Source organism: Paralichthys olivaceus, chromosome 9 (assembly GCF_024713975.1).
Source record: "Paralichthys olivaceus isolate ysfri-2021 chromosome 9, ASM2471397v2, whole genome shotgun sequence".
Taxonomy (NCBI): domain Eukaryota; kingdom Metazoa; phylum Chordata; class Actinopteri; order Pleuronectiformes; family Paralichthyidae; genus Paralichthys; species Paralichthys olivaceus.
Genome location: NC_091101.1, coordinates 22,201,555 through 22,273,643, shown reverse-complemented (window position 1 = coordinate 22,273,643; position 72,089 = coordinate 22,201,555). Strand labels below are relative to the sequence as shown.

Below are 72,089 nucleotides of genomic sequence, written 5' to 3'. Positions count from 1 at the left end.
CATAGAGACTTGGAAGTTGGTTCCATCGCCACTAATGTGGCTATGCCCGATCCATTGGTACCACCCACGAGCTTCTACGACCTTTGGAAGGGGTAGGGTTAGCGTTGTGATTAGTGTTTGTTTTTTGGGTTGTGATTAGGGTTAGGGTTAGGGATGAAAACCTATTGGAGATCAAAATATTCTTCAATAACTTTTTTTCTGAAGGTCATAGAGACTTGGAAGTTGGTTCCATCTCCACTAATGTGGCTATGCCCGATCCATTGGGACCATCCCCGAGCTTCTACGACCTTCGGAAATCGTAAAACCACCAAATCTAAAAAAAAAAGTAGAAGATATTTGTGAATAACTTTTTTTCTGAAAGTCATAGAGACTTGGGAATGTCATGACTAATCAAGGGTAGCCTGCCACACAACCACACCGAATTTCAGCACGTTTCGAGCAAGCAGCGCAGAGTTATTCACCCTATGGTGAATATGGGTTAGGGTTGCAATTAGGGTTAGGGTTAGGGTTGTGATTAGGGTTAGGGTTAGGGTTAGGGTTGTGACTAGGGTTAGGAATGAAAAGCCATTGGAGGTCAAGATATTCTTCAATAACTTTTTTTCTGAAGGTCATAGAGACTTGGAAGTTGGTTCCATCGCCACTAATGTGGCTATGCCCGATCCATTGGTACCACCCACGAGCTTCTACGACCTTTGGAAGGGGTAGGGTTAGCGTTGTGATTAGTGTTTGTTTTTTGGGTTGTGATTAGGGTTAGGGTTAGGGATGAAAACCTATTGGAGATCAAAATATTCTTCAATAACTTTTTTTCTGAAGGTCATAGAGACTTGGAAGTTGGTTCCATCTCCACTAATGTGGCTATGCCCGATCCATTGGGACCATCCCCGAGCTTCTACGACCTTCGGAAATCGTAAAACCACCAAATCTAAAAAAAAAAGTAGAAGATATTTGTGAATAACTTTTTTTCTGAAAGTCATAGAGACTTGGGAATGTCATGACTAATCAAGGGTAGCCTGCCACACAACCACACCGAATTTCAGCACGTTTCGAGCAAGCAGCGCAGAGTTATTCACCCTATGGTGAATATGGGTTAGGGTTGCAATTAGGGTTAGGGTTAGGGTTGTGATTAGGGTTAGGGTTAGGGTTAGGGTTGTGACTAGGGTTAGGAATGAAAAGCCATTGGAGGTCAAGATATTCTTCAATAACTTTTTTTCTGAAGGTCATAGAGACTTGGAAGTTGGTTCCATCGCCACTAATGTGGCTATGCCCGATCCATTGGTACCACCCACGAGCTTCTACGACCTTTGGAAGGGGTAGGGTTAGCGTTGTGATTAGTGTTTGTTTTTTGGGTTGTGATTAGGGTTAGGGTTAGGGATGAAAACCTATTGGAGATCAAAATATTCTTCAATAACTTTTTTTCTGAAGGTCATAGAGACTTGGAAGTTGGTTCCATCTCCACTAATGTGGCTATGCCCGATCCATTGGGACCATCCCCGAGCTTCTACGACCTTCGGAAATCGTAAAACCACCAAATCTAAAAAAAAAGTAGAAGATATTTGTGAATAACTTTTTTTCTGAAAGTCATAGAGACTTGGGAATGTCATGACTAATCAAGGGTAGCCTGCCACACAACCACACCGAATTTCAGCACGTTTCGAGCAAGCAGCGCAGAGTTATTCACCCTATGGTGAATATGGGTTAGGGTTGCAATTAGGGTTAGGGTTAGGGTTGTGATTAGGGTTAGGGTTAGGGTTAGGGTTGTGACTAGGGTTAGGAATGAAAAGCCATTGGAGGTCAAGATATTCTTCAATAACTTTTTTTCTGAAGGTCATAGAGACTTGGAAGTTGGTTCCATCGCCACTAATGTGGCTATGCCCGATCCATTGGTACCACCCACGAGCTTCTACGACCTTTGGAAGGGGTAGGGTTAGCGTTGTGATTAGTGTTTGTTTTTTGGGTTGTGATTAGGGTTAGGGTTAGGGATGAAAACCTATTGGAGATCAAAATATTCTTCAATAACTTTTTTTCTGAAGGTCATAGAGACTTGGAAGTTGGTTCCATCTCCACTAATGTGGCTATGCCCGATCCATTGGGACCATCCCCGAGCTTCTACGACCTTCGGAAATCGTAAAACCACCAAATCTAAAAAAAAAAGTAGAAGATATTTGTGAATAACTTTTTTTCTGAAAGTCATAGAGACTTGGGAATGTCATGACTAATCAAGGGTAGCCTGCCACACAACCACACCGAATTTCAGCACGTTTCGAGCAAGCAGCGCAGAGTTATTCACCCTATGGTGAATATGGGTTAGGGTTGCAATTAGGGTTAGGGTTAGGGTTGTGATTAGGGTTAGGGTTAGGGTTAGGGTTGTGACTAGGGTTAGGAATGAAAAGCCATTGGAGGTCAAGATATTCTTCAATAACTTTTTTTCTGAAGGTCATAGAGACTTGGAAGTTGGTTCCATCGCCACTAATGTGGCTATGCCCGATCCATTGGTACCACCCACGAGCTTCTACGACCTTTGGAAGGGGTAGGGTTAGCGTTGTGATTAGTGTTTGTTTTTTGGGTTGTGATTAGGGTTAGGGTTAGGGATGAAAACCTATTGGAGATCAAAATATTCTTCAATAACTTTTTTTCTGAAGGTCATAGAGACTTGGAAGTTGGTTCCATCTCCACTAATGTGGCTATGCCCGATCCATTGGGACCATCCCCGAGCTTCTACGACCTTCGGAAATCGTAAAACCACCAAATCTAAAAAAAAAAGTAGAAGATATTTGTGAATAACTTTTTTTCTGAAAGTCATAGAGACTTGGGAATGTCATGACTAATCAAGGGTAGCCTGCCACACAACCACACCGAATTTCAGCACGTTTCGAGCAAGCAGCGCAGAGTTATTCACCCTATGGTGAATATGGGTTAGGGTTGCAATTAGGGTTAGGGTTAGGGTTAGGGTTGTGACTAGGGTTAGGAATGAACACCCATTGGAGGTCAAGATATTCTTCAATAACTTTTTTTCTGAAGGTCATAGAGACTTGGAAGTTGGTTCCATCGCCACTAATGTGGCTATGCCCGATCCATTGGTACCACCCACGAGCTTCTACGACCTTTGGAAGGGGTAGGGTTAGCGTTGTGATTAGTGTTTGTTTTTAGGGTTGTGATTAGGGTTAGGGTTAGGGATGAAAACCTATTGGAGATCAAAATATTCTTCAATAACTTTTTTTCTGAAGGTCATAGAGACTTGGAAGTTGGTTCCATCTCCACTAATGTGGCTATGCCCGATCCATTGGGACCATCCCCGAGCTTCTACGACCTTCGGAAATCGTAAAACCACCAAATCTAAAAAAAAAAGTAGAAGATATTTGTGAATAACTTTTTTTCTGAAAGTCATAGAGACTTGGGAATGTCATGACTAATCAAGGGTAGCCTGCCACACAACCACACCGAATTTCAGCACGTTTCGAGCAAGCAGCGCAGAGTTATTCACCCTATGGTGAATATGGGTTAGGGTTGCAATTAGGGTTAGGGTTAGGGTTGTGATTAGGGTTAGGGTTAGGGTTAGGGTTGTGACTAGGGTTAGGAATGAAAAGCCATTGGAGGTCAAGATATTCTTCAATAACTTTTTTTCTGAAGGTCATAGAGACTTGGAAGTTGGTTCCATCGCCACTAATGTGGCTATGCCCGATCCATTGGTACCACCCACGAGCTTCTACGACCTTTGGAAGGGGTAGGGTTAGCGTTGTGATTAGTGTTTGTTTTTAGGGTTGTGATTAGGGTTAGGGTTAGGGATGAAAACCTATTGGAGATCAAAATATTCTTCAATAACTTTTTTTCTGAAGGTCATAGAGACTTGGAAGTTGGTTCCATCTCCACTAATGTGGCTATGCCCGATCCATTGGGACCATCCGCGAGCTTCTACGACCTTCAGAAATCGTAAAACCACCAAATCTAAAAAAAAAAGTAGAAGATATTTGTGAATAACTTTTTTTCTGAAAGTCATAGAGACTTGGGAATGTCATGACTAATCAAGGGTAGCCTGCCACACAACCACACCGAATTTCAGCACGTTTCGAGCAAGCAGCGCAGAGTTATTCACCCTATGGTGAATATGGGTTAGGGGTTGCAATTAGGGTTTGGGTTGTGATTAGGGTTAGGGTTAGGGTTAGGGTTGTGACTAGGGTTAGGAATGAAAAGCCATTGGAGGTCAAGATATTCTTCAATAACTTTTTTTCTGAAGGTCATAGAGACTTGGAAGTTGGTTCCATCGCCACTAATGTGGCTATGCCCGATCCATTGGTACCACCCACGAGCTTCTACGACCTTTGGAAGGGGTAGGGTTAGCGTTGTGATTAGTGTTTGTTTTTTGGGTTGTGATTAGGGTTAGGGTTAGGGATGAAAACCTATTGGAGATCAAAATATTCTTCAATAACTTTTTTTCTGAAGGTCATAGAGACTTGGAAGTTGGTTCCATCTCCACTAATGTGGCTATGCCCGATCCATTGGGACCATCCCCGAGCTTCTACGACCTTCGGAAATCGTAAAACCACCAAATCTAAAAAAAAAAGTAGAAGATATTTGTGAATAACTTTTTTTCTGAAAGTCATAGAGACTTGGGAATGTCATGACTAATCAAGGGTAGCCTGCCACACAACCACACCGAATTTCAGCACGTTTCGAGCAAGCAGCGCAGAGTTATTCACCCTATGGTGAATATGGGTTAGGGTTGCAATTAGGGTTAGGGTTAGGGTTGTGATTAGGGTTAGGGTTAGGGTTGTGACTAGGGTTAGGAATGAAAAGCCATTGGAGGTCAAGATATTCTTCAATAACTTTTTTTCTGAAGGTCATAGAGACTTGGAAGTTGGTTCCATCGCCACTAATGTGGCTATGCCCGATCCATTGGTACCACCCACGAGCTTCTACGACCTTTGGAAGGGGTAGGGTTAGCGTTGTGATTAGTGTTTGTTTTTAGGGTTGTGATTAGGGTTAGGGTTAGGGATGAAAACCTATTGGAGATCAAAATATTCTTCAATAACTTTTTTTCTGAAGGTCATAGAGACTTGGAAGTTGGTTCCATCTCCACTAATGTGGCTATGCCCGATCCATTGGGACCATCCGCGAGCTTCTACGACCTTCAGAAATCGTAAAACCACCAAATCTAAAAAAAAAAGTAGAAGATATTTGTGAATAACTTTTTTTCTGAAAGTCATAGAGACTTGGGAATGTCATGACTAATCAAGGGTAGCCTGCCACACAACCACACCGAATTTCAGCACGTTTCGAGCAAGCAGCGCAGAGTTATTCACCCTATGGTGAATATGGGTTAGGGGTTGCAATTAGGGTTTGGGTTGTGATTAGGGTTAGGGTTAGGGTTAGGGTTAGGGTTGTGACTAGGGTTAGGAATGAAAAGCCATTGGAGGTCAAGATATTCTTCAATAACTTTTTTTCTGAAGGTCATAGAGACTTGGAAGTTGGTTCCATCGCCACTAATGTGGCTATGCCCGATCCATTGGTACCACCCACGAGCTTCTACGACCTTTGGAAGGGGTAGGGTTAGCGTTGTGATTAGTGTTTGTTTTTTGGGTTGTGATTAGGGTTAGGGTTAGGGATGAAAACCTATTGGAGATCAAAATATTCTTCAATAACTTTTTTTCTGAAGGTCATAGAGACTTGGAAGTTGGTTCCATCTCCACTAATGTGGCTATGCCCGATCCATTGGGACCATCCCCGAGCTTCTACGACCTTCGGAAATCGTAAAACCACCAAATCTAAAAAAAAAAGTAGAAGATATTTGTGAATAACTTTTTTTCTGAAAGTCATAGAGACTTGGGAATGTCATGACTAATCAAGGGTAGCCTGCCACACAACCACACCGAATTTCAGCACGTTTCGAGCAAGCAGCGCAGAGTTATTCACCCTATGGTGAATATGGGTTAGGGTTGCAATTAGGGTTAGGGTTAGGGTTGTGATTAGGGTTAGGGTTGTGACTAGGGTTAGAAATGAAAACCCATTGGAGGTCAAGATATTCTTCAATAACTTTTTTTATGAAGGTCATAGAGACTTGGAAGTTGGTTCCATCGCCACTAATGTGGCTATGCCCGATCCATTGGTACCACCCACGAGCTTCTACGACCTTTGGAAGGGGTAGGGTTAGCGTTGTGATTAGTGTTTGTTTTTTGGGTTGTGATTAGGGTTAGGGTTAGGGATGAAAACCTATTGGAGATCAAAATATTCTTCAATAACTTTTTTTCTGAAGGTCATAGAGACTTGGAAGTTGGTTCCATCTCCACTAATGTGGCTATGCCCGATCCATTGGGACCATCCCCGAGCTTCTACGACCTTCGGAAATCGTAAAACCACCAAATCTAAAAAAAAAAGTAGAAGATATTTGTGAATAACTTTTTTTCTGAACGTCATAGAGACTTGGGAATGTCATGACTAATCAAGAGTAGCCTGCCACACAACCACACCAAATTTCAGCACGTTTCGAGCAAGCAGCGCAGAGTTATTCACCCTATGGTGAATATGGGTTAGGGTTGCAATTAGGGTTAGGGTTAGGGTTGTGATTAGGGTTAGGGTTAGGGTTGTGACTAGGGTTAGGAATGAAAAGCCATTGGAGGTCAAGATATTCTTCAATAACTTTTTTTCTGAAGGTCATAGAGACTTGGAAGTTGGTTCCATCGCCACTAATGTGGCTATGCCCGATCCATTGGTACCATCCACGAGCTTCTACGACCTTTGGAAGGGGTAGGGTTAGCGTTGTGATTAGTGTTTGTTTTTTGGGTTGTGATTAGGGTTAGGGTTAGGGATGAAAACCTATTGGAGATCAAAATATTCTTCAATAACTTTTTTTCTGAAGGTCATAGAGACTTGGAAGTTGGTTCCATCTCCACTAATGTGGCTATGCCCGATCCATTGGGACCATCCCCGAGCTTCTACGACCTTTGGAAATCGTAAAACCACCAAATCTAAAAAAAAAAGTAGAAGATATTTGTGAATAACTTTTTTTCTGAAGGTCATAGAGACTTGGGAATGTCATGACTAATCAAGGGTAGCCTGTCACACAACCACACCGAATTTCAGCACGTTTCGAGCAAGCAGCGCAGAGTTATTCACCCTATGGTGAATATGGGTTAGGGTTGCAATTAGGGTTAGGGTTAGGGTTGTGATTAGGGTTAGGGTTAGGGTTAGGGTTGTGACTAGGGTTAGGAATGAAAACCCATTGGAGGTCAAGATATTCTTCAATAACTTTTTTTTTGAAGGTCATAGAGACTTGGAAGTTGGTTCCATCGCCACTAATGTGGCTATGCCCGATCCATTGGTACCACCCACGAGCTTCTACGACCTTTGGAAGGGGTAGGGTTAGCGTTGTGATTAGTGTTTGTTTTTTGGGTTGTGATTAGGGTTAGGGTTAGGGATGAAAACCTATTGGAGATCAAAATATTCTTCAATAACTTTTTTTATGAAGGTCATAGAGACTTGGAAGTTGGTTCCATCTCCACTAATGTGGCTATGCCCGATCCATTGGGACCATCCCCGAGCTTCTACGACCTTCGGAAATCGTAAAACCACCAAATCTAAAAAAAAAAGTAGAAGATATTTGTGAATAACTTTTTTTCTGAACGTCATAGAGACTTGGGAATGTCATGACTAATCAAGGGTAGCCTGCCACACAACCACACCAAATTTCAGCACGTTTCGAGCAAGCAGCGCAGAGTTATTCACCCTATGGTGAATATGGGTTAGGGTTGCAATTAGGGTTAGGGTTAGGGTTGTGATTAGGGTTAGGGTTGTGACTAGGGTTAGAAATGAAAACCCATTGGAGGTCAAGATATTCTTCAATAACTTTTTTTCTGAAGGTCATAGAGACTTGGAAGTTGATTCCATCGCCACTAATGTGGCTATGCCCGATCCATTGGTACCACCCACGAGCTTCTACGACCTTTGGAAGGGGTAGGGTTAGCGTTGTGATTAGTGTTTGTTTTTTGGGTTGTGATTAGGGTTAGGGTTAGGGATGAAAACCTATTGGAGATCAAAATATTCTTCAATAACTTTTTTTCTGAAGGTCATAGAGACTTGTAAGTTGGTTCCATCTCCACTAATGTGGCTATGCCCGATCCATTGGGACCATCCCCGAGCTTCTACGACCTTCGGAAATCGTAAAACCACCAAATCTAAAAAAAAAAGTAGAAGATATTTGTGAATAACTTTTTTTCTGAACGTCATAGAGACTTGGGAATGTCATGACTAATCAAGGGTAGCCTGCCACACAACCAGACCGAATTTCAGCACATTTTGAGCAAGCAGCGCAGAGTTATTCACCCTATGGTGAATATGGGTTAGGGTTGCAATTAGGGTTAGGGTTAGGGTTGTGATTAGGGTTAGGGTTAGGGTTGTGACTAGGGTTAGGAATGAAAACCCATTGGAGGTCAAGATATTCTTCAATAACTTTTTTTCTGAAGGTCATAGAGACTTGGAAGTTGGTTCCATCGCCACTAATGTGGCTATGCCCGATCCATTGGTACCACCCACGAGCTTCTACGACCTTTGGACGGGGTAGGGTTAGCGTTGTGATTAGTGTTTGTTTTTTGGGTTGTGATTAGGGTTAGGGTTAGGGATGAAAACCTATTGGAGATCAAAATATTCTTCAATAACTTTTTTTCTGAAGGTCATAGAGACTTGGAAGTTGGTTCCATCTCCACTAATGTGGCTATGCCTGATCCATTGGGACCATCCCCGAGCTTCTACGACCTTCGGAAATCGTAAAACCACCAAATCTAAAAAAAAAAGTAGAAGATATTTGTGAATAACTTTTTTTCTGAACGTCATAGAGACTTGGGAATGTCATGACTAATCAAGAGTAGCCTGCCACACAACCACACCAAATTTCAGCACGTTTCGAGCAAGCAGCGCAGAGTTATTCACCCTATGGTGAATATGGGTTAGGGTTGCAATTAGGGTTAGGGTTAGGGTTGTGATTAGGGTTAGGGTTAGGGTTGTGACTAGGGTTAGGAATGAAAAGCCATTGGAGGTCAAGATATTCTTCAATAACTTTTTTTCTGAAGGTCATAGAGACTTGGAAGTTGGTTCCATCGCCACTAATGTGGCTATGCCCGATCCATTGGTACCATCCACGAGCTTCTACGACCTTTGGAAGGGGTAGGGTTAGCGTTGTGATTAGTGTTTGTTTTTTGGGTTGTGATTAGGGTTAGGGTTAGGGATGAAAACCTATTGGAGATCAAAATATTCTTCAATAACTTTTTTTCTGAAGGTCATAGAGACTTGGAAGTTGGTTCCATCTCCACTAATGTGGCTATGCCCGATCCATTGGGACCATCCCCGAGCTTCTACGACCTTTGGAAATCGTAAAACCACCAAATCTAAAAAAAAAAGTAGAAGATATTTGTGAATAACTTTTTTTCTGAACGTCATAGAGACTTGGGAATGTCATGACTAATCAAGGGTAGCCTGTCACACAACCACACCGAATTTCAGCACGTTTCGAGCAAGCAGCGCAGAGTTATTCACCCTATGGTGAATATGGGTTAGGGTTGCAATTAGGGTTAGGGTTAGGGTTGTGATTAGGGTTAGGGTTAGGGTTAGGGTTGTGACTAGGGTTAGGAATGAAAACCCATTGGAGGTCAAGATATTCTTCAATAACTTTTTTTCTGAAGGTCATAGAGACTTGGAAGTTGGTTCCATCGCCACTAATGTGGCTATGCCCGATCCATTGGTACCACCCACGAGCTTCTACGACCTTTGGAAGGGGTAGGGTTAGCGTTGTGATTAGTGTTTGTTTTTTGGGTTGTGATTAGGGTTAGGGTTAGGGATGAAAACCTATTGGAGATCAAAATATTCTTCAATAACTTTTTTTATGAAGGTCATAGAGACTTGGAAGTTGGTTCCATCTCCACTAATGTGGCTATGCCCGATCCATTGGGACCATCCCCGAGCTTCTACGACCTTCGGAAATCGTAAAACCACCAAATCTAAAAAAAAAAGTAGAAGATATTTGTGAATAACTTTTTTTCTGAACGTCATAGAGACTTGGGAATGTCATGACTAATCAAGGGTAGCCTGCCACACAACCACACCAAATTTCAGCACGTTTCGAGCAAGCAGCGCAGAGTTATTCACCCTATGGTGAATATGGGTTAGGGTTGCAATTAGGGTTAGGGTTAGGGTTGTGATTAGGGTTAGGGTTGTGACTAGGGTTAGAAATGAAAACCCATTGGAGGTCAAGATATTCTTCAATAACTTTTTTTCTGAAGGTCATAGAGACTTGGAAGTTGATTCCATCGCCACTAATGTGGCTATGCCCGATCCATTGGTACCACCCACGAGCTTCTACGACCTTTGGAAGGGGTAGGGTTAGCGTTGTGATTAGTGTTTGTTTTTTGGGTTGTGATTAGGGTTAGGGTTAGGGATGAAAACCTATTGGAGATCAAAATATTCTTCAATAACTTTTTTTCTGAAGGTCATAGAGACTTGTAAGTTGGTTCCATCTCCACTAATGTGGCTATGCCCGATCCATTGGGACCATCCCCGAGCTTCTACGACCTTCGGAAATCGTAAAACCACCAAATCTAAAAAAAAAAGTAGAAGATATTTGTGAATAACTTTTTTTCTGAACGTCATAGAGACTTGGGAATGTCATGACTAATCAAGGGTAGCCTGCCACACAACCAGACCGAATTTCAGCACATTTTGAGCAAGCAGCGCAGAGTTATTCACCCTATGGTGAATATGGGTTAGGGTTGCAATTAGGGTTAGGGTTAGGGTTGTGATTAGGGTTAGGGTTAGGGTTGTGACTAGGGTTAGGAATGAAAACCCAAGGGAGGTCAAGATATTCTTCAATAACTTTTTTTCTGAAGGTCATAGAGACTTGGAAGTTGGTTCCATCGCCACTAATGTGGCTATGCCCGATCCATTGGTACCACCCACGAGCTTCTACGACCTTTGGACGGGGTAGGGTTAGCGTTGTGATTAGTGTTTGTTTTTTGGGTTGTGATTAGGGTTAGGGTTAGGGATGAAAACCTATTGGAGATCAAAATATTCTTCAATAACTTTTTTTCTGAAGGTCATAGAGACTTGGAAGTTGGTTCCATCTCCACTAATGTGGCTATGCCTGATCCATTGGGACCATCCCCGAGCTTCTACGACCTTCGGAAATCGTAAAACCACCAAATCTAAAAAAAAAAGTAGAAGATATTTGTGAATAACTTTTTTTCTGAAAGTCATAGAGACTTGGGAATGTCATGACTAATTAAGGGTAGCCTGCCACACAACCACACCAAATTTCAGCACGTTTCGAGCAAGCAGCGCAGAGTTATTCACCCTATGGTGAATATGGGTTAGGGTTGCAATTAGGGTTAGGGTTTGGGTTGTGATTAGGGTTAGGGTTAGGGTTAGGGTTGTGACTAGGGTTAGGAATGAAAAGCCATTGGAGGTCAAGATATTCTTCAATAACTTTTTTTCTGAAGGTCATAGAGACTTGGAAGTTGGTTCCATCGCCACTAATGTGGCTATGCCCGATCCATTGGTACCACCCACGAGCTTCTACGACCTTTGGAAGGGGTAGGGTTAGCGTTGTGATTAGTGTTTGTTTTTTGGGTTGTGATTAGGGTTAGGGTTAGGGATGAAAACCTATTGGAGATCAAAATATTCTTCAATAACTTTTTTTCTGAAGGTCATAGAGACTTGGAAGTTGGTTCCATCTCCACTAATGTGGCTATGCCCGATCCATTGGGACCATCCCCGAGCTTCTACGACCTTCGGAAATCGTAAAACCACCAAATCTAAAAAAAAAAGTAGAAGATATTTGTGAATAACTTTTTTTCTGAAAGTCATAGAGACTTGGGAATGTCATGACTAATCAAGGGTAGCCTGCCACACAACCACACCGAATTTCAGCACGTTTCGAGCAAGCAGCGCAGAGTTATTCACCCTATGGTGAATATGGGTTAGGGTTGCAATTAGGGTTAGGGTTAGGGTTGTGATTAGGGTTAGGGTTGTGACTAGGGTTAGAAATGAAAACCCATTGGAGGTCAAGATATTCTTCAATAACTTTTTTTATGAAGGTCATAGAGACTTGGAAGTTGGTTCCATCGCCACTAATGTGGCTATGCCCGATCCATTGGTACCACCCACGAGCTTCTACGACCTTTGGAAGGGGTAGGGTTAGCGTTGTGATTAGTGTTTGTTTTTTGGGTTGTGATTAGGGTTAGGGTTAGGGATGAAAACCTATTGGAGATCAAAATATTCTTCAATAACTTTTTTTCTGAAGGTCATAGAGACTTGGAAGTTGGTTCCATCTCCACTAATGTGGCTATGCCCGATCCATTGGGACCATCCCCGAGCTTCTACGACCTTCGGAAATCGTAAAACCACCAAATCTAAAAAAAAAAGTAGAAGATATTTGTGAATAACTTTTTTTCTGAACGTCATAGAGACTTGGGAATGTCATGACTAATCAAGAGTAGCCTGCCACACAACCACACCAAATTTCAGCACGTTTCGAGCAAGCAGCGCAGAGTTATTCACCCTATGGTGAATATGGGTTAGGGTTGCAATTAGGGTTAGGGTTAGGGTTGTGATTAGGGTTAGGGTTAGGGTTGTGACTAGGGTTAGGAATGAAAAGCCATTGGAGGTCAAGATATTCTTCAATAACTTTTTTTCTGAAGGTCATAGAGACTTGGAAGTTGGTTCCATCGCCACTAATGTGGCTATGCCCGATCCATTGGTACCATCCACGAGCTTCTACGACCTTTGGAAGGGGTAGGGTTAGCGTTGTGATTAGTGTTTGTTTTTTGGGTTGTGATTAGGGTTAGGGTTAGGGATGAAAACCTATTGGAGATCAAAATATTCTTCAATAACTTTTTTTCTGAAGGTCATAGAGACTTGGAAGTTGGTTCCATCTCCACTAATGTGGCTATGCCCGATCCATTGGGACCATCCCCGAGCTTCTACGACCTTTGGAAATCGTAAAACCACCAAATCTAAAAAAAAAAGTAGAAGATATTTGTGAATAACTTTTTTTCTGAACGTCATAGAGACTTGGGAATGTCATGACTAATCAAGGGTAGCCTGTCACACAACCACACCGAATTTCAGCACGTTTCGAGCAAGCAGCGCAGAGTTATTCACCCTATGGTGAATATGGGTTAGGGTTGCAATTAGGGTTAGGGTTAGGGTTGTGATTAGGGTTAGGGTTAGGGTTAGGGTTGTGACTAGGGTTAGGAATGAAAACCCATTGGAGGTCAAGATATTCTTCAATAACTTTTTTTCTGAAGGTCATAGAGACTTGGAAGTTGGTTCCATCGCCACTAATGTGGCTATGCCCGATCCATTGGTACCACCCACGAGCTTCTACGACCTTTGGAAGGGGTAGGGTTAGCGTTGTGATTAGTGTTTGTTTTTTGGGTTGTGATTAGGGTTAGGGTTAGGGATGAAAACCTATTGGAGATCAAAATATTCTTCAATAACTTTTTTTATGAAGGTCATAGAGACTTGGAAGTTGGTTCCATCTCCACTAATGTGGCTATGCCCGATCCATTGGGACCATCCCCGAGCTTCTACGACCTTCGGAAATCGTAAAACCACCAAATCTAAAAAAAAAAGTAGAAGATATTTGTGAATAACTTTTTTTCTGAACGTCATAGAGACTTGGGAATGTCATGACTAATCAAGGGTAGCCTGCCACACAACCACACCAAATTTCAGCACGTTTCGAGCAAGCAGCGCAGAGTTATTCACCCTATGGTGAATATGGGTTAGGGTTGCAATTAGGGTTAGGGTTAGGGTTGTGATTAGGGTTAGGGTTGTGACTAGGGTTAGAAATGAAAACCCATTGGAGGTCAAGATATTCTTCAATAACTTTTTTTCTGAAGGTCATAGAGACTTGGAAGTTGATTCCATCGCCACTAATGTGGCTATGCCCGATCCATTGGTACCACCCACGAGCTTCTACGACCTTTGGAAGGGGTAGGGTTAGCGTTGTGATTAGTGTTTGTTTTTTGGGTTGTGATTAGGGTTAGGGTTAGGGATGAAAACCTATTGGAGATCAAAATATTCTTCAATAACTTTTTTTCTGAAGGTCATAGAGACTTGTAAGTTGGTTCCATCTCCACTAATGTGGCTATGCCCGATCCATTGGGACCATCCCCGAGCTTCTACGACCTTCGGAAATCGTAAAACCACCAAATCTAAAAAAAAAAGTAGAAGATATTTGTGAATAACTTTTTTTCTGAACGTCATAGAGACTTGGGAATGTCATGACTAATCAAGAGTAGCCTGCCACACAACCACACCAAATTTCAGCACGTTTCGAGCAAGCAGCGCAGAGTTATTCACCCTATGGTGAATATGGGTTAGGGTTGCAATTAGGGTTAGGGTTAGGGTTGTGATTAGGGTTAGGGTTAGGGTTGTGACTAGGGTTAGGAATGAAAAGCCATTGGAGGTCAAGATATTCTTCAATAACTTTTTTTCTGAAGGTCATAGAGACTTGGAAGTTGGTTCCATCGCCACTAATGTGGCTATGCCCGATCCATTGGTACCATCCACGAGCTTCTACGACCTTTGGAAGGGGTAGGGTTAGCGTTGTGATTAGTGTTTGTTTTTTGGGTTGTGATTAGGGTTAGGGTTAGGGATGAAAACCTATTGGAGATCAAAATATTCTTCAATAACTTTTTTTCTGAAGGTCATAGAGACTTGGAAGTTGGTTCCATCTCCACTAATGTGGCTATGCCCGATCCATTGGGACCATCCCCGAGCTTCTACGACCTTTGGAAATCGTAAAACCACCAAATCTAAAAAAAAAAGTAGAAGATATTTGTGAATAACTTTTTTTCTGAACGTCATAGAGACTTGGGAATGTCATGACTAATCAAGGGTAGCCTGTCACACAACCACACCGAATTTCAGCACGTTTCGAGCAAGCAGCGCAGAGTTATTCACCCTATGGTGAATATGGGTTAGGGTTGCAATTAGGGTTAGGGTTAGGGTTGTGATTAGGGTTAGGGTTAGGGTTAGGGTTGTGACTAGGGTTAGGAATGAAAACCCATTGGAGGTCAAGATATTCTTCAATAACTTTTTTTCTGAAGGTCATAGAGACTTGGAAGTTGGTTCCATCGCCACTAATGTGGCTATGCCCGATCCATTGGTACCACCCACGAGCTTCTACGACCTTTGGAAGGGGTAGGGTTAGCGTTGTGATTAGTGTTTGTTTTTTGGGTTGTGATTAGGGTTAGGGTTAGGGATGAAAACCTATTGGAGATCAAAATATTCTTCAATAACTTTTTTTATGAAGGTCATAGAGACTTGGAAGTTGGTTCCATCTCCACTAATGTGGCTATGCCCGATCCATTGGGACCATCCCCGAGCTTCTACGACCTTCGGAAATCGTAAAACCACCAAATCTAAAAAAAAAAGTAGAAGATATTTGTGAATAACTTTTTTTCTGAACGTCATAGAGACTTGGGAATGTCATGACTAATCAAGGGTAGCCTGCCACACAACCACACCAAATTTCAGCACGTTTCGAGCAAGCAGCGCAGAGTTATTCACCCTATGGTGAATATGGGTTAGGGTTGCAATTAGGGTTAGGGTTAGGGTTGTGATTAGGGTTAGGGTTGTGACTAGGGTTAGAAATGAAAACCCATTGGAGGTCAAGATATTCTTCAATAACTTTTTTTCTGAAGGTCATAGAGACTTGGAAGTTGATTCCATCGCCACTAATGTGGCTATGCCCGATCCATTGGTACCACCCACGAGCTTCTACGACCTTTGGAAGGGGTAGGGTTAGCGTTGTGATTAGTGTTTGTTTTTTGGGTTGTGATTAGGGTTAGGGTTAGGGATGAAAACCTATTGGAGATCAAAATATTCTTCAATAACTTTTTTTCTGAAGGTCATAGAGACTTGTAAGTTGGTTCCATCTCCACTAATGTGGCTATGCCCGATCCATTGGGACCATCCCCGAGCTTCTACGACCTTCGGAAATCGTAAAACCACCAAATCTAAAAAAAAAAGTAGAAGATATTTGTGAATAACTTTTTTTCTGAACGTCATAGAGACTTGGGAATGTCATGACTAATCAAGGGTAGCCTGCCACACAACCAGACCGAATTTCAGCACATTTTGAGCAAGCAGCGCAGAGTTATTCACCCTATGGTGAATATGGGTTAGGGTTGCAATTAGGGTTAGGGTTAGGGTTGTGATTAGGGTTAGGGTTAGGGTTGTGACTAGGGTTAGGAATGAAAACCCATTGGAGGTCAAGATATTCTTCAATAACTTTTTTTCTGAAGGTCATAGAGACTTGGAAGTTGGTTCCATCGCCACTAATGTGGCTATGCCCGATCCATTGGTACCACCCACGAGCTTCTACGACCTTTGGACGGGGTAGGGTTAGCGTTGTGATTAGTGTTTGTTTTTTGGGTTGTGATTAGGGTTAGGGTTAGGGATGAAAACCTATTGGAGATCAAAATATTCTTCAATAACTTTTTTTCTGAAGGTCATAGAGACTTGGAAGTTGGTTCCATCTCCACTAATGTGGCTATGCCTGATCCATTGGGACCATCCCCGAGCTTCTACGACCTTCGGAAATCGTAAAACCACCAAATCTAAAAAAAAAAGTAGAAGATATTTGTGAATAACTTTTTTTCTGAACGTCATAGAGACTTGGGAATGTCATGACTAATCAAGGGTAGCCTGCCACACAACCAGACCGAATTTCAGCACATTTTGAGCAAGCAGCGCAGAGTTATTCACCCTATGGTGAATATGGGTTAGGGTTGCAATTAGGGTTAGGGTTAGGGTTGTGATTAGGGTTAGGGTTAGGGTTGTGACTAGGGTTAGGAATGAAAACCCATTGGAGGTCAAGATATTCTTCAATAACTTTTTTTCTGAAGGTCATAGAGACTTGGAAGTTGGTTCCATCGCCACTAATGTGGCTATGCCCGATCCATTGGTACCACCCACGAGCTTCTACGACCTTTGGACGGGGTAGGGTTAGCGTTGTGATTAGTGTTTGTTTTTTGGGTTGTGATTAGGGTTAGGGTTAGGGATGAAAACCTATTGGAGATCAAAATATTCTTCAATAACTTTTTTTCTGAAGGTCATAGAGACTTGGAAGTTGGTTCCATCTCCACTAATGTGGCTATGCCTGATCCATTGGGACCATCCCCGAGCTTCTACGACCTTCGGAAATCGTAAAACCACCAAATCTAAAAAAAAAAGTAGAAGATATTTGTGAATAACTTTTTTTCTGAAAGTCATAGAGACTTGGGAATGTCATGACTAATTAAGGGTAGCCTGCCACACAACCACACCAAATTTCAGCACGTTTCGAGCAAGCAGCGCAGAGTTATTCACCCTATGGTGAATATGGGTTAGGGTTGCAATTAGGGTTAGGGTTAGGGTTGTGATTAGGGTTAGGGTTGTGATTAGGGTTAGAAATGAAAACCCATTGGAGGTCAAGATATTCTTCAATAACTTTTTTTCTGAAGGTCATAGAGACTTGGAAGTTGGTTCCATCGCCACTAATGTGGCTATGCCCGATCCATTGGTACCACCCACAAGCTTCTACGACCTTTGGAAGGGGTAGGGTTAGCGTTGTGATTAGTGTTTGTTTTTTGGGTTGTGATTAGGGTTAGGGTTAGGGATGAAAACCTATTGGAGATCAAAATATTCTTCAATAACTTTTTTTCTGAAGGTCATAGAGACTTGGAAGTTGGTTCCATCTCCACTAATGTGGCTATGCCCGATCCATTGGGACCATCCCCGAGCTTCTACGACCTTCGGAAATCATAAAACCACCAAATCTAAAAAAAAAAGTAGAAGATATTTGTGAATAACTTTTTTTCTGAACGTCATAGAGACTTGGGAATGTCATGACTAATCAAGGGTAGCCTGCCACACAACCACACCGAATTTCAGCACATTTTGAGCAAGCAGCGCAGTGTTATTCACCCTATGGTGAATATGGGTTAGGGTTGCAATTAGGGTTAGGGTTAGGGTTGTGATTAGGGTTAGGGTTAGGGTTAGGGTTGTGACTAGGGTTAGGAATGAAAACCCATTGGAGGTCAAGATATTCTTCAATAACTTTTTTTCTGAAGGTCATAGAGACTTGGAAGTTGGTTCCATCGCCACTAATGTGGCTATGCCCGATCCATTGGTACCACCCACGAGCTTCTACGACCTTTGGAAGGGGTAGGGTTAGCGTTGTGATTAGTGTTTGTTTTTTGGGTTGTGATTAGGGTTAGGGTTAGGGATGAAAACCTATTGGAGATCAAAATATTCTTCAATAACTTTTTTTCTGAAGGTCATAGAGACTTGGAAGTTGGTTCCATCTCAACTAATGTGGCTATGCCCGATCCATTGGGACCATCCCCGAGCTTCTACGACCTTCGGAAATCGTAAAACCACCAAATCTAAAAAAAAAAGTAGAAGATATTTGTGAATAACTTTTTTTCTGAACGTCATAGAGACTTGGGAATGTCATGACTAATCAAGGGTAGCCTGCCACACAACCACACCGAATTTCAGCACATTTCGAGCAAGCAGCGCAGAGTTATTCACCCTATGGTGAATATGGGTTAGGGTTGCAATTAGGGTTAGGGTTAGGGTTGTGATTAGGGTTAGGGTTAGGGTTAGGGTTGTGACTAGGGTTAGGAATGAAAACCCATTGGAGGTCAAGATATTCTTCAATAACTTTTTTTCTGAAGGTCATAGAGACTTGGAAGTTGGTTCCATCGCCACTAATGTGGCTATGCCCGATCCATTGGTACCACCCACGAGCTTCTACGACCTTTGGAAGGGGTAGGGTTAGCGTTGTGATTAGTGTTTGTTTTTTGGGTTGTGATTAGGGTTAGGGTTAGGGATGAAAACCTATTGGAGATCAAAATATTCTTCAATAACCTTTTTTCTGAAGGTCATAGAGACTTGGAAGTTGGTTCCATCTCCACTAATGTGGCTATGCCCGATCCATTGGGACCATCCCCGAGCTTCTACGACCTTCGGAAATCGTAAAACCACCAAATCTAAAAAAAAAAGTAGAAGATATTTGTGAATAACTTTTTTTCTGAACGTCATAGAGACTTGGGAATGTCATGACTAATCAAGGGTAGCCTGCCACACAACCACACCGAATTTCAGCACATTTCGAGCAAGCAGCGCAGAGTTATTCACCCTATGGTGAATATGGGTTAGGGTTGCAATTAGGGTTAGGGTTAGGGTTGTGATTAGGGTTAGGGTTAGGGTTAGGGTTGTGACTAGGGTTAGGAATGAAAACCCATTGGAGGTCAAGATATTCTTCAATAACTTTTTTTCTGAAGGTCATAGAGACTTGGAAGTTGGTTCCATCGCCACTAATGTGGCTATGCCCGATCCATTGGTACCACCCACGAGCTTCTACGACCTTTGGAAGGGGTAGGGTTAGCGTTGTGATTAGTGTTTGTTTTTTGGGTTGTGATTAGGGTTAGGGTTAGGGATGAAAACCTATTGGAGATCAAAATATTCTTCAATAACCTTTTTTCTGAAGGTCATAGAGACTTGGAAGTTGGTTCCATCTCCACTAATGTGGCTATGCCCGATCCATTGGGACCATCCCCGAGCTTCTACGACCTTCGGAAATCGTAAAACCACCAAATCTAAAAAAAAAAGTAGAAGATATTTGTGAATAACTTTTTTTCTGAACGTCATAGAGACTTGGGAATGTCATGACTAATCAAGGGTAGCCTGCCACACAACCACACCGAATTTCAGCACATTTCGAGCAAGCAGCGCAGAGTTATTCACCCTATGGTGAATATGGGTTAGGGTTGCAATTAGGGTTAGGGTTAGGGTTGTGATTAGGGTTAGGGTTAGGGTTAGGGTTGTGACTAGGGTTAGGAATGAAAACCCATTGGAGGTCAAGATAATCTTCAATAACTTTTTTTCTGAAGGTCATAGAGACTTGGAAGTTGGTTCCATCGCCACTAATGTGGCTATGCCCGATCCATTGGGACCATCCCCGAGCTTCTACGACCTTCGGAAATCGTAAAACCACCAAATCTAAAAAAAAAAGTAGAAGATATTTGTGAATAACTTTTTTTCTGAACGTCATAGAGACTTGGGAATGTCATGACTAATCAAGGGTAGCCTGCCACACAACCAGACCGAATTTCAGCACATTTTAGGCAAGCAGCGCAGAGTTATTCACCCTATGGTGAATATGGGTTAGGGTTGCAATTAGGGTTAGGGTTAGGGTTGTGATTAGGGTTAGGGTTAGGGTTGTGACTAGGGTTAGGAATGAAAACCCATTGGAGGTCAAGATATTCTTCAATAACTTTTTTTCTGAAGGTCATAGAGACTTGGAAGTTGGTTCCATCGCCACTAATGTGGCTATGCCCGATCCATTGGTACCACCCACAAGCTTCTACGACCTTTGGAAGGGGTAGGGTTAGCGTTGTGATTAGTGTTTGTTTTTTGGGTTGTGATTAGGGTTAGGGTTAGGGATGAAAACCTATTGGAGATCAAAATATTCTTCAATAACTTTTTTTCTGAAGGTCATAGAGACTTGGAAGTTGGTTCCATCTCCACTAATGTGGCTATGCCCGATCCATTGGGACCATCCCCGAGCTTCTACGACCTTCGGAAATCATAAAACCACCAAATCTAAAAAAAAAAGTAGAAGATATTTGTGAATAACTTTTTTTCTGAACGTCATAGAGACTTGGGAATGTCATGACTAATCAAGGGTAGCCTGCCACACAACCACACCGAATTTCAGCACATTTTGAGCAAGCAGCGCAGTGTTATTCACCCTATGGTGAATATGGGTTAGGGTTGCAATTAGGGTTAGGGTTAGGGTTGTGATTAGGGTTAGGGTTAGGGTTAGGGTTGTGACTAGGGTTAGGAATGAAAACCCATTGGAGGTCAAGATATTCTTCAATAACTTTTTTTCTGAAGGTCATAGAGACTTGGAAGTTGGTTCCATCGCCACTAATGTGGCTATGCCCGATCCATTGGTACCACCCACGAGCTTCTACGACCTTTGGAAGGGGTAGGGTTAGCGTTGTGATTAGTGTTTGTTTTTTGGGTTGTGATTAGGGTTAGGGTTAGGGATGAAAACCTATTGGAGATCAAAATATTCTTCAATAACTTTTTTTCTGAAGGTCATAGAGACTTGGAAGTTGGTTCCATCTCAACTAATGTGGCTATGCCCGATCCATTGGGACCATCCCCGAGCTTCTACGACCTTCGGAAATCGTAAAACCACCAAATCTAAAAAAAAAAGTAGAAGATATTTGTGAATAACTTTTTTTCTGAACGTCATAGAGACTTGGGAATGTCATGACTAATCAAGGGTAGCCTGCCACACAACCACACCGAATTTCAGCACATTTCGAGCAAGCAGCGCAGAGTTATTCACCCTATGGTGAATATGGGTTAGGGTTGCAATTAGGGTTAGGGTTAGGGTTGTGATTAGGGTTAGGGTTAGGGTTAGGGTTGTGACTAGGGTTAGGAATGAAAACCCATTGGAGGTCAAGATATTCTTCAATAACTTTTTTTCTGAAGGTCATAGAGACTTGGAAGTTGGTTCCATCGCCACTAATGTGGCTATGCCCGATCCATTGGTACCACCCACGAGCTTCTACGACCTTTGGAAGGGGTAGGGTTAGCGTTGTGATTAGTGTTTGTTTTTTGGGTTGTGATTAGGGTTAGGGTTAGGGATGAAAACCTATTGGAGATCAAAATATTCTTCAATAACCTTTTTTCTGAAGGTCATAGAGACTTGGAAGTTGGTTCCATCTCCACTAATGTGGCTATGCCCGATCCATTGGGACCATCCCCGAGCTTCTACGACCTTCGGAAATCGTAAAACCACCAAATCTAAAAAAAAAAGTAGAAGATATTTGTGAATAACTTTTTTTCTGAACGTCATAGAGACTTGGGAATGTCATGACTAATCAAGGGTAGCCTGCCACACAACCACACCGAATTTCAGCACATTTCGAGCAAGCAGCGCAGAGTTATTCACCCTATGGTGAATATGGGTTAGGGTTGCAATTAGGGTTAGGGTTAGGGTTGTGATTAGGGTTAGGGTTAGGGTTAGGGTTGTGACTAGGGTTAGGAATGAAAACCCATTGGAGGTCAAGATATTCTTCAATAACTTTTTTTCTGAAGGTCATAGAGACTTGGAAGTTGGTTCCATCGCCACTAATGTGGCTATGCCCGATCCATTGGTACCACCCACGAGCTTCTATGACCTTTGGAAGGGGTAGGGTTAGCGTTGTGATTAGTGTTTGTTTTTTGGGTTGTGATTAGGGTTAGGGTTAGGGATGAAAACCTATTGGAGATCAAAATATTCTTCAATAACCTTTTTTCTGAAGGTCATAGAGACTTGGAAGTTGGTTCCATCTCCACTAATGTGGCTATGCCCGATCCATTGGGACCATCCCCGAGCTTCTACGACCTTCGGAAATCGTAAAACCACCAAATCTAAAAAAAAAAGTAGAAGATATTTGTGAATAACTTTTTTTCTGAACGTCATAGAGACTTGGGAATGTCAAGACTAATCAAGGGTAGGCTGCCACACAACCACACCGAATTTCAGCACATTTCGAGCAAGCAGCGCAGAGTTATTCACCCTATGGTGAATATGGGTTAGGGTTGCAATTAGGGTTAGGGTTAGGGTTGTGATTAGGGTTAGGGTTATGGTTGTGACTAGGGTTAGGAATGAAAACCCATTGGAGGTCAAGATATTCTTCAATAACTTTTTTTCTGAAGGTCATAGAGACTTGGAAGTTGGTTCCATCGCCACTAATGTGGCTATGCCCGATCCATTGGTACCACCCACGAGCTTCTACGACCTTTGGAAGGGGTAGGGTTAGCGTTGTGATTAGTGTTTGTTTTTTGGGTTGTGATTAGGGTTAGGGTTAGGGATGAAAACCTATTGGAGATCAAAATATTCTTCAATAACCTTTTTTCTGAAGGTCATAGAGACTTGGAAGTTGGTTCCATCTCCACTAATGTGGCTATGCCCGATCCATTGGGACCATCCCCGAGCTTCTACGACCTTCGGAAATCGTAAAACCACCAAATCTAAAAAAAAAAGTAGAAGATATTTGTGAATAACTTTTTTTCTGAACGTCATAGAGACTTGGGAATGTCATGACTAATCAAGGGTAGCCTGCCACACAACCACACCGAATTTCAGCACATTTTGAGCAAGCAGCGCAGTTATTCACCCTATGGTGAATATGGGTTAGGGTTGCAATTAGGGTTAGGGTTAGGGTTGTGATTAGGGTTAGGGTTAGGGTTAGGGTTTAGGGTTAGGGTTAGGGTTAGGAATGAAAACCCATTGGAGGTCAAGATATTCTTCAATAACTTTTTTTCTGAAGGTCATAGAGACTTGGAAGTTGGTTCCATCGCCACTAATGTGGCTATGCCCGATCCATTGGTACCACCCACGAGCTTCTACGACCTTTGGAAGGGGTAGGGTTAGCGTTGTGATTAGGGTTAGGGTTAGGGATGAAAACCTATTGGAGATCAAAATATTCTTCAATAACTTTTTTTCTGAAGGTCATAGAGACTTGGAAGTTGGTTCCATCTCCACTAATGTGGCTATGCCCGATCCATTGGGACCATCCCCGAGCTTCTACGACCTTCGGAAATCGTAAAACCACCAAATCTAAAAAAAAAAGTAGAAGATATTTGTGAATAACTTTTTTTCTGAACGTCATAGAGACTTGGGAATGTCATGACTAATCAGGGGTAGCCTGCCACACAACCACACCGAATTTCAGCACATTTTGAGCAAGCAGCGCAGAGTTATTCACCCTATGGTGAATATGGGTTAGGGTTGCAATTAGGGTTAGGGTTAGGGTTGTGATTAGGGTTAGGGTTAGGGTTAGGGTTTAGGGTTAGGGTTAGGGTTAGGAATGAAAACCCATTGGAGGTCAAGATATTCTTCAATAACTTTTTTTCTGAAGGTCATAGAGACTTGGAAGTTGGTTCCATCGCCACTAATGTGGCTATGCCCGATCCATTGGTACCACCCACGAGCTTCTACGACCTTTGGAAGGGGTAGGGTTAGCGTTGTGATTAGTGTTTGTTTTTTGGGTTGTGATTAGGGTTAGGGTTAGGGATGAAAACCTATTGGAGATCAAAATATTCTTCAATAACCTTTTTTCTGAAGGTCATAGAGACTTGGAAGTTGGTTCCATCTCCACTAATGTGGCTATGCCCGATCCATTGGGACCATCCCCGAGCTTCTACGACCTTCGGAAATCGTAAAACCACCAAATCTAAAAAAAAAAGTAGAAGATATTTGTGAATAACTTTTTTTCTGAACGTCATAGAGACTTGGGAATGTCATGACTAATCAAGGGTAGCCTGCCACACAACCACACCGAATTTCAGCACATTTCGAGCAAGCAGCGCAGAGTTATTCACCCTATGGTGAATATGGGTTAGGGTTGCAATTAGGGTTAGGGTTAGGGTTGTGATTAGGGTTAGGGTTAGGGTTGTGACTAGGGTTAGGAATGAAAAGCCATTGGAGGTCAAGATATTCTTCAATAACTTTTTTTCTGAAGGTCATAGAGACTTGGAAGTTGGTTCCATCGCCACTAATGTGGCTATGCCCGATCCATTGGTACCACCCACGAGCTTCTACGACCTTTGGAAGGGGTAGGGTTAGCGTTGTGATTAGTGTTTGTTTTTTGGGTTGTGATTAGGGTTAGGGTTAGGGATGAAAACCTATTGGAGATCAAAATATTCTTCAATAACTTTTTTTCTGAAGGTCATAGAGACTTGGAAGTTGGTTCCATCTCCACTAATGTGGCTATGCCCGATCCATTGGGACCATCCCCGAGCTTCTACGACCTTCGGAAATCGTAAAACCACCAAATCTAAAAAAAAAAGTAGAAGATATTTGTGAATAACTTTTTTTCTGAACGTCATAGAGACTTGGGAATGTCATGACTAATCAAGGGTAGCCTGCCACACAACCACACCGAATTTCAGCACATTTTGAGCAAGCAGCGCAGAGTTATTCACCCTATGGTGAATATGGGTTAGGGTTGCAATTAGGGTTAGGGTTAGGGTTGTGATTAGGGTTAGGGTTAGGGTTAGGGTTGTGACTAGGGTTAGGAATGAAAACCCATTGGAGGTCAAGATATTCTTCAATAACTTTTTTTCTGAAGGTCATAGAGACTTGGAAGTTGGTTCCATCGCCACTAATGTGGCTATGCCCGATCCATTGGTACCACCCACGAGCTTCTACGACCTTTGGAAGGGGTAGGGTTAGCGTTGTGATTAGTGTTTGTTTTTTGGGTTGTGATTAGGGTTAGGGTTAGGGATGAAAACCTATTGGAGATCAAAATATTCTTCAATAACCTTTTTTCTGAAGGTCATAGAGACTTGGAAGTTGGTTCCATCTCCACTAATGTGGCTATGCCCGATCCATTGGGACCATCCCCGAGCTTCTACGACCTTCGGAAATCGTAAAACCACCAAATCTAAAAAAAAAAGTAGAAGATATTTGTGAATAACTTTTTTTCTGAACGTCATAGAGACTTGGGAATGTCATGACTAATCAAGGGTAGCCTGCCACACAACCACACCGAATTTCAGCACATTTTGAGCAAGCAGCGCAGTTATTCACCCTATGGTGAATATGGGTTAGGGTTGCAATTAGGGTTAGGGTTAGGGTTGTGATTAGGGTTAGGGTTAGGGTTAGGGTTTAGGGTTAGGGTTAGGGTTAGGAATGAAAACCCATTGGAGGTCAAGATATTCTTCAATAACTTTTTTTCTGAAGGTCATAGAGACTTGGAAGTTGGTTCCATCGCCACTAATGTGGCTATGCCCGATCCATTGGTACCACCCACGAGCTTCTACGACCTTTGGAAGGGGTAGGGTTAGTGTTGTGATTAGTGTTTGTTTTTTGGGTTGTGATTAGGGTTAGGTTTAGGGATGAAAACCTATTGGAGATCAAAATATTCTTCAATAACTTTTTTTCTGAAGGTCATAGAGACTTAGAAGTTGGTTCCATCTCCACTAATGTGGCTATGCCCGATCCATTGGGACCATCCCCGAGCTTCTACGACCTTCGGAAATCATAAAACCACCAAATCTAAAAAAAAAAGTAGAAGATATTTGTGAATAACTTTTTTTCTGAACGTCATAGAGACTTGGGAATGTCATGACTAATCAAGGGTAGCCTGCCACACAACCACACCGAATTTCAGCACATTTTGAGCAAGCAGCGCAGAGTTATTCACCCTATGGTGAATATGGGTTAGGGTTGCAATTAGGGTTAGGGTTAGGGTTGTGATTAGGGTTAGAAATGAAAACCCATTGGAGGTCAAGATATTCTTCAATAACTTTTTTTCTGAAGGTCATAGAGACTTGGAAGTTGGTTCCATCGCCACTAATGTGGCTATGCCCGATCCATAGGTACCACCCACGAGCTTCTACGACCTTTGGAAGGGGTAGGGTTAGCGTTGTGATTAGTGTTTGTTTTTTGGGTTGTGATTAGGGTTAGGGTTAGGGATGAAAACCTATTGGAGATCAAAATATTCTTCAATAACTTTTTTTATGAAGGTCATAGAGACTTGTAAGTTGGTTCCATCTCCACTAATGTGGCTATGCCCGATCCATTGGGACCATCCCCGAGCTTCTACGACCTTCGGAAATCATAAAACCACCAAATCTAAAAAAAAAAGTAGAAGATATTTGTGAATAACTTTTTTTCTGAACGTCATAGAGACTTGGGAATGTCATGACTAATCAAGGGTAGCCTGCCACACAACCACACCGAATTTCAGCACGTTTCGAGCAAGCAGCGCAGAGTTATTCACCCTATGGTGAATATGGGTTAGGGTTGCAATTAGGGTTAGGGTTAGGGTTGTGATTAGGGTTAGGGTTGTGATTAGGGTTAGAAATGAAAACCCATTGGAGGTCAAGATATTCTTCAATAACTTTTTTTCTGAAGGTCATAGAGACTTGGAAGTTGGTTCCATCGCCACTAATGTGGCTATGCCCGATCCATTGGTACCACCCACGAGCTTCTACGACCTTTGGAAGGGGTAGGGTTAGCGTTGTGATTAGTGTTTGTTTTTTGGGTTGTGATTAGGGTTAGGGTTAGGGATGAAAACCTATTGGAGATCAAAATATTCTTCAATAACTTTTTTTCTGAAGGTCATAGAGACTTGGAAGTTGGTTCCATCTCCACTAATGTGGCTATGCCCGATCCATTGGGACCATCCCCGAGCTTCTACGACCTTCGGAAATCGTAAAACCACCAAATCTAAAAAAAAAGTAGAAGATATTTGTGAATAACTTTTTTTCTGAACGTCATAGAGACTTGGGAATGTCATGACTAATCAGGGGTAGCCTGCCACACAACCACACCGATTTTCAGCACATTTTGAGCAGGCAGCGCAGAGTTATTCACCCTATGGTGAATATGGGTTAGGGTTGCAATTAGGGTTAGGGTTAGGGTTGTGATTAGGGTTAGGGTTAGGGTTAGGGTTGTGACTAGGGTTAGGAATGAAAACCCATTGGAGGTCAAGATATTCTTCAATAACTTTTTTTCTGAAGGTCATAGAGACTTGGAAGTTGGTTCCATCGCCACTAATGTGGCTATGCCCGATCCATTGGTACCACCCACGAGCTTCTACGACCTTTGGAAGGGGTAGGGTTAGCGTTGTGATTAGTGTTTGTTTTTTGGGTTGTGATTAGGGTTAGGGTTAGGGATGAAAACCTATTGGAGATCAAAATATTCTTCAATAACTTTTTTTCTGAAGGTCATAGAGACTTGGAAGTTGGTTCCATCTCCACTAATGTGGCTATGCCCGATCCATTGGGACCATCCCCGAGCTTCTACGACCTTCGGAAATCGTAAAACCACCAAATCTAAAAAAAAAAGTAGAAGATATTTGTGAATAACTTTTTTTCTGAACGTCATAGAGACTTGGGAATGTCATGACTAATCAAGGGTAGCCTGCCACACAACCACACCGAATTTCAGCACATGTTGAGCAAGCAGTGCAGAGTTATTCACCCTATGGTGAATATGGGTTAGGGTTGCAATTAGGGTTAGGGTTAGGGTTGTGATTAGGGTTAGGGTTGTGATTAGGGTTAGAAATGAAAACCCATTGGAGGTCAAGATATTCTTCAATAACTTTTTTTCTGAAGGTCATAGAGACTTGGAAGTTGGTTCCATCGCCACTAATGTGGCTATGCCCGATCCATTGGTACCACCCACGAGCTTCTACGACCTTTGGAAGGGGTAGGGTTAGCGTTGTGATTAGTGTTTGTTTTTTGGGTTGTGATTAGGGTTAGGGTTAGGGATGAAAACCCATTGGAGGTCAAGATATTCTTCAATAACTTTTTTTCTGAAGGTCATAGAGACTTGGAAGTTGGTTCCATCGCCACTAATGTGGCTATGCCCGATCCATTGGTACCACCCACGAGCTTCTACGACCTTTGGAAGGGGTAGGGTTAGCGTTGTGATTAGTGTTTGTTTTTTGGGTTGTGATTAGGGTTAGGGTTAGGGATGAAAACCTATTGGAGATCAAAATATTCTTCAATAACTTTTTTTCTGAAGGTCATAGAGACTTGGAAGTTGGTTCCATCTCCACTAATGTGGCTATGCCCGATCCATTGGGACCATCCCCGAGCTTCTACGACCTTCGGAAATCGTAAAACCACCAAATCTAAAAAAAAAAGTAGAAGATATTTGTGAATAACTTTTTTTCTGAACGTCATAGAGACTTGGGAATGTCATGACTAATCAAGGGTAGCCTGCCACACAACCACACCGAATTTCAGCACATTTTGAGCAAGCAGCGCAGAGTTATTCACCCTATGGTGAATATGGGTTAGGGTTGCAATTAGGGTTAGGGTTAGGGTTGTGATTAGGGTTAGGGTTAGGGTTAGGGTTGTGACTAGGGTTAGGAATGAAAACCCATTGGAGGTCAAGATATTCTTCAATAACTTTTTTTCTGAAGGTCATAGAGACTTGGAAGTTGGTTCCATCGCCACTAATGTGGCTATGCCCGATCCATTGGTACCACCCACGAGCTTCTACGACCTTTGGAAGGGGTAGGGTTAGCGTTGTGATTAGTGTTTGTTTTTTGGGTTGTGATTAGGGTTAGGGTTAGGGATGAAAACCTATTGGAGATCAAAATATTCTTCAATAACCTTTTTTCTGAAGGTCATAGAGACTTGGAAGTTGGTTCCATCTCCACTAATGTGGCTATGCCCGATCCATTGGGACCATCCCCGAGCTTCTACGACCTTCGGAAATCGTAAAACCACCAAATCTAAAAAAAAAAGTAGAAGATATTTGTGAATAACTTTTTTTCTGAACGTCATAGAGACTTGGGAATGTCATGACTAATCAAGGGTAGCCTGCCACACAACCACACCGAATTTCAGCACATTTTGAGCAAGCAGCGCAGTTATTCACCCTATGGTGAATATGGGTTAGGGTTGCAATTAGGGTTAGGGTTAGGGTTGTGATTAGGGTTAGGGTTAGGGTTAGGGTTTAGGGTTAGGGTTAGGGTTAGGAATGAAAACCCATTGGAGGTCAAGATATTCTTCAATAACTTTTTTTCTGAAGGTCATAGAGACTTGGAAGTTGGTTCCATCGCCACTAATGTGGCTATGCCCGATCCATTGGTACCACCCACGAGCTTCTACGACCTTTGGAAGGGGTAGGGTTAGCGTTGTGATTAGGGTTAGGGTTAGGGATGAAAACCTATTGGAGATCAAAATATTCTTCAATAACTTTTTTTCTGAAGGTCATAGAGACTTGGAAGTTGGTTCCATCTCCACTAATGTGGCTATGCCCGATCCATTGGGACCATCCCCGAGCTTCTACGACCTTCGGAAATCGTAAAACCACCAAATCTAAAAAAAAAAGTAGAAGATATTTGTGAATAACTTTTTTTCTGAACGTCATAGAGACTTGGGAATGTCATGACTAATCAGGGGTAGCCTGCCACACAACCACACCGAATTTCAGCACATTTTGAGCAAGCAGCGCAGAGTTATTCACCCTATGGTGAATATGGGTTAGGGTTGCAATTAGGGTTAGGGTTAGGGTTGTGATTAGGGTTAGGGTTAGGGTTAGGGTTTAGGGTTAGGGTTAGGGTTAGGAATGAAAACCCATTGGAGGTCAAGATATTCTTCAATAACTTTTTTTCTGAAGGTCATAGAGACTTGGAAGTTGGTTCCATCGCCACTAATGTGGCTATGCCCGATCCATTGGTACCACCCACGAGCTTCTACGACCTTTGGAAGGGGTAGGGTTAGCGTTGTGATTAGTGTTTGTTTTTTGGGTTGTGATTAGGGTTAGGGTTAGGGATGAAAACCTATTGGAGATCAAAATATTCTTCAATAACCTTTTTTCTGAAGGTCATAGAGACTTGGAAGTTGGTTCCATCTCCACTAATGTGGCTATGCCCGATCCATTGGGACCATCCCCGAGCTTCTACGACCTTCGGAAATCGTAAAACCACCAAATCTAAAAAAAAAAGTAGAAGATATTTGTGAATAACTTTTTTTCTGAACGTCATAGAGACTTGGGAATGTCATGACTAATCAAGGGTAGCCTGCCACACAACCACACCGAATTTCAGCACATTTCGAGCAAGCAGCGCAGAGTTATTCACCCTATGGTGAATATGGGTTAGGGTTGCAATTAGGGTTAGGGTTAGGGTTGTGATTAGGGTTAGGGTTAGGGTTGTGACTAGGGTTAGGAATGAAAAGCCATTGGAGGTCAAGATATTCTTCAATAACTTTTTTTCTGAAGGTCATAGAGACTTGGAAGTTGGTTCCATCGCCACTAATGTGGCTATGCCCGATCCATTGGTACCACCCACGAGCTTCTACGACCTTTGGAAGGGGTAGGGTTAGCGTTGTGATTAGTGTTTGTTTTTTGGGTTGTGATTAGGGTTAGGGTTAGGGATGAAAACCTATTGGAGATCAAAATATTCTTCAATAACTTTTTTTCTGAAGGTCATAGAGACTTGGAAGTTGGTTCCATCTCCACTAATGTGGCTATGCCCGATCCATTGGGACCATCCCCGAGCTTCTACGACCTTCGGAAATCGTAAAACCACCAAATCTAAAAAAAAAAGTAGAAGATATTTGTGAATAACTTTTTTTCTGAACGTCATAGAGACTTGGGAATGTCATGACTAATCAAGGGTAGCCTGCCACACAACCACACCGAATTTCAGCACATTTTGAGCAAGCAGCGCAGAGTTATTCACCCTATGGTGAATATGGGTTAGGGTTGCAATTAGGGTTAGGGTTAGGGTTGTGATTAGGGTTAGGGTTAGGGTTAGGGTTGTGACTAGGGTTAGGAATGAAAACCCATTGGAGGTCAAGATATTCTTCAATAACTTTTTTTCTGAAGGTCATAGAGACTTGGAAGTTGGTTCCATCGCCACTAATGTGGCTATGCCCGATCCATTGGTACCACCCACGAGCTTCTACGACCTTTGGAAGGGGTAGGGTTAGCGTTGTGATTAGTGTTTGTTTTTTGGGTTGTGATTAGGGTTAGGGTTAGGGATGAAAACCTATTGGAGATCAAAATATTCTTCAATAACCTTTTTTCTGAAGGTCATAGAGACTTGGAAGTTGGTTCCATCTCCACTAATGTGGCTATGCCCGATCCATTGGGACCATCCCCGAGCTTCTACGACCTTCGGAAATCGTAAAACCACCAAATCTAAAAAAAAAAGTAGAAGATATTTGTGAATAACTTTTTTTCTGAACGTCATAGAGACTTGGGAATGTCATGACTAATCAAGGGTAGCCTGCCACACAACCACACCGAATTTCAGCACATTTCGAGCAAGCAGCGCAGAGTTATTCACCCTATGGTGAATATGGGATAGGGTTGCAATTAGGGTTAGGGTTAGGGTTGTGATTAGGGTTAGGGTTAGGGTTAGGGTTGTGACTAGGGTTAGGAATGAAAACCCATTGGAGGTCAAGATATTCTTCAATAACTTTTTTTCTGAAGGTCATAGAGACTTGGAAGTTGGTTCCATCGCCACTAATGTGGCTATGCCCGATCCATTGGTACCACCCACGAGCTTCTACGACCTTTGGAAGGGGTAGGGTTAGCGTTGTGATTAGTGTTTGTTTTTTGGGTTGTGATTAGGGTTAGGGTTAGGGATGAAAACCTATTGGAGATCAAAATATTCTTCAATAACTTTTTTTATGAAGGTCATAGAGACTTGTAAGTTGGTTCCATCTCCACTAATGTGGCTATGCCCGATCCATTGGGACCATCCCCGAGCTTCTACGACCTTCGGAAATCGTAAAACCACCAAATCTAAAAAAAAAAGTAGAAGATATTTGTGAATAACTTTTTTTCTGAACGTCATAGAGACTTGGGAATGTCATGACTAATCAAGGGTAGCCTGCCACACAACCACACCGAATTTCAGCACATTTCGAGCAAGCAGCGCAGAGTTATTCACCCTATGGTGAATATGGGTTAGGGTTGCAATTAGGGTTAGGGTTAGGGTTGTGATTAGGGTTAGGGTTAGGGTTGTGACTAGGGTTAGGAATGAAAACCCATTGGAGGTCAAGATATTCTTCAATAACTTTTTTTCTGAAGGTCATAGAGACTTGGAAGTTGGTTCCATCGCCACTAATGTGGCTATGCCCGATCCATTGGTACCACCCACGAGCTTCTACGACCTTTGGAAGGGGTAGGGTTAGCGTTGTGATTAGTGTTTGTTTTTTGGGTTGTGATTAGGGTTAGGGTTAGGCATGAAAACCTATTGGAGATCAAAATATTCTTCAATAACTTTTTTTCTGAAGGTCATAGAGACTTGGAAGTTGGTTCCATCTCCACTAATGTGGCTATGCCCGATCCATTGGGACCATCCCCGAGCTTCTACGACCTTCAGAAATCGTAAAACCACCAAATCTAAAAAAAAAAGTAGAAGATATTTGTGAATAACTTTTTTTCTGAACGTCATAGAGACTTGGGAATGTCATGACTAATCAAGGGTAGCCTGCCACACAACCACACCGAATTTCAGCACATTTCGAGCAAGCAGCGCAGAGTTATTCACCCTATGGTGAATATGGGATAGGGTTGCAATTAGGGTTAGGGTTAGGGTTGTGATTAGGGTTAGGGTTAGGGTTAGGGTTGTGACTAGGGTTAGGAATGAAAACCCATTGGAGGTCAAGATATTCTTCAATAACTTTTTTTCTGAAGGTCATAGAGACTTGGAAGTTGGTTCCATCGCCACTAATGTGGCTATGCCCGATCCATTGGTACCACCCACGAGCTTCTACGACCTTTGGAAGGGGTAGGGTTAGCGTTGTGATTAGTGTTTGTTTTTTGGGTTGTGATTAGGGTTAGGGTTAGGGATGAAAACCTATTGGAGATCAAAATATTCTTCAATAACTTTTTTTCTGAAGGTCATAGAGACTTGGAAGTTGGTTCCATCTCCACTAATGTGGCTATGCCCGATCCATTGGGACCATCCCAGAGCTTCTACGACCTTCGGAAATCGTAAAACCACCAAATCTAAAAAAAAAAGTAGAAGATATTTGTGAATAACTTTTTTTCTGAACGTCATAGAGACTTGGGAATGTCATGACGTTTCGAGCAAGCAGCGCAGAGTTATTCACCCTATGGTGAATATGGGTTAGGGTTGCAATTAGGGTTAGGGTTAGGGTTGTGATTAGGGTTAGGGTTAGGGTTAGGGTTGTGACTAGGGTTATGAATGAAAAGCCATTGGAGGTCAAGATATTCTTCAATAACTTTTTTTCTGAAGGTCATAGAGACTTGGAAGTTGGTTCCATCGCCACTAATGTGGCTATGCCCGATCCATTGGTACCACCCACGAGCTTCTACGACCTTTGGAAGGGGTAGGGTTAGCGTTGTGATTAGTGTTTGTTTTTTGGGTTGTGATTAGGGTTAGGGTTAGGGTTGTGACTAGGGTTAGGAATGAAAAGCCATTGGAGGTCAAGATATTCTTCAATAACTTTTTTTCTGAAGGTCATAGAGACTTGGAAGTTGGTTCCATCTCCACTAATGTGGCTATGCCCGATCCATTGGGACCATCCCCGAGCTTCTACGACCTTCGGAAATCGTAAAACCACCAAATCTAAAAAAAAAAGTAGAAGATATTTGTGAATAACTTTTTTTCTGAAAGTCATAGATACTTGGGAATGTCATGACTAATCAAGGGTAGCCTGCCACACAACCACACCAAATTTCAGCACGTTTCGAGCAAGCAGCGCAGAGTTATTCACCCTATGGTGAATATGGGTTAGGGTTGCAATTAGGGTTAGGGTTAGGGTTGTGACTAGGGTTATGAATCAAAACCCATTGGAGGTCAAGATATTCTTCAATAACTTTTTTTCTGAAGGTCATAGAGACTTGGAAGTTGGTTCCATCGCCACTAATGTGGCTATGCCCGATCCATTGGTACCACCCACGAGCTTCTACGACCTTTGGAAGGGGTAGGGTTAGCGTTGTGATTAGTGTTTGTTTTTTGGGTTGTGATTAGGGTTAGGGTTAGGGATGAAAACCTATTGGAGATCAAAATATTCTTCAATAACTTTTTTTATGAAGGTCATAGAGACTTGTAAGTTAGTTCCATCTCCACTAATGTGGCTATGCCCGATCCATTGGGACCATCCCCGAGCTTCTACGACCTTCGGAAATTGTAAAACCACCAAATCTAAAAAAAAAAGTAGAAGATATTTGTGAATAACTTTTTTTCTGAACGTCATAGAGACTTGGGAATGTCATGACTAATCAAGGGTAGCCTGCCACACAACCACACCGAATTTCAGCACATTTCGAGCAAGCAGCGCAGAGTTATTCACCCTATGGTGAATATGGGTTAGGGTTGCAATTAGGGTTAGGGTTAGGGTTGTGATTAGGGTTAGGGTTAGGGTTGTGACTAGGGTTAGGGTTGTGACTAGGGTTAGGAATGAAAACCCATTGGAGGTCAAGATATTCTTCAATAACTTTTTTTCTGAAGGTCATAGAGACTTGGAAGTTGGTTCCATCGCCACTAATGTGGCTATGTCCGATCCATTGGTACCACCCACGAGCTTCTACGACCTTTGGAAGGGGTAGGGTTAGCGTTGTGATTAGTGTTTGTTTTTTGGGTTGTGATTAGGGTTAGGGTTAGGGATGAAAACCTATTGGAGATCAAAATATTCTTCAATAACTTTTTTTCTGAAGGTCATAGAGACTTGGAAGTTGGTTCCATCTCCACTAATGTGGCTATGCCCGATCCATTGGGACCATCCCCGAGCTTCTACGACCTTCGGAAATCGTAAAACCACCAAATCTAAAAAAAAAAGTAGAAGATATTTGTGAATAACTTTTTTTCTGAAAGTCATAGATACTTGGGAATGTCATGACTAATCAAGGGTAGCCTGCCACACAACCACACCAAATTTCAGCACGTTTCGAGCAAGCAGCGCAGAGTTATTCACCCTATGGTGAATATGGGTTAGGGTTGCAATTAGGGTTAGGGTTAGGGTTGTGATTAGGGTTAGGGTTGTGACTAGGGTTAGAAATGAAAACCCATTGGAGGTCAAGATATTCTTCAATAACTTTTTTTCTGAAGGTCATAGAGACTTGGAAGTTGGTTCCATCGCCACTAATGTGGCTATGCCCGATCCATTGGTACCACCCACGAGCTTCTACGACCTTTGGAAGGGGTAGGGTTAGCGTTGTGATTAGTGTTTGTTTTTTGGGTTGTGATTAGGGTTAGGGTTAGGGATGAAAACCTATTGGAGATCAAAATATTCTTCAATAACTTTTTTTCTGAAGGTCATAGAGACTTGGAAGTTGGTTCCATCTCCACTAATGTGGCTATGCCCGATCCATTGGGACCATCCCCGAGCTTCTACGACCTTCAGAAATCGTAAAACCACCAAATCTAAAAAAAAAAAGTAGAAGATATTTGTGAATAACTTTTTTTCTGAACGTCATAGAGACTTGGGAATGTCATGACTAATCAAGGGTAGCCTGCCACACAACCACACCGAATTTCAGCACATTTCGAGCAAGCAGCGCAGAGTTATTCACCCTATGGTGAATATGGGTTAGGGTTGCAATTAGGGTTAGGGTTAGGGTTGTGATTAGGGTTAGGGTTAGGGTTGTGACTAGGGTTAGGGTTGTGACTAGGGTTAGGAATGAAAACCCATTGGAGGTCAAGATATTCTTCAATAACTTTTTTTCTGAAGGTCATAGAGACTTGGAAGTTGGTTCCATCGCCACTAATGTGGCTATGTCCGATCCATTGGTACCACCCACGAGCTTCTACGACCTTTGGAAGGGGTAGGGTTAGCGTTGTGATTAGTGTTTGTTTTTTGGGTTGTGATTAGGGTTAGGGTTAGGGATGAAAACCTATTGGAGATCAAAATATTCTTCAATAACTTTTTTTCTGAAGGTCATAGAGACTTGGAAGTTGGTTCCATCTCCACTAATGTGGCTATGCCCGATCCATTGGGACCATCCCAGAGCTTCTACGACCTTCGGAAATCGTAAAACCACCAAATCTAAAAAAAAAAGTAGAAGATATTTGTGAATAACTTTTTTTCTGAACGTCATAGAGACTTGGGAATGTCATGACTAATCAAGGGTAGCCTGCCACACAACCACACCGAATTTCAGCACATTTCGAGCAAGCAGCGCAGAGTTATTCACCCTATGGTGAATATGGGTTAGGGTTGCAATTAGGGTTAGGGTTAGGGTTGTGATTAGGGTTAGGGTTAGGGTTGTGACTAGGGTTAGGAATGAAAACCCATTGGAGGTCAAGATATTCTTCAATAACTTTTTTTCTGAAGGTCATAGAGACTTGGAAGTTGGTTCCATCGCCACTAATGTGGCTATGCCCGATCCATTGGTACCACCCACGAGCTTCTACGACCTTTGGAAGGGGTAGGGTTAGCGTTGTGATTAGTGTTTGTTTTTTGGGTTGTGATTAGGGTTAGGGTTAGGGATGAAAACCTATTGGAGATCAAAATATTCTTCAATAACTTTTTTTCTGAAGGTCATAGAGACTTGGAAGTTGGTTCCATCTCCACTAATGTGGCTATGCCCGATCCATTGGGACCATCCCCGAGCTTCTACGACCTTCAGAAATCGTAAAACCACCAAATCTAAAAAAAAAAAGTAGAAGATATTTGTGAATAACTTTTTTTCTGAACGTCATAGAGACTTGGCAATGTCATGACTAATCAAGGGTAGCCTGCCACACAACCACACCGAATTTCAGCACGTTTCGAGCAAGCAGCGCAGAGTTATTCACCCTATGGTGAATATGGGTTAGGGTTGCAATTAGGGTTAGGGTTAGGGTTGTGATTAGGGTTAGGGTTAGGGTTAGGGTTGTGACTAGGGTTAGGAATGAAAACCCATTGGAGGTCAAGATATTCTTCAATAACTTTTTTTCTGAAGGTCATAGAGACTTGGAAGTTGGTTCCATCGCCACTAATGTGGCTATGCCCGATCCATTGGTACCACCCACGAGCTTCTACGACCTTTGGAAGGGGTAGGGTTAGCGTTGTGATTAGTGTTTGTTTTTTGGTTTGTGATTAGGGTTAGGGTTAGGGATGAAAACCTATTGGAGATCAAAATATTCTTCAATAACTTTTTTTCTGAAGGTCATAGAGACTTGGAAGTTGGTTCCATCTCCATTAATGTGGCTATGCCCGATCCATTGGGACCATCCCCGAGCTTCTACGACCTTCGGAAATCGTAAAACCACCAAATCTAAAAAAAAAGTAGAAGATATTTGTGAATAACTTTTTTTCTGAAAGTCATAGAGACTTGGGAATGTACTTACTTAACAAGGTGGGAAACAGATAATATCAATATTCAACACTTTATTTCTATTAATCTCAGCAATTGTTTAAATTTTCAGATTATCTCTTCTACAACATTTCCGAAGAAAAATGTCCTATTTTCACTAGCCACTGACCAACCCTTTTAACAAATCATAGTCAATAGTCAACTTTAATATGATATAATTTGACAGTATAAAAAGTAAATAATTACACTTATGAAATGTGTCACTGGCCGGAGGAAATTGTATCTAGGAGGTTCTCTATAGTCTAAAACAACCAGTCCAGCTCTACTGCACACACACACACACACACACACACACACACACATTCACAAAACCAAGTGTAAAGATTTACATTATATGGGTCAGCCGCGTATTGTATATCAGACGTAATCATTTGCAGAACACTTTCAGATGTCACTGTGAAGTTGACCTTTGACTTTTTGGTTGTAGAATATTACTTCATCTATTTATCCACGAAGGCGATGGTATAAAACAAGGTGGGCGTTCCAGTGACCAACATTTTGTATGAAAGACAAATAAAAATGTATGTATGTATGTATTGGTTTAAGAAAGTGAAAAAATCGATGCAGAGATGCCCTTTTAAAATCCAATTCATCAGTATTGATGAATTAATTCAGTATTAATATTGTGAGATAACATATCATGAAATAAATATGAAAGATATAAATGTTAACTTGTTTATTATATCATTATATATGCAAAATTCACTTTTTTTTTATCTATCTAGAATTAAACACCATCATAGGTTAAAAAATACATATTTAATGTCACGTTTGTGGTTGAAATAGGCATCATGTGAGACTGAAATGTAACTTGTGACCACAGACCCCCCACAGCCCCTCACATTGTACAATAACATTGCAGTAGTTACTCTCAGGCACAGTAGCAGCTGCAAAGCATTTTTTCCAGTCTGTACTTTGTCAGGACCAGCCGAGCAGTCAGTGCCCTGGGAGAAAAAGAAGGCTACTCTTGTGCTTTCTGGAGTGTAGCATCTGATCCCGCTCTCATCACAGCAGCTCTCCTGTAAACCTGCCAGAAGAAATGTCAGACCAAACAGAGGAGCTAACCAACAAGCCCTTCGCGGCCCAGTTGTCCAATGTTTACCTCAGCATCTTGGCACTGTTCTGCTTCAAGCTCTTTGTTAAGATTTCTCTCAACTTGCTGACATACTTCTACATTATCCGTGGGAACCGTAAAGAGGCAGCGAGGATATCAGCAGAGTTCTATGAATATGGTCAACACCACAGTGAGTACTCGGAGAAACCCCTGGAGAGTTTTATCTTGTCTTTAGGTGGTTTCTTTGTTTGTATTTGTGCCTTTGAGGAAAGTTTGGTGGAAAGTAGAACCACAATAATACACATTTAACCTTAGGCACAAAAGGTCATCGAAAATATCAATGTTGTTTCCTACAAAATGATGAAGTGCTCCCTGCTCACACACACACTCACAGTTTCCATGTTTACAATTGAGCAATAGATACTGCATTGCTAATCCAGTGAGTGTAAAAGCCGGTAATTGTATTCACATTAATATACATGTAGATATGAATGATAGCCCAGTTTCCTTTTTATTAGCTTAATCGCCACTTATAAACCATGAACTGCACATTCAATATTAAATGAAGACACTGTGGGCTGGCAGCTCTTTTTCCTCTTATGTATTAATAGAACACAGTCATGATACCCCCACCAACACCTCCCCTCGCGCTCCCTCACTTCCCCCATCCTGCCCTACTTTCCATTCCCAGCTATGCAGTGCACCCTTTTACACTTGTACACAGCAAACCAAAACAACACTCCCCGTTCTCAGGGGCAGGCGGTACGACAGGAAGGCACATTCTGTGTGACGAGAGACGGCGACGACAACATAATCTGTAGCTATCATTCAAAGGGAAATGTTTAATTTAAAGGAGACACAGTCTGAGGAATACTAATTAGATGAGATTAGGGTATTAGTCATGGTCCTGGAGATATGGCCTTGCGTGTTCGAAGAAATCTGTTTAATGCCTCTATAGCTGGTGTATTATACCCATATTTGAAATCAATGTCAGTCAAGGAAAATAGTCTGCATGAATGAAATGGCATTAATTTAATAGAAAACATTAGATTGATTGTGATCTCTAAATTATGATTGAAGCGGTGGAATGTGATAATGATGATGACAATGTGTGGAATGCATCAGCGGTTATTCTGGACATTGACCCAGGTTTGCTAAATGGATTTTTTATCTTTTACCCCCCGAATGACATCAAACTGTCTGCAGACAGTTTGTCAAGTTTATATCAATTTTCAAAGTGAATGTGTTGAGTTTATTAATGCATCAGAACCTTTCAAGCACATATTATGCACAATGCATAAAAGGCTTTAAGATGAAGGTTAAAACGTGACTAGAAGGGGTAGAATATAAATCTGATAAATATATTAAGAGGATGGAGATTTTGTGAGTTCACATCTGTGGTTGGGATTCATCAAGTTGTTGTAATGGTTAAGAAATAAAGAAATTTGTTGTAATACATGATAAGTAGACTCAACTATCAGAGTAAAGTAGAAGTTAAATAATTCTAAAAAGACATAACATAACAGCTGTTTTCCAAATAACGCTTCGTTTATATTCAGTAAACATTGTATCTCACAATTCAAGCTGCCAGTTTTATGCAAATAAAATATGCAAATAATCGTCCTCTTCTTGTACCATGGGTACAATGATTCTGGATGAAAGCATAAGGTAAATGATGACAAATATAAGTAGAGGTAAACTCTGAATTCTCATTCCTGTCCCAGATTCCTGGGCAGACCGCTCACCCCTCCACGATGCTGCAAGTCAGGGCCGCCTCCTGGCCCTGAAGACCCTCATCATACAGGTGAGGAGAATAAAATCCTAGGAGAGTACTAATGTGTACAACCTGGGCTCTGTCGTTGCTATCCCTTGTGAGATTCATTCTGTTTAACGTGTATTTTGTCAGTCAGACACGGATAGAGGGTTCGATGAAGGTCAGGGGTTTCTATAAAGTTATCTGGGGTTAATACCTCTTACAGTTGATTTATCATCTTTTTCACTAAATTTGGATAACATCCCTTCCTTTGAATAATTGTATGAAGGCAGTAAATTACAAAATATTCCAGCCACAACCTCGACAATGATTAGTTTTTAACTCCAACAAGCTCATGACAAAGCACTATTTGACATGGTAATTAATTTTCTCATTTTAAACGTGACTGCAGCTTGTCAATGACTGAGAAAGAACTAAAGAGGATGTGTCTGTTTTATAAAAGGACTTTCAATCTTTCTGCACTTCCATGGATTCACCAACAGAGTGTAACAAAGGTTAATGCCCCTTAAAACACTTAACGTCTGCGGCTGCTTGACTGTCTTTTCTTCCAGGGTCACAGTGTGAATGTCCTGACGATAGACCACGTGTCGCCCCTTCATGAAGCCTGTCTTGGGAACCACGTCTCTTGTGCCAGAGCTCTCATCGATGCAGGAGCAAATGTAAGTCACACATTGACCTTATGACTCTTTAATGTTGCTATACTGCACGGGTCAAATGTAATTTCCACGGCTGGGAAAATCTGGGCAGGGGGTGAAAAACGAGCGGAGCGCCGTGCTCCATCTACAGTCGCTGCAGAGCTATTAAGATTTTTGTTCCCCCTCAACTGTTCCCCCAGGCTGTTGCTATTTGTCAACCTGCATGGTTAAACAAGGCCTAAAAATAACAATAAACAGAAAATGTGTTCGCAGGTCAACGCCTTGACAATTGATGGAGTCACCCCTCTGTTCAACGCCTGTACAGTGGGCAGCGTGGCATGCGCAGAAATTCTTTTGGAAAATGGAGCAAAACCCCAAAGTCTGGTGTACCACCCCTCCCCCATCCATGAAGCCACAAGCAAAGGTATATTAATACAAAATATTGTGCATGTATGACACAATTCATAAACTAATATATAATTTCCCCATTTACTTTTTAAATATGTTGAAAATCTGTATATAAAGTTAAACATCACCCCCTGGTGGCTGAATGCAGTATATGTCATAAACCCCACCTCCTCAATGTGAGTGGATGGGACATGGGCCAAACTAACAAGTCAAAGCACATTTTTCTCAAAGATGGTTTCTGTCTTATCTTACTCATGTACAGTATGTCAAGTACTATTTTTTCCAGTAAGTTTGGTTGTCAATAATTGAGCTATGGCTTCCACTTGAATTTGTGTCCTTTGCTGTTCTTTTAACAAACCCTCACTGAGTAGGTGGCCATTACCTCCGTCTTTATGCTCCATTACTTTCAGGTCATTATGGTTGTGTGGAGGCTCTGGTGACTTGGGGGGCAGATGTGGACATGGACATTCCTCACCTGGGCACGGCGCTCTATATGGCCTGCGTCTGCCAGGAGCTGGAGTGTGCCAGGAAACTCCTGAGGGAAGGTCGGCTCACAGCACAGTGTGGATCTTTATATTTCCATGCAGTCATTCACACAACCTGGATGAACACACAGAGAAACACAAGGACATATACTGTACACTGATAAGGGAAATATAGACCTTAACTCTATACTAAAATGTGGAGAACAATATTTATTTTTTTAGCGTCATGGACTGGCTCAAATTCATTCTTAACAATTTTACAAAGTGTTTTTACAAAGAAGAAACTGAACAGACACAGTGAGAATAAAACAATAGAAAACAGAACAATAAAACATTTATATAAGCAAATAAATAGGATTAGTCAGTGTAAATAAGAGTTCATGTCAATCATTTGTCAAAGCCCCCAAAGCTTAACTAAACAACTATGTTTTGTAAGTGAAAACTCTACCTAGAGATTATATAAAGAGATTTCACTTATAAAAACACAGATTGGTTAAAACACACTGCATTTTGAGTAATGTATGGAGCGACAAATCCATCACATGTAGCCCACAGCTGATTAATCCCTTTTTCAAAGTATTTGCGAACCCATATTGCTTCCAAACTTTGATTGAAAGTAACCAGTTCACTTCAATTCTCCCACGGCTGTTCAAAAGTAATTTCTGAGAAATATAGGAAATGGTTAGTGTAGCTGTGGGAAGTCAGGTGAATAAAAATGCATGGGCCATTTATTAGGAAAGGCAGTCACAAACCTATGCCTGAATTAAAATGAACAAGACATGGTAGTAATAGTTAACAGCAGGAGTTTTCTTATCGGACAGTGGCAGGGAGGGATAATCAAGTTTATCCTCCATTTAGGTGCCAATGTACAGAAAGGCAAATCCCTGGATTCACCGCTACATGCAGCTGCAGAGAAAGACTTCACAGCGGCGGTGAAGCTGCTGCTGGACTTTGGTGCCGACATTAACGCCAGGAATATAGAGTTTCAGAGACCGGTGGACATGGCTCCACCCAGCAGCATAACGGAGGGTTTCCTTCTCGTCTATGAAGGTACAAGTCGACTTGTAGCTCGGATTTGTTTGCTGTCTTGGATATTTGATTGTACAACTTTGAAAGTAGACTTCATGAATCCTACAAGCATCTTCAATGAGTTTTCATGATCTCCTCCACACAGCTACACCACGACTCCTGAGCCAACTGTGTCGTCAGTGCATCAGGAACTGCGTCGGCCGAGACAGACTCCACCTTCTCTCTCACCTGCCTCTGCCCAACAGGCTCAGGAACTACCTGCAGTACAAGTGAAAGGCAGAACAAACAAAATGTCTGCCCTTAATGGGACTTATGAAAAATGCATTTCGAAACAATCTGCACATCAACTCCACGAACTCCTCTGGCCTTTAATTTTAGCTGCTACTCAATGTGGTATGAACATTTTATCGAAATTAGTTAGGAGCTGCCACTGAGTGCCTGACAGTTGTGTTGAACTAGTCCCCATGTGTGTATGTTTGGACCTGGATGAATGTGACGCAGGATATTGTTAAAATAGGCCTTCAGTCTCAGCCTTTCCCCATTATGATTAAAATATATTTGAATAGTTTTATTTGCTTTTCAGATTTGTAGTGTTTACAAAATGTATTAAAAGACTGGAGCACTTTGAAAACTTTGCATACGATTATAATGTGACAAAATATCTATATATAATGTGTATATATGAATGAGTACTCTTGTAGTTTTGCATTGCACACCTTTAGATAATTAAAATAGTTTTGACACTTGGTGCATTTTCCAAAGTGTGGGCTGTGTTTCTGATGTTTAATATTAGATGTGCCGTAGGACTATTACTGATTCAAAAATACAAAAACAAAATAGTTTAGTTTAAGCTTGGATTATTAGATAGCGACAACTGGAGGAGGCTGACGTTACTGGAAAGTTTCAGTTGGAAAATATGAGTGGGTGGAGCAGCAAGTGTTTGTTTCCATCTCTGTGTGTAGTACAATAATATAATGTACATAGTATAATGCTTGTGAAATAAATAATCATTTAGATAAAATATTGAAATATATACATATATATGAAATAAGATTTCAAAATATTGAGCTGAGTTTTATTGAATTATCTCAGTGCGAGTATACAATGTGTCTGTAGTGACAACATTATTCCATATATTCAACTTTTTTTACTATTATTTTATTATTTTTTAAGTAGCCCTATTTACTGTACAAATTAAAATACAAAAAATGAAAATAGTTTATAACATACTACAATGTAGGTGTAAGCATCTACAAGAAAACCTGAAGTATTTGTTAGTGAATTGTATTTGTCCTTTTCTCATATATTTGATGGTATGACTACTGTTTTTATACTGTATTGTCAATCATTAAATAATTCATAAATCAGCTTCTAAGCTATCTACAGGAGGAGTGATATTTATTTATTTTATATCAGTTATTTAAAATGATTACTATATTATTTATTATTATTATTATGAATGCTAAATAGCTCTTTAGTTTGGTAAAAATAAGTTTGAATTACTAGAATCTGAAGATTTTGTGTTGCGGCTACTTCCTCTGGGGGGCAGTAAACTGTCATTGTTGTTCGTGTGCAGCAACAGGACCAGTAAGATGTGTCTTGTTGTCATGGACAACAAAGACAGTCCAGTACGTGCGTGAAATGCAATAGTGGCTCCATCATGATCTTATAATTGTTCTACAGCCACAAAAACATCATTAGTCTGTAGGTTTGTTCAGCAGCATGTCTTATGCTCAGTGTCCTAAACCTAGAGGAGTGACAAGAGAAGTGGTGAAGTGGCTGCAGAGCCTCGACCTGACATTTTAATCCGAAGAATACGCACAGGTAAAGATGAGCTCTAATTGATTCAACTCTGCACTCCACACTGAACACATATAAACATGATATTCACCTGAATATGTTCAACTGAGCTTTGTGAGGTTAGAAACTCCTGCTGACATAACCATCGACGTGTCATCATTCAGGGCTGAGCTGGTCTGCTAATTGGCTGAGATTTTTATCTATGTTATGGAGAAGCAGCATTTAAATATTATTGCAGTTAAAAACAAAAATGAGCCCACTCAGCGCTTTTCAACCTATTTTACACATCTAATAGATAACAACATTTAAAACCCCTCCAAAGTATTTTACTATTAAAACATTAAATGAGTTAAAAGTGTGATCCATGAATAACAATAACAAAAATGTATTTGTAAAGCACGTAGCTCAACAAGGATACAAAGTCCTGCAGCACCACACAGAACACCGATCATGTCAGAATCATGCATCCACAAAATATATAATATACTATAACAAGTATATTTAGAAAACAAGTGCTCTCCATAGCTGCAGAGGCAGCCAATTGCTCAACATAAAATATACCGTTTTCCCTCATTCTTTTATTTCCAGGGATTTTTCCAGTGGTTACCTTGTGGCAGAGTTATTTTCTCGTTATTACCCCCAACACTACCCAGAGCATTCATTTGACGAAGGAACATCACTTTCTGCCAAGCAGAGGAACTGAGCCAGATAGAGCGGGTAGGATGATGGTAGGATGATAATATGAGAACATCTAAATTATCTTATTTTATTCTTATTTTGAGTCAGATAACTATTAAAACTGTCCCAGTCTTTACAGAAGCAGAGTTTGCATTTGACAAAGGAGGTTGTGGATGGAACCATTCACTGTAAACCAGGAGCAGCTGAGCTCTTGGTGCAGGAGGTTTATGCTTTGTTAACTAACAGGAGGTAATTATAGATTAGATTAAGAAATCTATCAGCATATATAGAGATAAACCTTTTCTATTTATTTTGTGCTGTGTGGTTTGATGTTGGAACATAAAGTGTCAGTAAAGCACTGAAACGATGCATTTTGTTTTGAGACATAACTGAGACGTGTTACATGGAAAAATACTGTGTGTAAGTGTAACCTTCCAGTAACAGGGTTGATCATCACATTCTCAGATTGCTTTAATACTGATGTTTCCTGAAAGATCAGGGACACTGCAGTTACAACTTACACACATCACTGCTTCATATTCGATTTGATGCTGGACAGTGACTGTGGCTGAGCAAAGAATATATTTTAATAACAATACACGGCCACTAAAAGAGATAAACTGTACATTTGCACAATGTAGAAACAATACAGACACAACCATGACAAACACTAGATTTGTGTGCATGATACAATCTTTATGATTTAGTCTCAGGAATGCTGAGGGTCCAGAGTTTGAATTCACTGACCGAGGGCACCAGGAGCGGCTGCCCACGCTGGTCCGCTCCACGGCCTCTAAAGCAATCAAGAACAACCTGAGGATAACGGACAGGCAGAGGTCATCCTCCACAGGCACCTGGAGAGCATGGCTACAGAGAGGGCTCGCAACCCTGGTGAGTCAACCAAGGGAGAGAGCTTCATTTCCTTGATAAAATCATGGTCACGTGGACTGACAGGGTTTGGTATATTGAGTATAGAGAGTAGGAGTTAGATATATAAAGTTTTATTTCTCTGAATGTGACAGAATTTGACCATTTCTTTGTTTGGCAGGACGTTTTAAAAGAAGCCTAATCTTGGTAGTTTGGCATCTGGAGGCACCACATCACGTAAGCCTCAGTACATGAATCGATCCAATGACAATGATGCTCATTTGGATACAGCCATTTCTAATGTTTTTAACAAACAGTAGCAAATAAAGTGATGAAAATGCAGAGATCACGAGTTATCTGCTGTTTTATTCTGTCTGAAGGATCAACTGTTCTCTGTTTCAGTGGTGGACGAGCTCAGGCTCAGTTGCTTCTTTTGAAACAGACTGGTGAGAAAACCCAATTAATCATTTTGACATTTTCTCTGCCAAAGGAAGATACAGATATATTTGACTCCCTCAGAGGCAGTGTGCTATTTAAAATGCTGTACATTAATGATAATGAATATGTATGTATTCTGTAAAAGATTAGAGTGAATGTTTCATTGTGAACATACCTGCAGCTGATCCTTGCAACTCAACTTTACAATTTCTAGTGTTTTAGAGTTGACAGGGAGTGAGGCCCCTGTTTCCTTTAAGGAGATAACTATGCATCAGCCCATCACACGCTCCTATGGAAACTGAAGAAACAATAATCCTAGCCTCTTTTTAACTATTACACCACAGAAATGTGTACTAGAGTGTAACTTGATTAGAAAAACAGATGACGTCACTGTTTTTGAATGGATTATATAATGCCACAGTGTCTCAACATCATGTCTGGACTGTATCTGTTTGCGCCAGTAGGTGGCAGTTGGGAGGCGTGAGCTCTTCTAAGAGGTTTTTCGGGACTAAATCCATTGCTATAGAGAGTCATTGATAAAAAGAGGGAACACACCAGTGTATTGACCTGCTTACGTTCACTGTTTTCTGTTATTCAGTGAGCTAAGTTGTCAAATTCAGAGTCACTTCACCCCATTTCTGAATTTACACCCTCCCTAAAATGTTTCTATCACTGAGGCAAAATTGCTTTCTAAGAAATTGTAATCCACCACCTCACTAAATCTGGTAAATTCATCCTGTGACTCATTAGATTCTCCATGGCCGGTTCCACCTGAGGCGAGGAATCCTGAGAAATGATTCCTAAATTAAAAATAACCTGGCAGTAGCATGTAGACAAAGAAAGCTGTTCCCTGTCTTGTTTCTTAATCATTAATGTTCCCAATTTTGTAGCTCTAGACTTCAGCACTTACTGTGTATGGACTGGAGATGCTGCATATTAGCACGACTGGGTGATGAGTCACTGGCTTTGGTTTAGTTGTTGATGACAGGCTGAAGATGCTGTTTCTCTATTAAGATGTCAGTGGAACTTTGCCCGTGGTAACGTGCTGACACGTCTTCATTAAATCCCAAACGTGTGATAATGGTTATATAACCCTGTATCTTACGTCACTGCTTATAAAGAGATTAAAAAACTGAAATAAGATGATGGGGAGGTGTATTAAATTACTAACGCTTTTACAGGAGAGTTTTTAATCCCACATTGAACCAATTTCCCATATTTAAACCAGTAAATGGATCCTTGTTTTGCTGGATGGATATTGAATTACTGAACAGACAGATCCTGTGTGTCAGTGTTAATGGCACCATATGTTGTGCCCTTTTTACTGAATCACCTCAGGGCTGTGTCCTGTCATCTTATATACTTAACCTACTGCGCATCAGTGACTGCAGCAAACAAAACGTACAGAGGTATAATTTACTGCTGGTGATAGTTTCAATTTTGCGTGCAACCAATTTATTTATTTTGCAAAATGAGCCTTGGTATCGGTATCCAAAATTCCATATCAGTTGGGCTCTTATATCAAAAGTACAGAATATAGTTTTCGCCTAATTTTCAAGAGCTTGTTCTATATAATATTTATACAGTTTTTGCAGACTGGTTAAGAGTGTAAACAACTTTACAACTTCGCTTTAATAAGCACAGGTAAAAAACATCTGTAAAACCGGTGGCTGATAGATGTTCAACATAAAGAAAGAACCTTTTTCTTTATGTATTCCCCTTTGTGATTATCTTTTTATACAAAGCTTTGAATATCATTTAATCATTTTCTGGTGCCAAAGCCACTCAGACTCAGTTGCACCGAGTTCACCCTGTTGGCCCTACATCTCCAGGCACTCATGGATGCTCAGTGTAGGGAACAGTTGAGCAGTGAAGCTCGTGAAAAACGGACGACAGGATGGTAAGTGTTTCTGGCTGACTGCCCTGCTCCTCGTGTGGTCTCAGAGCCTTGGCTTTCAATAGAGAGATAGGAGGACAAAGCTGGAATGGTATGATATTTCCAGCCTCAACAGACTAGCAGCCACAGATGACCATGAGACTAATTTCTGCTGCGGGGATGGACTCAAATTTGCTTCTTCAACTGTTGCAGACAAACAAATCCAAAAGCCGACAAAACGTTGCCACATGAGACGTTTGTTTCAACATCAATCTATCAGTGATTGTTTGAGTGTAACAGTGGATATCTGACATTTAGAGAATTTTCCACCAGCTTGCGTATCGCACGGTCCCTGAGAAAACAGCCCATTCTGTTTCCATGGTAGTCGCTGGCTGGTAAAGCCTCTTTCCCTGTCTCCCCCAGCGGAGCCGTAAAAACCTGACCTCCTTAATCTTTCAGTGTCTTTTGATTTCCCTCAGCTTGACTGGGCGTGAACACACATCAGCACTTAAGATGGAGAGCGCTGTCGCCTGTTGATTTCTGCAGGCGCTGGGTGACGAGCGGCGGAATTTGGATTTGATTCTTATATTCGGCTACATTGCTTTATACTGAGCATCCAGAGTATGAGCCTAAATCTTTTTTAAAAATACAAAATAAAGGACAGTGTAAACACTCATTATAACCAGTGAAACTGACTTAACACAACAATAAGTGGCCAGGGTTACAGGGTGATGTTTATATTTATTCTACATCACCACACCTCTCCCGCTGAACAATAACTGGGGCCTGGTTGCTATGGCAACTAGCGAGCCCATACTGGAGAGCATACAGGAGACATTAATAAGCTTAGTGTGAGCTTCTTTGGCTCCTTCTGTTGGTCATGAGCACAGGCAGCAGCTGCAGGGGTTTTTGAACTGCATATGCATTCATACAAAGAAAATATGCCAGCACATTCATTTTAAGCCTGTAAATACACACTTACATTTATGCACAAAACACACAGATAACACTGAAAAAAGGGGATGTGTGGTAATCAACATTAGAAGCCATAAGGACGCCTGAAACATCCCGAGGAAGTGTTCGCCACCATCTGGCCATTTTTCCTATCGGCATCACCGTACCTACAGTGAGAAGGAAGCTGTGGTGGCAAAGATGAAGGGATGCAGCTCAGGGAGGAGGGGTCGACGCCTTGTTGAAAGCACAGGCAGGAACATGACTGGCCAGGGAGGGGGGTATTGTGAGGCTTTGTAAGCTAAGGATTCCCCTTGGAAAAAAAGCCCTCCCCCTTTACCCAACAGCAAATCTCCCACCCCTATTAACAAAGCCGCTGCAAGCTAGTGTGTAGCCATGTTTTCCAGGCCGTGGGTGGGGCACTTTGTGTGTCTGTGTGTTGGTATGCGCACAAATGTCTGAATCGTCATGTGCATGTCAAATTATGATATATATTTATTATCCACTTATTTATATACTAATTTTCAATTTATTTTGTAATACAAGAGGGGCTGTGGCTCAGGGGTAAAGCAGGTTGATGGTTCGATTCCTAAACTCAGGTTGCATCAGGAAGATCATCTGGCATATAAAAATAAAACAATAAAAAAAATAAAAACCTAGGCTAAATCAAATTAGCAGATGGTGATCCTCTGTGGTGACCCCTCATGGGAGCAGTCGAAAGAGAGCAACAACACAACAACATTAGTCACCTAAAAGCTGCTGGCCCATGTAATTATTATTTTCTAATCCCATGAGACTAAAGATAATTAAGTGCAAATTTGTATTTTTCATGTTCCATGTGCAAAAATACAACTTAAACAAATATAGAATATTGAATGAGATATTAACACAATTCAGCCTTTATAATAAGACTTAATGTCATTACTGCTGCTATATAGAGGTTGTAGATTAATTTACAGAGCAAAACTCAAAACAATATTTTACTTTTTTAGCCAATAAAGATTTTAATCAAAAACTGCAATGGCTGCAACAAACTTAGCGACCCTTAGTCATTTGGATACTAATCAGGTGGTTAGTGGAGTCTAATTACATCAGTACAGTGAGACCAGAGACCACAGCATCCTGCACATGCAAGAATACAGCACCATTTTAGAAAGAGCAAACCTGCTACAAGTAGACTCACAATAGAAAGGTCACTGGCAATAGGAAGATACATTCAAGTAAAAATAAAACACAAGGGTCAAAAGCATGACAGGAAAAATACTTTTCAGACTGACTGCCATTTACTTTTCTGCACTAACAACAAAAAACAGTATATCTTGTGAAGCGGTTGAGCCAGACATATTCCAACAATACTTTTAGTCAAATTACTCATCACATAGTAAATGTATGTCAAATATACACTTGTAGAAATAGTGTGCATCCAGATACAGTTGTGTCTGTTTCAAAGTTAATCACATAATTTAATTTAAAACTGAAGGAAACCACTAACAGCAGGAAAGGACCGAACAAGATACCAGGTTAAATCCATTTATAGAAGCTGACAACCAGTGCTACCCTAAAGTTTAAGTTGTGTTGGTAAATTTCAACTTTAATCAAATGAATCAGTTATTTTTTGCAGGTACTTCTAAGTGAAGTAACTAATATTACTAATATTTACCTCCAATGCTTCACTCTGCTATTTTTAAGCTAGGATTGCTGAGTTCTTTTCATGAGTCTTCCTAATTATCATGCTGAGGGCCTGGGTAGCCCTCAGTTTGCAAATTACAGAACACAGTAAACAATGCAATTTTCTGTCGTTTTTTGTATTATTTTGGGAAATGTCAGGACACAATCTCCGATACATTTTTTTACTTTTGTTTACTGTAGATAAAAAGTAGAGAGGCAGAAGATGGAAAAGCTAATAAGTTGGATGAAGAATCAAGGTTAGCTTGATCTGGAGCAAACTGATCCACCAACCATCTGACCAAACGTCAGAGTCTCACCCAACAACACACCAACAGTGCCGTCCATTGATCATTGCCACGTGCATGGCATAGCTAAGCTGCTTCATTTGAACTAATGAGAGATGCTCGGTGGACACCTTTGGTTGGACAATATGTTAGAGCAGGTTAATTTAATTATTAATCAACAATGTTACATTAAGCAATGAAACATTAATAAATCATTGCATTTTAATATAAATAAATAATTTCATTAATTTTGAAACATAATTAATAAAAAGAAGTACTGTTCTACAGAAGGCCTATAAATGCAGCTGTCATCATTCTTTTAATTAGGGCAGATAAACTACATTCTATTTTTCCAGTATATTTCTGCCTAAAGCTGCAGGTTGTAGCCTTATTTGACGCTTGTGCTGGGGCCGATCTGTTCAATCACTCACTGTGCTTTCAACACTTTCCATCCCTGTATTATGTACCATCTATTTTGGTAAATGTGTTTACTTGGATCATTCTCAGAGTTCTTCACTTGCCTCCCTCCTGCCTCTTTTCATCATCTCTGCTGCAGCAGAAGCTCAATTTCCCCACAGGGATCATTAAAGTTTTATCTCATCCACCTGTCTGATCGTCCACCCATTCTACCATCTGTCTGTGCTCAAAGTCAAGTCACATTTTCTTCATACAGCACATTTTCATCCCACGGCAGCTTAATGTACCTCAGTGATCGGCCATCTATCTACTTCCATCACCTCACGCAGTTTACATCATAAAATGTTGATAAATTGTACATTCTGTGTATGAATTTGTTGTCATGTCACATTGCATGAGCTCAGATGATTAACAGGAATATCAATAATACCTACACTCCACTTCCCATATAGTTGACAGAAAGCACCAGAAACTTTCCACAGAGGAATGTAATAGGTCTGCTTGAACCATCAATGCCTAAAATACAAGTCACGATTTCGTACTATTGACCAAAGATCCTTGTTGTAACAGTTTGCAATCCTGTTACTTACATCCTGTCTTGACTAAACATAGACTTTAAAAAACTAATTTAAAAAAAACTGATTTGCAGCAAATACTTAATGGCTCTCTTTCTAAGATTACTGAGGAAGTTGTTTCTAATAAACTTCCGACTTCACTACAGTAGTAATACAAACTAAAAACATTGAAGGTTATATACTTATTACATTAAATATCAAGTGTGGTTTTACTAGACAGTGTGATATTTGACACTGTAGATCACAGAATATTTGTTGTATGAGTTGTTTTGACACGACAGGCATGTATGAATCTGAGAATGTGCCTCTATGATTTGCGGAGTCACCCAGGGAACAGTTCTCAGACCTCTATTGTTTAGACCAGATAAATGATTGCAGGAGCCAAAACGATCTTTCATTAAAGAAGGACAAAACAGAGATTACTGCATTTTAACCACAATATTTATTATCAGTAAATGACTAAATTATCTTGCTCTAAAAGCTAAAGACAGTCAGAAGTTAGAATTCAGGGTTACTTTCAAAAAGACAATTAAACGTGATCTTCATATGGAATTTAACACAGAAGGGTACTTGTAGTAGAAACAAATTAAAAATAAATAAAAAAGGAGGAACTCATTGGCTGTTAAAAGTTTCTGGAGGCCAGGGGCTATAAAACCTCAACTCACTGAAAACCACATTAGCCTCTATATATTGAGATCTTAAATCCACCAAAACACACACATACTGTGATAAGAATCCAATGACACCTCCTTGGTGATCGTATAATTGAATCTGTATGACTAATAAGATTAGGAGAATCCCATTTTGAAATCAGATGCCCCCCCCCCCCCCCCCCCCTTATTAAAGGAAAGGTTCAGTTAATGCAGCAGAGCCGCTGTCAGTGGGGTGGGGGGGTTTGTCAGACTTAACCATTCAAACTGAAAGCCAGGGGTGTTTAGGGTGGGTTGGGTGAGGAAAGGTAACATGAGTTTGTGGACACCCCTGACTTAACATGACACAGTCTGAGGCTCCAGGTTCACTCAGTTTATAATCCTCTGCTGCTGTCATTGTTTTATTTCCACATTTATCCACACACCTGCCTTTTTCAGCTGCACACCCCTCCGTCGCACATGCGCTTTCCTGCCAACCATAGAGACCACCCTCTGTTCCATCCAGCCCCCCTACTCCCCTCCTCCTCCTCCTTCTCCTCCTCCTCCTCCTGGTCCAGGGACTAAGGGGGTTTTCAGCACTTGCCACAGCAGCTTTGCAATGGACAGCACCACAAAGACTCAGTGATTCCCTCGCATCACTCGGACGCTTGACGGAAACCACAGCTGACAGGCAATCTCAGCGCTCAGTAGGGACATCAAGAGAGATAGTGGGAAAGTGAGATCCAGAGAAAGGCGGCAGAGGTACTGTGTGGACTATCCCTTAAAAACAAATAAGGGTTTGAGCCTGCAACCTAAAAGCAGTGTTTTTATTACACATCTCTTGTTGCTCTAAAACAGCATCAGCACAATGGAAGAGGACATGGATGAGGGGCAGACCCAGAAAGGTAAGAAAGTATTCAGCTCACGTTTGGGTGGATTCCCTTAAATAAATCTGAAATGTGTTTTTGTCGGTGGGTCAGTGCTGCCTCCCTCCGCAGAGACAAATGCACAAATGTTTGCCTCTCCCTTTCTGAATAGGAGAGCAGCTGTTTGGGGATAATTCCTTTGTCCATTGAGTATCAGCACTCCACTGAGGAGTGCGTGTCTGTATGTGGTGTTTGGGTAGTCTGAGGGGTGTGAACTGCTGAGGAGAGGGCTGGGGCTGTCTTTGTTTGTGTGATAAGGTTTCATGCCTGTCACAGTGACATGAAGAGTGAAGAACCAAACCAAGCTTCTTCACTCATGAATCCATCAGCTCCCAGGTTCTATCCTTTGTGTCCAGATACACAAACACCTGGCCGGTTTGCAACATTCATGTTGATGCAGGAGCAGGGGTTTCTCTTCCTTCATTTCACAGGGGCAGTGTTTGCTTTGTTCAAAGTGGAATTGCTATTTATACTTCACCCACACCCCCCCAGCACCATCACCTTTTCTCTGCATGAATGATTCAGTGCACTGCTGGGACTCACATAAGCGAGTGTGTTGTTGATGTGTTTGTGTTTACCAGCGGACTGCAGCATTTTCAATGGGCTTGTTATTTTGAAAGCCATCCCAAAATAACACATGAACATAGACGACCAGGATAATGCTGACATGTAAAAAACACTTGTATCTCTCCCTTTTGGATTTACTTCATGTGTCAGGCATGGCTTCATATGTTTGTGTTGTGTTTCTGCCCCCCCACTCCTCCGCCCTCTTCCCATCTCTCCTCCCTGCAGCCCAGCACTACTCTCAGGCACATACATGAGCTGAAACAGTTGCCATGGCACTGGCCAACAGTAGTCATTATCTATTCTTTCTTTGCCCACTCCTGCCGATGACATTTCAATAACACAGGAATAGTTCGCAGAGTCTTTGAGTGTGGGAAGCAAAGAGACAGAAGGAGATACAGAGTCGGAAATGAAGTGAAAGTGAAGGGATGAGAGATTTGTGAGGTGCAGGAAAGAGAGGGTAAGATGTTTGGGAAAACATATAAGCATAATCATCTATAGAGACAGAATCATGGTTGAGTGTATGTTAGTAATTTAAAGATTTTATTTTATTCCTTTGCTGAAAAAAGGGATTGACAGAATTGCTATAAGATTATTTATGAGGGAGCTGTTCACACCACAATTCATACTGTGGCACTGAAAACAGATTTTGAGCCAATACCTTCTGGCCGCCATTACTAGGTGTGCACACTCACGATCCTATTCAGAAAGCAAAATCTGTCATCCTTGGCCACTAACACAAATGCTCAGCCAACTGAAAGATGCAGCCATGCAAGCTGTGCATACGTGTCCACTTACATGTGTTAAGTGTGGGTTTGTAAATTGTTATTGCATTTGCAGTATGTATATAAGTGTGCACATATACTGCAATCTCAGTGAGTCTAAATTTGGCATTTTCTGGCATTTTCCTCTGAAAATGTAAAAATATTGTCAACATGCAAACAGAAGGCTATACATTGATTTTTCTTTTTTAGCACAGTCAGAGTTGAGAAGAAACATCATTTCACTATTTATTTATTTATATTTCTGCGGTGACGTAATTGTTTTGCTGTATGATTAAAAAGGAAGGATGTGAACCTCAATGAAATATCAAGCCTGGAAAATAAGTCCAGGATAAAACGTAAGACACATTCATGGAAAAATAAACATTTAATGTTTTTGGCCACATATAATGTATTTATGGCTGTAATTCTAAAAGTAATACACTGTTAATGTTCCTATAGAGTCTTTTGTTTAAAAAAAAAAGAAGGAAATCCTGTTACCAGCTAACGTTCAATCTGATCCCTGACAAACAGATGCAGCCTCTCTCAGCCCTATGGTCACCATGGTAACACGGCCTTATGAGTCATTGCACACGTGTGAAGAAAATTTTTATATATTTCCCAGTGTTAAAGGATTAAAACTTTTTCATCATAACTATTTGTTGGTTGTTTTGATATGACCACAATGTGAAGCAGGGTGACCATTACAATTTTAAACATTTGAATAAATAAAGTTTCAAGTGCATAGTCATCAAAATAAATCTGGACAATGGAAGTTCAACTAATTCAAATTTGATCCCGGCCTATATGGAATATTAGGTCAAATGGGTTGACTTCAAACAATTTATGATATCACGATTAATTTGACAGTAACATTTACCTCAACAATACTATGAATTAACTCAGTTTATATACAAACTAAAAGGTTCCTCTCTAACCCTTAGGAAGGTTGTGTAAGTTTTCCTTGTCAGTGAAAAGCCAGTGATATTAGTAGATTAAAATTCACGTTCCCATCTATCACTAGGCTTCACAGAGATGATGATACAATTTTTCAGGAGAATTTCAGATTGTGTCAAGTGACACAATGTAAGATAAATGTGTTAGAACAAGAAAGCCTGGTACACTTTTATCAAATGATTGACTTGGGAACTGACAGTTCTGCATTTGAGAAGATAACAGATTGACGTGATGATGAACATTAAAGATGTCACGTTTCTCTGTATATATCACTTTCATTTCATGTAATTGTTAGTAAAAGTAAGAATCGTTGCTCATACTCTACTGCTACTTTCAAGTTGTGCCCCAGGATCATAGGTGGTACTAAATGACTAAGTAAAATAGCAAAAAACCTAAGATGATTTCTGTTGCTCTGCCCCAGAGCTAACTTCAGTGCATCAAAGGTTAGGACAGAGGTAGAGTTAACACAGGGATACGCTGAATAATCTGGCAAACATTGCTCAGAGCAAATTCTCAAATACAAGCACTACAACAATATCTTGTGCGGCCATAACAATTTTAAAAGCTTATGAATGTCAAGCCAAATTTTCTTATGGATGAGGCAGCTCTGTTTTAAAGGGGCTTTAATGTCAACTGGTTACTACCTTTACTATGTGTGACATTCTTAAAGGACGATTCAGTATGACTCTACTGACTAAACCTGACACAGACATCACCATCCTAGCTAATGGCAAACTGTGAACAAATAGGTAGTTCAACCTGAGACAAGGTGTAGGTGTCAACGAGTGCACTCACAGCATGCTAATGTCCTTCTGTCGTCGTTTTCTCAAAGTGCAAATCTCTGATTATGCGTCAGACGCACCAGGTGGGAGCTGCTCACTTCAGCTGCTAGCCAAATGTAGCAATGCACACACCATGTGCCAAACAGGGCCAAGAGCAACAGGGTGCAGACCAACACCCTTTGGTTGACAAAGCAGTTTTCCACTCATGTGAACTCAGGGTTGAAATGATTTGAGTCTTGCAAATGAGCACAGTAAGTGCATAAGAAAATGAGGTAGAATATTCTAGAGATGTAGTTAACATTTGTTCTGTTATAGCACTGAATGAAAAATCTGGAGAAAGGCCTAACTGTTCACCTTTCCTTAGCCAAGAATCTACTCTGCAAAGCACCACCTCCCGTTTGTTTGATAAGGCTACTAACTTGGGAACATATTAAATGTTGAGAATGTTATTAATATTTCTAATTAATTTTCATAAGACACAACAAGGTTTTTGTCAGTGAATGAACAAAACAGAAAGCAGAATTTTGCTGCATGAACTTAATGCTTTTTAAATAACATCTCTGGCAACAAATGGGAAATTTGCAGGCTTGGTGAATTCAGAATAAGCCATATACATATATATATTGAATATACAACACTGTATTTGCTAATATACAGTACATGACCATAACTGACAAGCCTGGAATTGAGCAAACACCTTTGCCAAAAAAACAAACAGACATTTGCTCAACTGTAAATTTATAGTCTATGTGATACATAATCATTTTTGCAATAAGCATTTCATTTTAGGGCTTAATATTGTGTTTGTGAAAGTGTTATTTCATTTCTTGGTAGTAGCAGCTTAAGTTTTCCTGTCATTCAGTCGGGCTGATAATGTTGCCTTTAAGAGCTTCTTATCCTAATTAATTAAACTGGTAAACACATCAATGGAGAGTTTGTGTCCCGTGACGGCCTCTAAATATCAACAGTGATTTCTAGTCAAGCTACAGAACACAACATCCCTCCCCTCTTTCTCTCTCTGTCCCTCATTGTTCTAAATCCTAATTTGCCCGAGCCAAGCAGAAGTCAGGGGAGTTCCACCAATTGTTCTTTGTTGGGTGTATTACTGGAGAACTTTGGAGGGTTTCTTATTGTTCTCACAGGAATGACTCACTGCTTTAGGTTTTTAGATCCAGGATAAAAGGTGTCCAATATGTCAATGTGAGAAGATTGTAATATGATTGTACTCCCATAGTTGCTTTTAACTGTTTAAATTGAATTGTAAGAATATAATTTAGACACATAAATGGGCATTTTATAGTGTTTTTCCTATATTGTCGTTTTAAAAGACAGACTTTCACAAGTTAAAATAATTAAATCCATCTTCAACATCATTTTTTTCAAAGGAGAGCATGTGGAAACAGTTGTGAATTGAAAGCAATTGTACAAATTCAATCAGATACCAAAGACAGGTTATTATAAAGATCTATTGTTAAGTATCTGTGACTTCAATCCTTAAACCTCTTGGTTTTGGCTTCTTATAAAGTCAAGTGTAATAATTCAGAGTAAAAGAACAGCCCTGCTCTGAGTTTGTGACATTTGCCCTTAAGTTCCTGTGAAGTGAATTTGACGCAGACAAAAGACTCGTCCCTGCTCAGCAGTCACGCAGTCATGTGCAGCCTCCTCCATCTCTCGGCGAAAAAAAATAAATAAAAAGATGAAATCAGCGGATGAGCTTTTGGACCTGGCCTGTAACGTCCTTTTGCCCAGAGGGGTTATCTGTGTATAGTGTGTCTCATTCACTATTGTCCCACTGAATTTGTTGACATACAGTAAGTGGGTCACGGCTCTGATGTACCCGGCCTATTCGCAGATTTTGTGCTGTGGTTGGCATGGCAACCATACTGGTTGATTAAACATGCGCAGAGGAGATGGGGGTGTGCGGGAGCTGGAGAAAAAAAAAACCTGCTTGCTTCAGGGGAAAGGGGGGCTTCGCATTAAATATAGGAAAGCAACGAGACACGTATACGCCCATTACTCTCAGGCTGACACAGACATACCATCCCCCACCGAGATCTACCTCCCTCTCTCCCTCCCTCCCTCTCTCTCCAGGACCAGGCTCACTGCCACCCCACCCCCCATGCAAGACTCTTCCACTCAAAAGGAACTTACAACATGTAGTTGGATGCACAAACATTGAGTCTGATTGGATGTCTCGTGGTGTAATTGAAGTCAACATGCACCAGACATAAAATTTGATTATTATTCTCTTTTATGTCAACTCCTTTATTCAATTTGGTTCATTTCCTCTTCTGGCACTGCTGTCTTATTAATTTTCTCTGCACCAAAAGCAAAGCTTAACATTCCTATATGATGGATTTTAATTAAGCATGTGCCAACAAAGACATGTAATCATTACAGGCCAGTATCTGCATTAAAAAGCATTAATTCCAATCAGCCTAATGTTAATTTGATGACTAATAATGTGTAGATTCATCACTTTATATATATCTATAACATGTATAGACTTACTTGTTTACATTTCTATTTTACATGTAATGCTGAAAAAATGGTAACAAATTAAAAGCTCTTGGTGTTTTTTAAGACATATTTCTTGTGACATGAAGATACATCATATAGTGATAAAATAGTTAACCGATTTTGATTCTCTAGCACTGTAGCAGTATAAGGATCAGTAGTATTCCATAATTTTAAAGACAAATTTATATAAACAATACCACTTAAACAATCTTAACCAGGAGCAAAAATACTTCTTGGAAATAGAATAGAAAAAGGTAATAATGACTTGACTCACTGTTTGTTTCAATGCAGTTCACACCACAGCTGCATGTGCTAATTGGAACAATAAAGGCTCTGTCTGCATGTGGGGAAAATAATGAGGAAGTCTCTACCTCAGAACATATAGTCAAACAACATATGCAACTATATCTGCAAAATATAAGGCAATATTTGTTAAATATCACTATTTAAATCAACTTTTTAAATCGACATCCTGTCTCAGGTAAGTCTTACAGAGGATAATATTTGGCGGTTCTTGAAACTTTTAAATGTATTGGCTACCAAATGGCAACCCAACCAGTTTGGCATTTTGTCCAACGCCATCATGGTATTTTGAAACCAGAAGTATTAAGAAGAGTGGGGGAACAGTTTGACTGAGGGCTGCATTCCCGCCTACACCTGCAACCATGCACCTATTGGACAGTATTAGCTGTCAATCAAATGGTATATACAAACCCCAAATGCATACAATGCTTTATCAGCTATTTGATTATTATTATTAATTAATAATTATAATAATAAAACATTTTCAAATTCGCTTAGTTTTCAGAGTCGGAGTCTATCTATATTTTTATATATACAGTTAATGTGTAATTGGCTTGTAAAAAGTACACTAGTAAGTATATTGACTGCTTCAACTGTCATGTTATGTTATCATGGAACTGCTGTGAGCACGTTACAGTAACTAATAAACTCCAGTGAGGTCAAAGAACTGTAAATATAACAATATCTATCTCATTAGGACCTTAACAAGAGCAGCTAATCTTTGGTTAATTAACTCTGCCGCATGTTGAGCCAAGTTTTCTCCAAAGAACGTAATTTACCTTTAAGGTTAATTCAAGGATAACCCCATCCCTCATGCAAACGTTGACTGGGTCAGTAAGAGTGTGAGCATGTGTGTGTTTAGTGTGTGTGCGTCCCATTTGCCTGTCGGATATGACACTGACAGATGGAGGAGAAGTGGGAGGCAGGAGGGGCCTTGGGAGGGGGGTCCTCCTTTCCCTTTGTATTAGGGAGACGCCTTCTGTTGATTGGACCGCAGTGTTTGGGGTCGTGTCGGCTTCAATTTTTTTTCCCTAAACAGAGGATTTTTGTGCGGAGGATAGAATATTTAAAACCCTAAACCCTAAAATCCTGTCTCTTTGTTCAAATTTCATAATGACTAATCCATGTGTTGCCATATTGTACATTATGATGAATATCCTCAGATCTTTTTTCCCTGTGGGAGACACAGAAGACTTTAAATTATTGAGTTATTTGGGTATAATTCTATAAACTGTAATGATCTGAAGAAATAAAGCAAGTAAATTCTAGCAGTGCATCAGGTTCCACATCTTTGCTGCCATCAAATCAGCTTAGCCAAAGTCAATTAGGCCAAATTCCCAACTCAACTGACATGTCAGTGGGGGCTTCAGGAGACAAGTAGTAACTACATCTGCGAGCGTGATCAATTCAAATACTTGGAGCTCTTCGTCAAGTTGAAGTTCCTTTTATTTTCATCGCAGGTAATGTTGGGCTAAAGCAGAGAGCATGAATAATGAATGTGAGAGGCTTGCGCTCTGCTTCTTTGTGCCTCCTCTAAATTATGGATCAAGCATCCAGTCGCTCTCTCGAGTCAGTTCACGCCGCCGTTCGTCATTTTTCGCCAGTTCGATCTGGCAGTCAGTTAAGATCAATGAAGAGTCACAGAGAGGAAATGAGAGGATGTGGCGGTATGGGAGGAGGTTTTGTTTAACACAGCGGCGGCGACAACACTTGATAAGAGGACTACGAAAACAGATCACATCTAATTAAAAGCTGTAAAGCACGGTCTATATTTTATTATTGTGCTCATGAAGACTTAAAAACAGAAACAAAATGTCTGATTGAATTTCTTCTCCATTAGACCATTATATTAGACTCACTATGAAGCAGAAATGTTAACCTGCATCTGACATGGTCATTTAATTCTGCCCATTTCTTACATACCTCTTTTACTGAGTCTGAGGAGTTTCCCCTCCACAAGCAGACTCCCTAATTCTCCCATCATAGCCTGTAACTTCATCTTCAACTGTTTCCATGGAAACACTCCCTTCCTTCAGCCTTCAGTCAAGTCACGTGCAATCTTATGTTGTTGTCGCTCAGGTCTGTTAATTAGATTTGTAATAAGCAGCAGTGACTCCAAATTCCTTATATGACCAGTGGTGTTACACACATAGAGGAAAAGTAAAAAGACGATTTTAAAAAGACTGCCGTGATGCTGGCTTCAGCCACTTGAATCTGCGTGCAGAAATGTAAATAATGCAGAGGTAGTAAACCTTGATTGAGGCCATGACATAAATCATTTATGTTACTGCTCATCCCTCTTCATGTAGAGCACAAGCTCCAAACATCTACAGCACCAAATTTAACCGGGATGTCCCTAAGGTGGATAAAAAAAAGAAAAAAACAACATGATTTTTTTTTCTGAGTGAGTTTGCTCGTGGTGTGACTTTATAATATGCCTCCATGAAAAAACATCTGTATTAAAGTCTTTCAAAACTCTTACAGCAAAAACAAAGAAATTAACAAATACACCAAAAGTAAAAAGTGTGGTTTTATGATGTTTACCAAATAGTTCTGATTCAACGACAGGCAAAGTACAAAGCTACGTGCAAATCAATGCTATCATCCACTTGTCTGACTGGGTGAGTATTTCAGATAAATTGGACAGTCAGTTCTTACTGTGGCTTAAACAGGCACACTGACCCAGAGCGTGAGGGATAACTGTGACTGGCTTCTCTGTCACTCTCATCTTGTCAGTAAACACCCTCGCATCAATAAATCCTGTCACTGCCTGCTTCCTGAGACGATAAGGTAACTTAGGATAATGAGTCTGAGGGAGGAAGCGCTGACAGGATCACTTTCTGTCTCAGGGGCCTTTCAAACCAAAAACCAGCCTGTGTAAAAACAGAAGGCAAATGAGATCTTGAAACACTAAGGTTTGTAATAGGCTGAGGCAGGATTGTCAGTCATTTTATCTTTTCTCGTGATGATCAAGAAAATACGACGTCTATTTGCATATATCGAACTAGCCAATGCAATGAATCATATGGTACCACTTTGCTAAATTGGTAAGGGCATACTTGTTTGGACTATCCTGCATTTTTTTCCAGAGTCCTCTGTGTTGGCAGAACTGGACTGGCCTAAACCAAATCAATGTGGGGGTGGCCTTTTTTCACTAATTGTTGGGTCTTGGTTCTTAAAACCACAAATAGATCTCCTCATCGATATAACAACTTCAAATAGAACACTCTATCAACAACTAATGACTAATGAAGTCAAAGTGAAGGAAAGTGAGGACATTCACAGAGAGAACTTTTCCCTTTTAGCATTTGACAGACAAAACACTATTCACAAAATTTGTAGAATTTAGGTTTTTTTCCCCACTCATCCATGAGGTGGCATCAGTTTTACTGGCTGATAGGAAGTCCTACATGAAGGTTGTCAGAGTAACATGAAAGAAGGTGTGAATTGGTGTGAAAACTCCTGTGGATGTCAGGTTGCCCCCGTAACTACCTGATAGTCTAAAAGGCACCAAAAGTGTTTCCTGATGTCTCTTCCCAGGTGATATCCCACTCCTGGGAGCATAAGCTGGTACAAATGTTTGAGAAACACCAGGGCAGTGATGACATAGACATTTTATATACAGCCAGCAGATGGTGTAAACTGTTCAGGGAGGGATTCTCCATATTTGTCATATTGTGATGCGCTGTTCTCGGATTTCTCTGGAAGAAGGGGAAGCCACAGAAAATCCTCCTATGCAGACATGTATGTCCTCTTTAAACCATTTGTTCATAATCTTGGCATTTTTCAAACTCTACACAATTGATTTGAGAAAACACACTCAAACAGATCCAAAAAATGTGACCAGATTATTATAGTGTACATTCACAACAAACCTTTCATGGACAAAATAAATTGAGAATAAAGGTAGAGCAAATATTCTACAGTCTGGCACTGGATTACATCAGCAAGGATGCAGATAATCTAGGGAAGTCTAGGCTGGGGTTGGAGCTGCAGCGAGCATCGGAGTGCTCTGCAAAGACCAGCTACTTGGTATTCCACTCAGGTTTAGATCAGAGTCACCAGCAAAGAGCTGAGGAGGAGGCGGAGGTAGCGGAGGAGGAGGAGTAGAAGGGATGTTTGCTCTGACTCCTGCTTTGTAACACAGACGAAGACAACGAGATAACCGTAAAAGAGATGGTGCCGAAATCAGCCTTGAAGAAGGATCCTGAAATCTTTCATCGTTTCTATAACTGACAATGAAACTGTCTGTGCAGTCGTAGAGCCTCTGAATGCAGAAGAATTTAATCATGGGCCATGATTGTGATGTAACTGATAAAGGGGAGTTTTCTGTTTGATGAACACAACATTACATGTTGCACATTTTACACGTGTGTATTGATTCAGGCAGCCGTGCACATATTTACGTTGTGGCTCTCCAGTGCAGTACAAGTACGGATGAGGAGTCACAAATTGATTTAGAATGGGCTCGGCTTTGTGAAATATGAGACTGTGTGGTTAATATATTGCAATGCGCTGCAAGACCCCATAAAGTCTTGTTATGTTCTGTGCTTCCACAGGAAATAAATTCCACTTCTGTTTCTGCTACACTGAGAAATGACTCAGTGCTTGTGCCACACACACACACACACACACACACACACACACACACACACACACACACACAGAGAGACAGACATTAGATGGAGACTCATAAATCTAAGAGATTCACACAGCCGCACTTGCATGTGCGAGTATTTACAGACTCAGCTTCTGTGTGAGCAATCCATGTGACAGGAGATTGAAGTTAAAACTGAGCAGTGATTAGTCACCTTAAAGGGCCCCGGGAAAAAGAAGCGGGGCCAAAGAAGAATAGGGCTAAAGGTCAGGATTACTATGTAGAGCTCAGCCGGACCTTTTTTTAAGGGCTGAATAAAATGTCAGCATCCTCTGTAGGGCTGAACCACTGACGCAACAAATATAGTGTGTGACGCTAGATAATGGCCGAGATAAAACAGAGGAGGCCATTAAATATCTAATTTTCTTTTGTGGCTTAAAATACTTCAAAACCTGATGTATAAAACAAATTCAGCTGCCCGAACATCAGGGAGAAGATGTACTGTACTGAGGTCAGGCTACTTTAAGAAGTTGTGGTCTTTTGCTCCACTGTGCATGCATCCATGCATGGCTGCCTGACTGCCTCCAAACCGTGGTCTGATTGTTGGAGATACTGAAGAAGCAAATGGCACTACAGCGTAAAACATGCAAATGCATTCGCCCATTGGCAAAGTTTTAATAAATTATTCAAATCTGAAAGTTCATTTCTGTCGATGTTTACTAACAGTTGCATTTTTGTGTGTGTTTAGGATGCCTTGAATGCTGCATCAAATGCCTGGGTGGGATTCCATACCCATCCCTTATTGCCACCATCTTGCTGTATGCCGGTGTGGCTCTGTTCTGCGGCTGCGGACATGAGGCCCTTTCTGGCACTGTCACCATTCTGCAGAATTACTTTGAGGTGATGCGGAGCCCTGTGGACGCACTGGATGTGTTCACCATGTGAGTGGTAAAAGTGCAGTGACACTGAGTGTTGAGTAGATTATGAAGAGAACATTACAGTCTTAGGAATTGGCTATTTGCCCACAAATAGAAAACCATACATGCATGACATACTGTACTTGCACCACATTGCACCAGATCTCCACATTATTTTTACCTCTGAAACAATGGATTATTTGTACTGTCTATGTCACAAAGGGCGTGGTCCCACATACACATGTAAAGCTAATATTGCAGGTCAAACTTCACCAAAGTTGAACTATGACATTATTGGCTCCACAAATCTCTGTTTCCTAGCAGTTTCTTAACGTGTAATATGGTCTGATTGTGCAATTTTTCAGTGGTTCTCTATTCATTCTCCAGGATTGACATCATAAAGTACGTGATCTATGGCATTGCCTCAGCTTTCTTCGTCTATGGCATCCTGCTGATGGTGGAGGGCTTCTTCACCAGTGGAGCCATTAAAGACCTGTATGGAGACTTCAAGATCACCACCTGTGGACGCTGTGTCAGCGCTTGGGTATATATATATAATATAACATTTTAGTGCTTGTGAAATTTAGCTAAGCTTAGATTTTGGTTGTGATGCAACTATAGACTGTATAAAAAATGGTTATATACTGTGGGTTTTGAGAAAGTCTGTTTTAATAGATGTCTATGATAAATTTACTCTACTGTAAACTCTATGTACGTGGGCGTGCACTGTCCTCAAACCAAGATGGCTCTGGTCAAACTACTGAACTTGAGGCTTTAAAACAACAGTTCAAACACACATCACAGAGGGTGCTTGTAATTTCGATTCATATACTTGATTTCCCCTTTCCTTTTGTTTTTTATTTATCTATTTATCTATGTATCTACTTGTGTCCGACCATATGACTGTATTGAAGTAGACCGTGTAGCCTTCTGCTGCTGGAATCACATGGAAATCTAAATGTCAGGTAGTTTCCCGGGGGGGGGGGGGGGTTTCCCTTGAAAAAGATTGAGAATGTGAAGGTTTCTGTAGGTCACACATTTTGCAGTCACAGTGACACTTTCACGCATCTCTGTTGCAGTTATATTGAAAAGGGTTAAACAGGGTTACATTCAATGTTCCTCAAATGTTAAGGTTTACTCATTTAGTTTACATGGGATCTAAGCAAGCATGGCAGTAAAACCAATGGCAATGGTTCTGTGTCTTAAAAACAATTGTTGATTTGCATAAATTCTAATAACAAGTGCTCTAAATTGGTTTTATTAAAAACATCAGTCAATGTATTTTATATGTAAAAGTGAATCAGGAAACAGAAAACCTCAGTCTAATCCTCAATCATTTAATCTTACAGATTAAAGCCTTGATTTACAGTGTCTCAATGTGATCATTTTTCCTCTGCTGCTCTTTCAGTTCATCATGCTGACATACATCTTCATGCTGGCTTGGCTCGGAGTCACTGCTTTTACCTCCCTCCCGGTCTTTATATACTTTAACATCTGGAACATCTGCCAAAACGCTACTGTGCTGGAAGGGGCCACACTCTGCCTGGACCCACGCCAGTATGGTAAGAATGGATATTCTGTCTCCATGTCTTCCCTCATACAACCGCTCAGATCTCAGTTTGCTCTGATCTCTATGGCCCCAACTGCTGAATGTTGCGCTGCCTCAACTGCTGCTTTTATTTCAACGTCTTGGAGAATATGTAGTACATGGCCCTTTGTGTTTCTACAAAAACTGTGGTTAAATAATGCATATATCAAACACAGGGACTTAATAAACTAAGATACATTTCACACTTAATTTGTTTTATTTTATGTGTACAAAGTAACCTTAATAAATAACTCCCTTTCAAAATAAAATATCACAAAGGGTCCAATTTGAGGGTGATGCTCCCTATTTCATCCTCAAATTATTGTCCTGTAAACTTTAATGATGCAAAATAAAATTGTATTAAAGCTGCTCCATAACAGTCCATCATATCACAAGCTTATATGGCAATGCTCATTATTTTTAATTACTGTCACCTCTTCCACTCCATTAGCCACCAGCTACCATTAATACTGCCTCTGTGTCAACAACTATTTGTGCTGCCACCATCACATTAGAGGCACACAGTATTGTAATGGTCTGTTGGTACATATGAGCCTCTCAACCCCCTTTGCACCTATTTTCTGTCAAATTTTTATTGCATAGCACTTAACATTGCTGTATTTATATATTGATGTTTAACATGACTTTTTTCAGGCATTGTGCCAATCGCTGAGGCGAAAACCGTGTGTGCTGGATCGGAGAAATTCTACAAGATGTGCGAATCTAATGAGGTGAGATAAAATCAACTTTAAGTAATCAACATTGTTGATAATCAGTTTATATAAATATATGAAAAATCATTCATTGATAAGCATTATCAGCCTTCCAGAGGATCTGAGAAGAGCGGAAAATGTTTTTTTTAAGTATAAATTAAGAACCCACCTATTTAGTCTGGCTTTTATGTAGTGTTTTATAATTTAATGGTTTTATTATTAATATGTTATTATTATTCATCTTTTTCTAATCTATTTTCTTTTACTACATTTTTAGTGTTGATTATATAAATGTGTTACGATTTTAATTGTTTTGTTGTCGTTTTTTCTATTATCGATTGCTTATGTATTCATAACACTCTAAATCTGTATGGTTACAACTAATGTTTCATTCTGTTTGAACCTTTAACAGGTGCCTTGACATGTAGGTGTTTGATCGGCGGAGATGTGTGCAGTGAAAATTTAATATGTGATTTGTTTTTGCTACAGCTCGACATGACGTTCCACTTGTTCATCTGTGCCCTCGCTGGAGCAGGAGCTGCTGTTATTGCTATGGTGAGACACCTATAAAAGCTGCAACTCCCTCTCGAGGGATGCGAATAAATATCTCTTAAATCAAGCAGAGTTTTTGCACCAACGAATGCAGCATGTCACATTCTTCACAAAGATGATTTCCCTTCATTGTTAGCAGATAATTTCCGCAGTGGTAGGAGTGAACTGTTTTTGAAAAAAGAGGGTAACTGAGGGGAGATGCTGTAGCTGGGAAAATAGCTGTGTTTTGTTGTGGCTGCTTCCTACTTGGCCTGCGTCGTGCTCGCCTGTGAGAGAATAGCTGCAGATAGGATGGAAGGCATTTTGGCGCAGTGGAAAAGACAGGGTTTGTCTTCCTCCCTCTTTCGGAGGCGCCAGACATGTCAATGTGTTGTCATGGAAACAGGGAGAAGAAAGGTTCAAAAATTGTTGCAAACATCGCTTGGTAATTTGCGAAGAGCCATTTTCTGAGAAAACAGAGAGTATTTCACAGTCAGGTATAATGGTGCAAATTATAGCTGGACAATAACATCCATAACGGTTGTTTGTTTTACCAGCAAATGGCAGCAAAAAAACATCACAACAGATAAACTGAAAGCTTTGATGTCACAAACTGAATCAGTGCTAAAAAAAAAACAAGAAAAACAAATATTTGTATTTGTTGTGATAGAATCTCAGTTGAATAATTATTTGTCTGACTGCAGACATCAGACAGCGTCTCACAAAGAGAAGCTGTGTTTCAACCTCAGTCATTAAAGCACAATACATTCATTATAGCCTTAGCTGCCATGGTAACAGGCCCAAGACCACATTTAGCATTATACTGCCACCTGCTGGACCACTGGGAACATAATCTTTAATTTAAGCTTTGAAATCTGTTAATTGAATTTCAGATTAATATGCAAGTTCTCTAGCTGTTACAGTCATTAAACTGTATTAGCTTCTACCCTGAAAGTGGCAATGTTTCACACTTCCTAACTTTCCTCACAGATCCACTACTTGATGGTGCTGTCCGCCAACTGGGCCTACGTGAAGGACGCCTGCCGAATGCAGAAGTATGAGGACATCAAGTCGAAGGAGGAGCAGGAGCTTCATGACATCCACTCCACTCGCTCCAAGGAGCGTCTCAACGCCTACACATAAAGACCAGCGGGAGGCCTGGCCCTGACCCACTCCGACCTCTCTCTCTCCCTCCCTCCCTCTCTCTCTCTCTCTCTCTCCTCTTCCTCTCTCTGTCTCTCTCTGTCTCTCTACCATCCCCTCCCGAGGGGGGGCGGATGGCGCCTAGGGCCCTCACCACCGCTGATGTCACTGGTGCGTCATATGACAATGTGGTCTGGGGGGGAAACGTCACTCAAACTCTCCAGTCACAAACAGCATTTCAGATGAAACAAGCCCCTTTACCTCTCTCATGGATGGTGTTACAATTATCGTTATGGCAGTTATACTATTCTTGAATACAAGTTGTTTAGTGCTGATAGTAGTTTTAGTGTAGTATGTAGAATCAGAAGTAGCAGTAGTATTTCTCCTTTTTTTTTACTTTGAATAATTTTGCGTATTATTGTTTTATTTTTCTTTCGAGTTTTAATTTGATGCGACAAAGTGTCATTTTGCTCTCATGCATTATTTATTTTTTGCTGATTTCTGAGGGGGGTCAACAGGGGCTTAAAAAGGTTTTCAAGCACATTTCTCATGTCGTGTGTGTGTGTGTGTGCGGAGATTTCATCTTCAAAAACTATGTACTGTAACGGGTGGTTAGTTTTGGAAATATTTTTAAACTCACAATGCAACTATAGGAAGCAGCATAAGCCTTTGTCATACCAGTATTCCCAGGGATGAAAACCACTTTCACGTGAAAGTAATTAAATCTGTTTTTCTATTTGAAGTTACACAGTAGCAAGAAGACACAAAAACCAAATCGTTAGAATAAAACAAATATTGCTAGACGTGCCAAGCCTGTTAAACAGGAAACAATAAGTTTGACAGATATCAAAGATGGGGATTATTCAATTAAATAGAAATTATGGCTTATTTTATAATAATCCTGCCATTTTAAATGTATTTTAGGACTGTGAATGATTCCATTGTCTTTGAATCATGAGCCACAAAAAGCACATGTAAACATGCTTTCATGACCACTTTTTTAATTTCTTAAAAGTGGAACTTTATAAATATGAAACTCCGGTTTAGGCAGAACTCTGCACTGTAAATACTGATATATCAAAGCATACCTATATGTTAAGCACTGACATTAAGGGGCAATTCGGGTGAGAAGAAGAGGTCACTGTACGTCCACTTTTAGTCTCAACCGAAAAATAAACCCTGACGGTTAAGTGTTGTTGGTGTGATGGCACTCTCCTTGGTGGAATTATCAGATGTCAGAAAGTATGTGTCACAGTAATTTTGTTCATGACAGTAACTGTATTGCTTACACATCTCAATGCCATACAACTACAAACTGTCAGTTCATCAACTGGCAAAGTTTGTTTTGTCAGTATTTCTAAAAAAAGCTAGTTTCATGCACTTATTTGACCATTTCTGTGCTCTATCTCTAGATGTAAGCGCATTGATGTTCAACTCAAAGTTGGATAACTGTACTGTTAGTAAAGACTGTGAATTTAGATGTTTCTTGTGGCATGGACATGCATTAATATAGTCTTATTGACTCAAAAGTTACTTTACTTCACTTCTTTATTTTGACGATTATGACTGTCTTGCTGGATCAACCCTTTGTTTATATGTGCAGTACTAAACCCCCCCCCCCCACGCTTACCGCATTATGCTACTGATAATAGAGACTGTAGTCTTTGATTTGTGTCTGTTTAGTTTGTGATGAGCTCTCAACCATGTCTTAAACTAATACCGACATTGCTTACTCTGTAGTGATCTGAAAAAAAAATGCTCTCTGCTTTTTCCTTGTATTAGTCTTTTGTACTTTCACTACGAATGCTTCTAGTAGCAGGCTTTAAATTGAATCTGTTTTGTACATTCATGTGCCAACAGCTTGAGGTGGCTTATTTGACCTGTATGATCAAATTTGCTTGCATAAATAAAACTCACTTGTGTACTTGTTAATAAGTACTTAATGTCTCTTGTGTCCATTTTTGTTTCAATGTCACTTATTCCCTCTGATAGTGTTGTACAATGTCAATCAATCAAACTTTATTTGTACAGCACATTTCATACATGTTCGTATAGTGCAAAGTGTTTGCAGAATGGCATATAAGTGAAAAATAAGACAAAACAAATACAAGTTCAGAGAGAATTAAACACCTTAAATAATATAAATAATATAATATAAATTAAATAATAAATTTGAAATCTCTAATAATATTGTAAAAAAAAGATAGGAGCCAAAACAAAAACAAATAAAAACATAATATTAACAGAGTCAGACTTTTGTGATCCACTTAAAAACAGCACTCAGATCTGGTCGTACCAACATTGATGGCATCTAGATGTGTCCTGATGTCATGGACTACTTTTATGAGGCACCACGTTATTGTTATTAAC

General features: G+C 40.7%; 3 protein-coding genes across 6 annotated transcripts; all 3 read left to right on the top strand.

Annotated features, from left to right (window-relative positions):
- The first annotated feature begins 38,625 nt into the window (after positions 1–38,625).
- asb5a (ankyrin repeat and SOCS box containing 5a) lies at positions 38,626–43,982 on the top strand. 3 transcript variants are annotated; one of them, XM_020080641.2, is made up of 7 exons: positions 38,626–39,093; positions 40,628–40,707; positions 41,229–41,336; positions 41,571–41,736; positions 42,131–42,265; positions 43,064–43,255; positions 43,380–43,982. In XM_020080641.2, exons 1-7 carry the CDS (start codon positions 38,889–38,891, stop codon positions 43,505–43,507), a joined length of 1,014 nt encoding a protein of 337 aa, XP_019936200.1. In that variant the 5' UTR covers positions 38,626–38,888; the 3' UTR covers positions 43,508–43,982. The 3 variants fall into 3 exon arrangements, with proteins under 3 accessions (XP_019936200.1, XP_019936207.1, XP_019936215.1); XM_020080648.2 differs by having other exon boundaries at positions 38,633–39,093; positions 41,586–41,736; XM_020080656.2 differs by lacking the exon at positions 38,626–39,093 and adding an exon at positions 39,599–40,052.
- An 884-nt stretch (positions 43,983–44,866) lies between these two features.
- On the top strand, positions 44,867–48,134 carry spata4 (spermatogenesis associated 4). The gene is given in 6 exon segments (XM_069531839.1): positions 44,867–45,034; positions 45,036–45,058; positions 45,623–45,732; positions 45,735–45,751; positions 45,843–45,961; positions 46,420–48,134. Coding segments are annotated over 6 exon segments (567 nt in total). The 5' UTR covers positions 44,867–44,956; the 3' UTR covers positions 46,640–48,134.
- A 5,850-nt stretch (positions 48,135–53,984) lies between these two features.
- On the top strand, positions 53,985–71,657 carry gpm6aa (glycoprotein M6Aa). Of its 2 annotated transcripts, XM_020080685.2 has the most exons (8): positions 53,985–54,179; positions 54,276–54,322; positions 65,576–65,768; positions 66,132–66,288; positions 67,153–67,306; positions 67,987–68,063; positions 68,535–68,600; positions 69,567–71,657. In XM_020080685.2, exons 2-8 carry the CDS (start codon positions 54,286–54,288, stop codon positions 69,717–69,719), a joined length of 837 nt encoding a protein of 278 aa, XP_019936244.1. In that variant the 5' UTR covers positions 53,985–54,179; positions 54,276–54,285; the 3' UTR covers positions 69,720–71,657. The 2 variants fall into 2 exon arrangements, with proteins under 2 accessions (XP_019936244.1, XP_019936236.1); XM_020080677.2 differs by having other exon boundaries at positions 53,986–54,322.
- Positions 71,658–72,089: the final 432 nt, after the last annotated feature.

What these genes read in the sequence shown, in the direction of transcription:
- asb5a (XM_020080641.2), top strand. Translation starts at nt 38,889, where the DNA reads ATGTCAGACCAAACAGAGGAGCTAACCAACAAGCCCTTCGCGGCCCAG. An exon ending in TCATCGATGCAGGAGCAAAT is followed by an intron (nt 41,337 to 41,570) that starts GTAAGTCACACA and finishes AACAATAAACAG; the next exon opens with AAAATGTGTTCGCAGGTCAA. An exon ending in CCATGAAGCCACAAGCAAAG is followed by an intron (nt 41,737 to 42,130) that starts GTATATTAATAC and finishes CATTACTTTCAG; the next exon opens with GTCATTATGGTTGTGTGGAG.
- gpm6aa (XM_020080685.2), top strand. Translation starts at nt 54,286, where the DNA reads ATGGAAGAGGACATGGATGAGGGGCAGACCCAGAAAG. An exon ending in GCACTGGATGTGTTCACCAT is followed by an intron (nt 65,769 to 66,131) that starts GTGAGTGGTAAA and finishes TTCATTCTCCAG; the next exon opens with GATTGACATCATAAAGTACG. An exon ending in GACGCTGTGTCAGCGCTTGG is followed by an intron (nt 66,289 to 67,152) that starts GTATATATATAT and finishes CTGCTCTTTCAG; the next exon opens with TTCATCATGCTGACATACAT.